This window comes from Python bivittatus, unplaced genomic scaffold (genome assembly GCF_059951505.1).
Source record: "Python bivittatus isolate LINGU-HERP-01145 unplaced genomic scaffold, Pbiv_v1 ctg000310_np1212, whole genome shotgun sequence".
In the NCBI taxonomy this organism is placed as follows: Eukaryota; Metazoa; Chordata; class Lepidosauria; order Squamata; family Pythonidae; genus Python; species Python bivittatus.
Window position 1 is genome coordinate 1,008,004 of NW_028277054.1, and position 67,470 is coordinate 1,075,473.

The 67,470-nt window shown below is 55.2% G+C and overlaps 4 protein-coding genes and 1 long non-coding RNA gene across 5 annotated transcripts; 2 read left to right on the top strand and 3 right to left on the bottom strand.

Moving 5' to 3' along the window:
* Positions 1-17,284: 17,284 nt before the first annotated feature.
* On the top strand, positions 17,285-22,192 carry ZFP36 (ZFP36 zinc finger CCCH-type). Its single transcript, XM_088139703.1, has 2 exons — positions 17,285-17,397; positions 20,062-22,192. Exons 1-2 carry the CDS (start codon positions 17,362-17,364, stop codon positions 21,082-21,084), a joined length of 1,059 nt encoding a protein of 352 aa, XP_087995829.1. The 5' UTR covers positions 17,285-17,361; the 3' UTR covers positions 21,085-22,192.
* A 3,610-nt stretch (positions 22,193-25,802) lies between these two features.
* Positions 25,803-29,126, bottom strand: LOC112541409 (uncharacterized). Its single transcript, XR_003085397.2, has 3 exons — positions 28,833-29,126; positions 27,239-27,403; positions 25,803-25,941 (listed from the first exon to the last, which is right to left on the bottom strand). It is a non-coding gene; the product is annotated as an uncharacterized LOC112541409 (long non-coding RNA).
* LOC112541408 (uncharacterized) lies at positions 25,941-34,352 on the top strand. The gene is made up of 3 exons (XM_025170780.2): positions 25,941-26,540; positions 29,466-29,619; positions 31,095-34,352. Exons 1-3 carry the CDS (start codon positions 26,443-26,445, stop codon positions 31,746-31,748), a joined length of 906 nt encoding a protein of 301 aa, XP_025026548.2. The 5' UTR covers positions 25,941-26,442; the 3' UTR covers positions 31,749-34,352.
* A 4,204-nt stretch (positions 34,353-38,556) lies between these two features.
* LOC148216092 (transmembrane protein 229B-like) lies at positions 38,557-41,824 on the bottom strand. The gene has a single exon (XM_088139713.1). The coding sequence runs from the start codon at positions 41,465-41,467 to the stop codon at positions 40,982-40,984; it is 486 nt and encodes a 161-aa protein (XP_087995839.1). The 5' UTR covers positions 41,468-41,824; the 3' UTR covers positions 38,557-40,981.
* Positions 41,825-48,104: 6,280 nt separating this feature from the next.
* LOC103055388 (transmembrane protein 229B-like) lies at positions 48,105-48,659 on the bottom strand. Its single transcript, XM_025170778.2, has one exon. The coding sequence runs from the start codon at positions 48,651-48,653 to the stop codon at positions 48,159-48,161; it is 495 nt and encodes a 164-aa protein (XP_025026546.1). The 5' UTR covers positions 48,654-48,659; the 3' UTR covers positions 48,105-48,158.
* Between the last annotated feature and the right edge of the window lie 18,811 nt (positions 48,660-67,470).

The following is a 67,470-nucleotide window of genomic DNA, read 5'->3' on the forward strand; positions in this document are numbered from 1 at the left end:
AAGTACAATAAATAAAGGGCTCTCGAATATCACGGAGGTTACGGTTTTCCAATGCAGTATATCGTTCATTACTTATGAATTATAAAATACGTCACTTTGAAAAACTAGGAATTCCTATGACGCTTTTAAGATAAGGATACATATTAGAAACCATGGCTAACCCAGTGGAAATCACTGGCTGACATTATAAGACATAATAAACTGAATCCACTCTGAGAATCTGTTCAAATTGGATTATCCCGTTAAGTTAGAAGAGACGCTATATCTAGAAAAACCCAAATCTTGGATGAGGTACAGATCCATGTATTATGTTAATGCCTAGGGATGGTTTCCAGTTAGAACTGAACCCCACATCAGATTTACTTTTGAGAGGACGGAGACCCCCTTTGGATTAGGGGGCAGGTGAACTCCTACCGGCACTGCAAGGAGGCCCGTGGAGGGCCAGAAGCAAAAGGTTTTCAGTTTCAAAAGTTGGGAAGTTTCAGGGATGGGAGCCACCCACCCTTCCAGAATCCCCACAACCGATTTACACCGACTTTGGTGTGCCGTGTCAGTGAGTTCACGTCCTGGAGACGCATTCTGTGGCTGGGAGTGTCCCAGGGCAAATTCCCTTGATTGGGAAAACCTGTCTGGATCCTTTGGCTGCTCGGCTTATGCGCAATTGTGTATACGCTAAGTGTGTTTCTGTGTTCTAAGGTCAACTCTTTGCTGGCTAAGCGACTTTTCACGTAATCTCTATTGACTCTCTCTCTGGTGTTACTCATCATTCCTGAAAAACCAGTCGGAGCTGGGCCGGTCCCTTCCTTGACGGCTGTGCCCAGGCACCAAACATCCGGTAACTTAGCAATCCGGAGCAGCTGATCCCGTCCGATCGATTGTCCGAGCCGTCCCTCTCTGCAAGGCTCGAAGGACCCGGCTTCTGGGGGCCCTTCGGTTTCTCTCCTGGCTTCCCTTTTGCTCCTTTGGCAGCGTTAGCAGTTTGGGATGCAAACATCTGTCTCCATCAGCCCCATCAGCACCGCAAGGGGAAGGTTTTCTCAGGAGCTCTTACGGGCTGAAACGAAGCCCTCTGAGTGTGTGAATCAAACTGCACATCCATGCACACAAGTACACACACTGACTCATTCCTGGGATTCCTAAGATTTCAGCCTTCTGCTACTAAAAGAATAAACGCGAACCCGGCAGGCCTCAACTTTCCAGTCCTCAGTGTGGCTCAGTCCCTTTTTCTTCTTGGTTTGGAAGATCAAGTCGTAATACTTGGGTATTAGGCCCGAACACCCGGCACTTGTCCATGTCTGTCCACCTGGAGGCAGCATCTGGCCTTGTGTATGAATGCTGGATGAACCTGAGGGTTACCTGGCCTTGGGGAAGGCGGGAGGAATCGCGGCCTGGCAGATGCCCTGATTGGGGTTGCCAAAAGCAGGAAAACCGTTAGTTCCACTCCATTCCCACGAAGGGGCAACGCTTGGGTTAAAGGGAGAGATGGCCGCTCTTGGAGAAGGCTCTGCAGGAGTCCCTGATCTGGCCGACTTTTCCACCACTCCTTCAGAGGGGCGGCAGGCAGCCTCGGCAGGATCATAACCTGTTCTCTGGCATTTCCAGAGGGTGGGTAATTTGGTGATGGAAACCCTCTGGATGCCAAAAAGGAGCAACAGGATCTGTTCCCACCCACGGGATGAGGCCACTGAGCCACACAGAGAGGCCACAGGCCACCTCCTCCTCTGGCAGCAGCTGGGGTTTGTCACTTCCAAAAAGCTCTGGAGGGTTTACAAAAATAAAACTTAATAAAATGAAACACTTTAGCAACCCATTTCAAGGTTTGTCCAATGGTTTAGGTCCCACGTCCCCCTGCAAAAAGCAGAAGGAATGCCAGGGTAGCGGGTTCCCATGATTGGAACTGCCAAAGGTGGCCTATCGAGGAGTTGAATGCTTGGGGGAGACGATGAGGCCCGCAGCATCCTGAAGGAAACCTGGGTCAGACCCAGTAAATTTGGAGCAGCTGAATTCATCTCTGAGGCCAATGTCCCTCAGCATCGCCATTTCACCATCTTCGGGGTGAGGTGGCACCTGCACTCGCCCGCCCGCCAGCCCCCGCTTGGCCTTCCCATGACTTCTGGATCGCCTTCAGATCTGTCCTCCCCAAACTGATGGCAATACCCCAGCTTGGGAGCTGCGAGCATCTGCCTCACCGATACGGGGTCCCTCTGCCAAGGAAGGGCCTGACTGCCTATTGGCCCAGGTCAGGACCCCTCCCCGCAACTGAAGGGATGCCCGGCATCCATGCCCAGACACCCCTGGAGTGTGATCCTGGACCCCCACCCCCGCCAGCATATCTTCTGGATCCTGAAGTCAAGCAGGAGGAATCCAGAGATCAGACCCAAGGCAAGAGGTGTCCCTCCGTCCCAGGAGAAGCGAGGGCAGCCCAGAGCCAACAGCGATGCCATGCGCAGGCCCCTCCCTGGGTCAGCGGCCTTGCCAGCTCTCCAGGCACCTATTTCCACGTACAGACCGGAAAGAATCACCCAGGCCTGAAGCCAGAGATTCCCAGCTGGCGAGTTCGCAGAATTCTTCGCAGGCTCGTGGGAGAGGAGGCTTGTGCCGCTCAAAAGCTTGCGCTGTTCCGAGCTCGGGGCTGGAACCGGCCGGCCGACTTTCAGGGCTCCCTTTAAGGGCACCCTCGCAAAGCCCTGCGCGGGAGAACAAGCCGTCTCCCCGCCTCGGGATGTTTTCCCTCCCCGGCCCTGCAGCCGCCCTGGCAGGTAAACATCTCACCTGAGCCTCTCCGCACAATGACCTCACTGTTTGTGCAGCAAAATCCCCTGGCGGGCCTGTGCCATTAACCCTTTGCCACGCGGCTCCCACGCCGGCTGCAGCTTTCTGCTGGAGGCCTCCTGAGTCACGTCCCTCCAACAGCAAACCAGAGAAATATGCTGGGAATGGATGAGTCACCTCCAGACTCCAGCCCGCCCAGCCCGGCCTGGCCTGGGAAACAGCCCGCTGTCCTGCAACGCTTGTCAGGCCTTCGGAGAGTGACCTGGGCTGGACAGACCACCTGTGGCTTTGTTGGAGGGTCCTCCCCCCACGCCCATGCCCACCCCTCCATCTCCCAAGAGGAGATATGAGTGAGGTCGAGGCAGGGACTGACTTCAGTGGCGGTCTGCCCCTGCTCAGAAGCACAGTCCTCTGTGATACGCTGCCTGCTCTTCCTCGGCTCACCTTGGCACTCTGAGCCGCGGTGAACAGGGCAACTGGAGGCCTCGATTCCTGCGGACACCCTTCTGGCCTAGCCCCTTGCCCCCAGACCCTCGGGATTTCGAAAGAGGTTGTTGGCTCAGCCGGGCGGCCTGGAGCCTGGCACGTCTCCTCTGAGAGAGGCTTGCAGGGCTGGGCGGCTGTGGTGGGAAAGCTGAATTTTGCAACCCATTTCTACAAAAGTTGCCTGTTGAACGCTAGCTGGCCTCTCGCTCAGCAATTCCGCGGCTGGCGTGCTGGCTCAGGTTTCTTAGGAAAGATGATGAAGGAGGAAAGCTGGGGTTAGCGAACAGTCAGGAGGAGTCTGGCAAAGCCCCTTTTCTGACTGGCCCGTCTTATTGATGTGCTTCCCCTTGCGCTGTTCTAATGCTCCAGCCCCCAGACCCACTGCGGATGGGGAATGAGGGCCAGACCCTCTGTCAAAACTGCACACGTGCCAGCGGGCCAGGGGGATCCCTGCCACCCTGCAGCAGCAGCACGACGCCAAGCCAGTTTGTTCCTGGAAAAGGCTGGGCACCCCAGGGTTACATAACGCGCTCAACAAGGAACAGCCCGTTGCTTTTCACATGACAGGTGACATCATGTTCACATGCTAACCGCCGCCCCAAAAGACAAACACACACTCTCTCTCACACTCACACACACACACACATAAACACACCCTTGCCCTGTTGTCAGAGGAACCTGGTGCCAAGCAACCATGGCTTCTGCCAAGTCATCGCCCAGGGACCCAGCCAGGCTGCCAGGCAAGGCCGTGCACTGCCCCAGGAGCAAAGGGGCCCTTGCTTCTGCCCCCAGGCAAAGGAGCCGCCTGCTCTTCGGGGCGGGCTCGGATCCCCCCAGGCCTCCTCTTCTACTCAAGCCTCCCGCCCCCGGGGCATAGAACGGTGGCACTCTGCACACGCTCAGAGGGGCTTTTGCCACCCAAGTCACGCCACACGTTCCACATCATGAGAAAGGCTTCAGGGTTATACCTAGTTCTGGGTGGAAGCTAAGAGTCTGAGGAAAGCAGAAAAGATCCGCCTCTTGGGTTCAGCCCAAGGCGAGTCCGTCGGACCAGCACCTGGCTTCCAACGGGGTCATCCCGCCGGACGCTCGCAGGTTGGACATGCCCTTTCGGTCGCTAGCGAGGGCAGCGTGGCTGCTGGAGGTGGGGCTCCCTTCCTCTGGCACGGCTAATATTTGCCAGGAATCTCCCTCTAGAGAAAACATGTAAAACCCTGCCCTCTAATCGAGGGGCAGTTCTGCCAACGCGCAGCCATCGCGTTCAAAGTCCATCCTGCATTGTGCAGAGAGTGGTTTCCCTTGGCCGCCCGCCAGCCCGATGGACAAGCGGCCCTCCGTTCCAGCATTACGAAAGGGGACCCCTCCTTCTTACTTTCAGAAATTTTGGCCAGCCCGGGAAGAGGAGCACCACGGATCGGCCTCCCGTTGTGGAATAGCCTCCCCAATGGCGGGGTCCCACGTTCTGGAATTCAGGAAAGCCGCTGCGCCCCAAGATCTTGGGGGCGGCTTGGCGGAGATGGGGGGACGCTGCCCTTCACGGCCTTTCCGAAACCCCTTTTGTGGTCTTAGGCCCCACGGTGGGAGGGAGTGGAGGCTCCAGCACCCGCCCTGGAAAGGTGCAAAAGGCACCCTTCTCTTAAGCCAGCGGCAAGGGGGCTGAGCGGGTCAGGGAATGGGGTCTTGGCAATGGCCTGGACCCCCAGAGCCCCATTTAGCTTTCCAATACATAATCGACTAGCCTTCCTTGTGGCCATGGTGGAGGGCTCAGCCGTTTAAATGCTTGCTTACTTATCGCTTAGGATACAGTACCCAGGTGTGCACCTCTGCGGTTTCAGGACGGAGGCAACAACGGATCCGGGCTGGGGCCGGACAGATTCGCCTGCCTCAGCCCTTCTGCATCACCTGGCAAGACCCGGTCCCTCCAACACCCCAGAGGAATGGGCGAGACAAGCAGCACAGAAACCAGCTGCTCGTCCCAGCCTGTTTTCCAGCCGCTTCCAAGTATCAAGGGTAGACTGCCTCTCCACGTGGAGGTTCTGGGCCTTCTTTGCTCGTTGGCAAATACGGAGGAGACCGTGCCAGTTCCCTGAACAAGTTGGCAACCACACGAGGGACTGGGGAGGCCGGTGCTTCCTTTCTCTATCCCAGCCAGCTTCTCAGTCAGAGGCTGGGTGGGTAGGCCCGCAGGCAGAGAGGTGTTGGGAGAAAGCCCGTCTAGGAGAACAGGCGGGTTCACGTGACCCGCTGGATTCTTTCCAGTCCTGGGTGAAGCGCCCATTGGGCAACGGGGCTGTCGACTGAGGCCATCGGTGGATTTCCCCAAAGGGAGGTCCCTCCCAGTCTGGACTGGTCCTACTTCAAAATGTCTGGGCCAAGGATGGGTGGCCGGCCGATCTGGAAGTGCCAGAGAGAAGGCGTGACTCTGGCTGCCAGCCACTGGGGCATCTTCCCGGGCGGAGGAGAGGCGCCTCTCCCTGGTCCTGGGCACATTCTGGAGCGCCCGGCTGTCAGCCCTCCACGTTTTTGCAATCAGCTGCTGGCCTGGCCCTGCCCTGCCCTGACGCCTCTCTGGGCGAGCTCCGATTGGGATTGCGAGATAAGGCATGTTGATCGATTGCAAGAAGCGGTGGCGCGATGGGTTCCCCTGAGCAGAAGGAACTGGTAGCGCTGCTGCTCGTGGAGGCTTCTGCGAACGGGCGTGAACAGGCAGGTCCGCCAACGTGCCTGCCAGGAAAGCCGCTGCATTGTTTGACTTGGTTAGTCGGTTTACTGTACAATAAAGGGGTTGGGGGTTTTCTGCTGATGGGAGAAGGATCGTGCTCCAAAAATCAATAGCTCCAGCTAGGAGAAAACTATAAAATTAACTCTGGCTAAGGCAGCATTTCTCAACCTTAGCAACTTTAAGATGGGTGGACTTCAACTCCCAGAATTCCCCAGCCAGCCATGCTGGCTGGGGAATTCTGGGAGTTGAAGTCCACCCATCTTAAAGTTGCTAAGGTTGAGAAATGCTGTGCTATGCTCCAGCCCTGCATTTCAGAACATTCCCTTTGGTCACCTTCACAATGACCACTGGCTCACAACTTCGACTGCCCCAAAGATTCCCGGGCAGTGCCTGCAGCCGTGCCACCAGATTTACAGCATGTGTGCCCCGTTTTTCAGCCGGACGAGTGCCTGGAGCAGCTCCCGAGAAGGAAAAGGAGTGCATTTTCCATAAGGATTCTGCGATTGGAGGGAACCTCCAGCCATCATGGCTCGTCCTGGAGAAAAGCCATATTACCCTGTGCCTACGAAACAGGCAGGGAGCTTTGATCACACCGTCATGGCCACCATCCTGACTTTTGGATACAGGGGACAATTAGGGTGGACCAGGTTTATTTGAAGCAATCCTTTTCTGCCCCTTTCGCTGACGATCTGCTTTGGCTGTTGAAAGGGGGACCGTCTCTGTCTCCGGCTTCCCAGTGCTCCCTGGGGAAAATGTCCCCTGAAAAATCAGCTTGCCCCCTCTCTTTTTCGGCTCCCCCCCCCCCGCTTCGCCTGTTCCCAAAGTTGGTAGCCCAGATCTGATTTTCGCCGCCAGATGGCTCAGAACTTAGCATTCTCTTCTCGATTTTTCCCGAAAATAAAACCTCAGCAGCTCTTCCAGATGGCTTGTGCAGAAGGTGGTTTCTGGACCAAGCCAGGGAGTCTCGCAAGAGCTGAGCTGAGGCTTCCGCTGCATTTGGGGTCAGGCGGGCTGGACTTCAGCCCCAGAATTTCCGTCCAGGAGCAGCTGAGCTAGGAGGTTGTGCAATTGCCCTGGGCTGCTCGCGAAGATGAGAACCAGAGTCAGAAATATGCACCTTGGCCCCATCTGGAAGCTGTGATCAGGAAGGCACCGCTTTCTTTGCGGCTGCGCTCCTAAAATATTTGGAAAAGGCTGAGCTTTCTTAATATCCCTGGGCGGTTTGGGGAGCAGTTTGAGCACTTTCCTCCAGCGCCTCTGGAATAAGAGTAATCTAAGCGTATGTTACTCAAGCCTCACATCAGGGTGGTTGCTTTTACGGTGGGTGGTGGGGAGGGGGCAGCTGAGCAGGACCCGAGCCTTTGTGTCAACGGGGGTGGGGGATTTCATTGTTTCTCCCCTTTGGTTGGCAATGCAGGAAGTCTCCTGCCACTTGGAGGGAGTGGTTTCCACCCGAGTCCTCAGAAAACTCCAGATTAAGGCTCTTCTGCCCTTAGAGTTGGGATGGGCAACCGGAGGTCCTGGCCTCCAGCTTTCCTGAGCTTAAGTCAACATGGCCCATGGGGAGAAGTGAGAGGGACTGCAGGCCAGCCATAGCTGCCCCCTTCCCTGCTCCCGCCCTCTCCATAGTTCTGCTCTGATACAAACCCTTCTGCACTAGTTACGTTAAAAGGGGGGAAAAGCTTTGCAAGCCTCACATCTCATTTGTGTCATGAGCTTTGCAAGACTTCATCTGCAAGCAAGTCTATTTAAGGTTAAGAGTGAAGCCACTCTGCATGATTTTGGAAGACGAGCAAAGGCTTAAACTTTGTACTTAACGCACCGAAATAGAAGCGGAGGTGGAACGGAGGCCTGTGGGGGGGGGGGGTTTAGGGGTCAGGAAAATACAGTATCCCCTCCCCACCCATTTAATTCAGTACAAATAAGGTTGAGGTTTGCGGTCTGCTTTTGAAAGCGGCATCTGCTGCCTTTTCATCTCCTGCTTCGCTCTGCTTCATTCGCTGGCCTGGTAGCTCGCCAGGTCTGTCGTGATGGTGAGGTAGGCAGTGAGGAAATGTGTTCGTGAAGCGTTTGGGAAAGTCCCATTCAGAGACAGACCTTTCATCAGGCTGAGATTCTGGGGCAGCCAATCTGGAGGGAAGGCGGAACGTGTCTGCTCTGCTCACCGTTGGGTTACCAGCCAATGACACCATCTTGGCACTGATCCCGGGTCCTGATCCTGATCTCTTGTTCTGAGCCTGGTCCCCTTGATGCCACCGGGGTTCATTTCCCCCAAGAGTGCTTGGAGCAACAAGCCAAGCAGGCCCCTGGAGCGCAGGAGGTCATGGCTCCAAAGGAGTGGAAGATCTGGAGCAAAGCCCACTGCCAGGAGAGGTCCTCTGCTCTGCCCACCCGGACCGGGACTCCTGACAGTGATGGGATCCCACGCTGAGCGGGAGACCTTCACGCCGTGTACGCTTTGGAGATCGGGGGCTTCCAGGAAGCACAGGTTCCTGTGAGTCCTAATAGATCGTATTGGCCTTTGAAGGTTGTGCCATGCCTCTCCTGAAGCCCCTCAAAGAAAAACAGTTACTAAATGTGCCCATCTGAGTACTTAGGCTTAGACTTTTTAAAGTGGCAGTTAGGCTTGCCTGTGTTTCATAGCAGAAAGTTCTCCGTCAGACCAACTGTTCACAAAACAAGCCGTCTGAAATCCTTGGTGGAGCGCAGAATCGGGCCTTTGGGAGGTCTTCTAGACCAGGCTCCAGCTGAAGACCCTCTGTCCTAACGGGATCGGTCTGCTCTCTTTTCTAAGTTGCTTCCCCCCGCCCCCCCTTTCTCTGGCTTGGTTGATCTGCCACATATTTCTCAAAACACCCACAACGTAGCTTGGTGCCATTCTGAAGAAAGAACACATGAACTTGAGTAACCCCGAGCTCCCCTCATATCATGGGTGGCATCTTCATTTCCTTCTTCCAAAACAACCAGAGCCAAGCCGCGTTTTTTTAGACAATGTCCTCTTTTATGCTAACCACGTGCACGAGTGTGGGCAGGAAAGCTGGTTCTCATCATTCCAGTCCCCTCCTTTTTGCTGGGTAAGGATTTTCCACTGCCCTCCTTCCTTCGTCCTCTTCCCTCTCCGCTTCCCGTGAGTTCCCTCTCTTTTGCCAAATGTGTGAAGAGTTCTGATTCATCCCAGAGCTATGAAGGGAAGGCTCAAAACCGTTGCTTCCTCTGTGTATATATTTTGATTTCCCTTCCTAGGAACGCAGCAGGGGAAATAAATGACCATCGGTGACCGTCAATCCAGTTTCCAGCATCATCAACCATTCAGCGTAATTCCACAAGGCACTCTGTGCTGCTCCTTTCTTGGGTCGACCCCTGGATACAGCTGTTTGTCCTAACCTGCCTTCCTCAGTGTGGTGCCCTCCAGATGTGACTCCTATAATTTCCAGCTGGCATGGACCAAGAGGTGTGGAGAGGAAGGCAGGCGAGGGAGAGGCTGAATCCTGGGTCAGACATGGGGAAGGGAATGAAAAATACAATCCTGCAAGCTCAAAAAAGAGAGAAAGTCTGACGCTAAATTCAATACTGCCCAGGGATCAACACTGACAAGTTGCTAAACCAGCCCCACTAAGCCTCTGGCCGCCTTGTTTCCAGTTTCCTGGAGAGCCCACCCAGGAGATCAAGCAGGAGGCCCGGATCGGTTTCTCTGGCTTAGCAGGGCAAGGCTGGCCAGTCGGCGAGAGCGGCCTCTGCAGCAAGACCGCCTGAAGGGCATCCCTGGCTTTTCCTTCCACCAGTCTTTGGGGGGGATAGTGCAAGGGGGGACGGGCTGGATAGCCCCTGGGAGGGTCTCACGCTTCAGGCAGATGGGAAAAGCTTCAAGGCCTGGAAAGGGAGGACTGGCAAGAGCAGCCAATTAACTGCCCAACGCTTTGATTCCTTTAACACAAGCAACGTTTACACTGCTCAGGGATTTCCAGATTTTGCATTTGCAGTCGCTTTCTGGAAACACAGACTGTGTGAAAAAAAGAAGACAGTTCTCAAGTTGCAAAGCTTGGGGGCCGGAGGGGAGACGCCTCTGCCCCCCCGGTCCTCCACCTCCGCCCTGGCAGCATCATTTCCCATATCGCACCGAAATGAGCCCAGGTTGGCTTTACCTGGTAGCCAAGGGGCTGCTGCCATTCCAACCCTCTGGTGAATGTCGGAGGATTTCTAGATGCACCGCTAAAAAAGGAATCACACTGTGTACAAATTTGTTTTCTAGCCTGAGGTCATGTCGGCACATCTCCTTCCTTCTGCTACAGAAAAGGAGCTTCTGCTGATTTCGAAAAAAAAATTCCCGTTTTTTTCCCTGGGAATTCCCTGGAACACACCAAGAGTGCATCTGGGCGTCTGCCAAGCACCTGCCCTTGCCAGCGAAGGCCTGCACCAGCCATTGAGGAGGAGCCCAGCACAGTCGCTGCTGGGTGGGAGAGCAAAGCCCTGGGCTCTGTCCTTCGGGGCCCCTCACAAGCAGCGCCTGGGTTCAAGCATCCTGCCGGTGGGCATCGTGCCAGCCCAGCTTGGGCAGCCCCTGAAAGGCTCAGCAGCAGTCCAAATCCAGAGGAAGGTCCTTGTCAGGAAGACCCAACGGAGAAGGGAAGGGGGAGGAGGAAGGAAAATTTGGGCCTTTCTCCATCATGGCTGCCGGCTGGCCACGGGGGTTGTGGGCTGCTCCCAGGGGCCCCGAGGACCACCCCCCTCCCCCAGGGCTCTGCCTCACAAGGTAACTGGAGAATTGCATCAGGATCCTTTCCAGCTGCTGGTTGCACGTGACACAAAATCCCCGCCCCCCCCAAAGCAACAGCCATCTTCTATTCTGCCCTTGGAAGCCGTGTCCCAGGAGCAGAGGCTGGGAGGCATCTCCCCCGCACATCTTTTCCAGCCAAGCTTCCCTACTTCCACAGAGCTTGTCGTAATGCTTTAAGGCAACCACGGATGCAGAACGAACGCCACTCCTGCATTTCCCACTTGCTACAGAAATACGATGCGTGTTCCTGCTCTGAGTCAACTGAACTTTGCCTGCTTCCTAAAAATAGCATGAATCATTGGCCAACCAGCTTAGGATTTTTTAAACAAGGCGTTACTGTCATGGCTACATGGCTTCTCTTTCCCATGTTCCAGTTGCACCTTGTTCCCGGGCCGTTGTTGCGCCGGGCCCCTCCTAAGAGGTTGAGGGCCGTCACGGAAAATGGCTTCCCTTGAGCCAGGGTTAGGCTGGAGTTTCCCGACACCTTCTTTCCAAAACTTAACCAAGTCTGAACAAAGCTTAGCTTAGCTTTTTCCAAGATCAGCCAAAGTTGGTTGGAGGATGCAAGCTGCTGTGATCCACCCACTTGACCAGAAGGCAAACTGGGGACTTGCCAACCCATCAAGGTAGGCCAGGTCAGGAAACCAGCACCACATGAACTCCAGGAACTCTACTGTTGCAGGGTGTAATCGGGGTGAAAGCCTGCTGGGGTATTCCTCAGGCCCCTCTTATATCCAAGAGAATCAAGGCAGCTTGACTTGAGTTCCTTTCTCACCTTTCCTCTTTCCCAGGACTAAGTTAACGTTTACTTACGTGTTCTTGCATTCCTTCTTCCAGGTTATCTCTGCATTTCTCTAGAGGAGTTAGCCTTGTGTTCCCCCCACCCAGCTTCCCCAGAAGGCCACTATCCCAACTTATTCTGCTCCTTTTCTTTCACTGGCCTGCTCTTACCATCCTCTTGATCTTCTCTGCTTGCCACTGGAGCCCAGAGACATTCTTGCAAATAAAGACTGGTCAATAGGCTGGCATTTTCTTTTGTGGCCTGCTAACCTCACTCTCTTTATGAGCAGTTACAACAGTGTTTTTCAAACTTGGCCACTTTAAGATGGGTGGACTTCAACTCCCAGAATTCCCTAGCCAGCATGTCTGGCTGGGGAATTCTGGGAGTTGAAGTCAACTCATCTTAAAGTTGCTGAGGTTGAGAAACACTGCCTCTGACTGTGTAACTGAAGTCCCACTCCTTGTATATGCCACATATAAAAAGGGATGGGATTTCAGTCCCATGATGGCAGCTGCCATCTTGACTTTTTTGACCCCCACGCCACAGACCCCCTGAATCTAATACATCTGGACTCTGCTAGGCTGGGAAAGGGGGCCATACAGGGTTAGGGTTTGCTGATGTTGATGTGTTTGCTTTTCAGATTCTCATTACACCCCCAACCACCCCGCACAAATACGTACGGAAAATGAATTTCAGGGATTTGCTGAATTCCAAGCCATGCAATCAGCTCACCCCGAAACCCCCTTCTGGGCCATCCCTGAGTTTGAGCGCTGCCATCGCCCTGCAGATCTTTTAGACAAAGGAAACCCTAACAGTGTGGTTATGGTTTTTCAACAATATCTCAGCTGTTATGATTCAGGAGGGAGTTTTCCAGGATGGGGAAGAATCTAATTCAGCAGAACTACCAGGATGAATCACCCCCCAGGTCCAAGGTCTGACTCATGAATGCAGCGGAAGCAGAGGTGCCCGCCTGCCCATGGGCCAACCCAGGAAGATCCACCTTCTGGCGAGATATCTGATCCGGAGAAAGGGCCTGCTCCATCCTCCGCTCTCCTCCCTTAGGGCCCCATAGCTCAAGCTGCCAAACGGGGGCCTCTGCCTCCCAAGCAGAAGGAGCTTATGGAGCAGCACTGGGACCCCAACAACATGCTGGGGAGTACGAGAAAGGTTTCCTGGAGACATCTCGCCGGCTTCCCTGGGACCCAACCTTGCTGAGCTGTTGACGGTCCTCCTTTGGTACGATTTCCATTTTCTTTCAAGGGGGTCATCTGTAGATCCATCCTGCGCACCAGACTAGAAGTTCTCTGCTCTGCCAGGCTGTTCCCAAGCTCTGGTGCTACCTTCTGTCCTCTCTCCCTCCTCTGGGGCCATCACTCCTCTCCCCCCCATCCTCTTTTCCTTCCCTTCTGGCCTGGAAGCTCCTCGCGAAGCGTCTTGCGTGTTGCATCCTGCCCAGTTGCGCTGAGGCCCAGCCTGTGAGGTTCCTAACATTCTTTCCCTGTGGGGACAGAGTCATTCTGCAAATGCGTTTAAGACTGCTCTGCCAGGAATCTGGGATGATGCAAGAAGAGGTTCCTCTTGGAGCACACACTGCCATTTCAAGTATCCTAGAAGGAAAATTAAAGAAGCCAGCTTAGTGCAACCCACATCGTATTCTTCTTCTTTGAAAATATAGGATTTTTTTTCTTGACAAGGGCAGCACACCAGAGAGGTAGCTGGCTTTGGGGAAGACGCTAAGACTGTAAGCCAGCATTCCCCTCTTCTCTTCTCCTTCAGTTAGGCCGGGACGGCAACTCCCAGCTCACTGGGAAATCTCAGCCTTGTGAAGGTGTCGGTTTTGTATCCTCGGGCTCAAGAACAGACAAAGAAGGACCGTATGTTGGAGAAGTAAAGGGGAGAGTAATCCTAGAGGAGGCGATGTCAAACGTATCGTGGCAGGCAAGGGCCTTTCAGGGACAACCAAGATCAGAAGAAAACAGCGGTCTTTCCAGCGTAATGTATGATGGGAAGGCTGAACGCTGAAGAGGAACAAGAGAAAAAGATACACGTTCTTGAATTATAGCTCTGGAGTCAGTTACTAAGAGTACCTTGGAATTCAAGAAGAATTAATCAGTGGGTCGTGGACCAAATGAGGCTGCAGGGTGACCCTCCGCAAGCAAAGCTCACATCCTTTGGCCGGGGGAGGCCAGCAGTTGGTGGACCAGCCAAGCCACGAAGGGGCAAAGTTGAGGGCGGGCAACGGAGAAGGGTGAGGGGGTCAGAGCCACGGCAGGAACCGCCCTGGCAGAGCTGCAAGGTAGCCCCGTGGACCAGCCAGCAGGGTCCGGCTCGGCCCAGCCCTCCTGGGAGCCAAGCCCGGCTCAGGGCACTTAACCAGTTCCAGTGGATCTGGAAGATACCAAGTTGGGAAGGCTGCAGTGAACCCTACTAGATCATGCCCAGCACCCTCTTCCCCTCCAGAACCAGCCATTTGGTGCCTCCAGGCCCCACGAGGGTTGCTTTTGCACCGGAAGTCTCCATTCCCCCTTCTTCCACGATAGCTTTTTTCCAAACCATTTTCCAGGAGCTACCAAAGCCAGTGGCTATTCCCATATCCTACTTTTTGCAATTCCAGGAATGGTTTATTGAATACAAAAGGCTGTGGTCCCTAGTGCAGGAAGAATGAAAAACGCGCTCTTTAAAAGCAGTACAACCAAAGGTTCTGGAGTTTATTTGGCTGAAACAGAAGTCACGTCCCTTTGACCAGTATTTGCTGAGAATTTGTGTTCAAAGAATTTGGTGTATCGCCTCCAGTTCTTACGATTCCTGCATTCACAATCAGGCAGTGTTATCTTTTTAAAGCTGATCTAAAGCAGGTTTTGCTGTTACACAAATATCTGACTCAATATTTCTTGGTCTGAGATGGAGTGATACTCTCCCAGTTATTTGTGCCCACAATTGTGTGTGTGTGTGTGTGTGTGCGAGAAAGAGAGAAAGCATAACATATCTCCAATTGTTGAGTCATATTTTCTGGTTCCTTGAGCCAACATACATATTGTTGTGAGAAAACATCATAAACGTGCCGAGAAATTATAGAGAAACTGTAGTCATCGATTCCATAACAAACCACAAGCGAGCCCCTTATTTTTCATAAGCAGATAGGAAACCTATCGATAGCCTGCTCGTTTCTATACATCCCTCTCATTTGGTTCCATTTGAGTCTCCCTTTACAGGCAACGTTATGCAAACTCGAGCAGGGAAAGGTTTGTGATGAGATCTTGATTTTTTGGTTCCACATTTACCGGAACCCAGCGCGGGTGATGAATCATCTCAGTCACCTGAGAAAAGAAATCAAAACAGGCCTCCAGTCATTTCAAAACTGAAAGTCCTCCCAGCTCCTTTCTGCAAAGTCTGGCTGAGCTCCTGGGCACTGAGACCGGCGGGGGGGGGAGGGGGAGGGGGAGGGGGGCTGACTCCAAAGCCCCTCTCTAGACACGGAGCTGCGCAAAGGGCCCCCCAGCTCTGCCCCCCCTCGGCATTTGCAGCAGCCTCCTTCGGAGGGGCTGGCCCCACGCCTTGCAAAGCGCCTCTGTCCCTCAGGCCCCGGGACTGCCTCAGAGCCCCTTCTGGCCCCCTGCCCTAGGCAAGCCTCATTTTTCCCCTCTCGAGAAGCTCAGCAGCTCAGGAATTGGCACCCAGAAAGGCCGCTGCCTGATCCGCTGCTCCGGGCCACCGCCAAACGGGTCCTCACCAGAGGCGGCATTCTCTGAACGCCTCGGGGGGCTACGGCAGCCCCAGCTTCCTCCCCAGACAGCGCGTCCTCCTGGAAACCCTCACCGGCCAGCCCATCCAGCAGCAGCGCAGCGTCTCCACCCGCACGGCCAACAGAGGTTCCCAGGTGGCCTCCCCCACCTAGTTCTCCTCAGATGTGGCTATGGATTCCGGAAGCTGGAGTCCGGCGTATCTGGAGGGGGCCCCGTTGGGGAAGTCTAGGGATCCTGGATAGCTTTGAATCCCTGGGTGGTGCCAGCATTACAAGCTGCTTTGTTGAAGGCTGAACCAAAAGGCGCTGGGAACATCTGTCCCAGGGCCAGCTGCAGGAACCCCAGAAGAGCTTGAGACTGGATCAGGACCTCTGCCCAGCTGGTCTGACTCTGCGCGTCTCCCAGCGGCCCTCAGGATGCATTTGGGGCATTCCCAGGCCTGTCCCCACTTCCCAGGAACCTCTATTGAAAGCCCTGGGAGCAACCTTGAAGGTCATCTAACCCACCCCCTGCCCAGGGCAGGAACCCTCAGCCCCGCTCAGGCAAGGGGCTGCCCCACCTTGGCTCAAAACCCTCCAGGGATGGAGCCCCCGTGACTCCAGGAAATTCCTCCTGATTTCGAGTTTGGATCTCCCTCTGGAAAGCCTCCACTTGTTCCTTCAGCACCCTGGGATATGCTCCATTCAGTTCTGGTGACCTGAATTCACTCAAAGCAGCGAGGTGTTCTCTCGCCAGTTTCTTCCCTATTTTGACCTGCATTTCTCTTCTGCCCCCCAATTCCCCCCCCCCCAGCAGATTCTGCCAGGCTGGACCATTTTTTCTTTTTCCTTGACTTTCCTCCTATTCTGTACGTAACCAAAGACATCTTTGTTGCTGTTTTTGGCATTCACTGAGCCGCACAGATTTGGGCCATTTCCCAGCATTTGGGCTTTTGTTGTGGGCCCCTCTTTCCATTTTTAAACAGGTCCTTTTCATTTCACGGTTGATCAGCGTGGGGTGGCCACACCAATCTCACCAGCCAGCTCCCTCTTCGGCACTGTTTGTACTTGGGCCTTAATCATCTCATTCTTCAGCACTTCCCAACCCACCTGAACTGTTTTTCCCCTTGGGACTCCCACCCTCTGTCCCTCTCCTGAGATTCCTGAGGGCCACTTCCGGGCGACTTCTTCCCGGCTAGTAAGTCCGAAGTCCACCCGGGCCGTCCGACTTGCCCAGCTGTCATCTCTGGCTCCTGCTCCCGCTGGGGGGGGGGCGGGGGGGAGGGGGCGGCCCGTCTGACAGGCCCACAAGGGTGTTCTTCGGGTTTCTTTTCCCCGCATGTTCAGCCAGGCGCTTTCGGCAGGGTGGCTCACTCCTGATGTCACACATTTCCATACAGGTAATTGGAAGGGATGAGTTTGAACCCCGAGGGGTGATCGACTGAAACTGGACGGGGGCGGGAGCGCTGGGCGCTGCGCGGGGCAGGGGGCCGCGCCAGAGGGAGGCTGCGGCTGGCCTCCCCTCTCGGGGGGAAGCTCGGCCCACCCGCCCGCCGGCGGCTTCTCCTCGGGGGCACCTGGGGCAGCCCACCCGGGCTCTCCCTCCCGTCGCTCGGCCCAAAGCCACGGGGCCAGCCGCGGCTTAGCTTTCCGACTGGACGGAGGTTCCCCAACTCTCCCCGACGAACCCTCCACCCTCCACCCTCCCCAGCCAGGGGCGACAGGCGGAGGCTGGCTGCCCCCACCCGCCAGCGCCCCGTGCCGCTGCCTGCCTGGGTCGAGCCGAGCGAGCGAGCGAGCGGCCGGCCGGCCGAGAAAGCCCCGGCCAGGCGCGTCCCGGAAAGCGAGCGCCGCGACCGGCCAGGGGAGGCGGCGCGAGCCCGGGTGGGCTGGGCGCGGAGGACGGGGGCGCGCGCTCCCGCCCCTCGCCAGCGCTGGGAAGGGGCGGGGGAAAGGGGCGGGGGAGCGGGAGGGGCGGAGGCGGCGGGGCCGGGGCCGGGGCCGGGGCGGAGCTAGGGCGCCGGCTTATCAGGCGTCGCGCGCCCGGCGCGGCTCAGACGGCGAGTCCTGCTTTCGGCCGAGCGGAGTTCGACCCAGGCGCCGCCATGAGCTCCATTCTGGACGTCCGCAACCTCTACCAGGTGAGAGCCGCGCTCCCCGCGGACTTCTTCGCCGCGCGGCCGGCGGGCGAGGGCGCCTGGCGGCTTTGCCTGCCTCTGGCTCCGAAGGCGTCGGGGGCGCTCCGCGGGCGCGGCGTTTGGGCAGCTGGTGCCGGCTTGGCTCCTGCCCCGCCGCCCTTTGCGCGGATCCCCGGCGGGGAGCTCTGCCGGACCGGGGGCTGCTCCCCGGCGGGGGGGGAGGGCGAGCGAAGGCGCCGGGGAGCCCCTCCCGAGCGCCCTCGTAGCCTTCGGAGGCCGCCGCCGCGCGTCTCGCAGGATCCCCGGCGCCCCTCAGGGCCCCCGGCGGCCCCCGGCCCCGGGGCGCCTTAAGATCCAGTTTGAAATCCGCCCTTCGGGGAGCTCTCAGAAGCGGGGGGGGGGCAGGAGAAGAACGGACGACTCTTTCCTCCTCCCGGAAGGTGGCAGCGGGGCCAGGCCGGCCTTGCCGAAGCCGGCGCTGTCAGCCCCGCTGGCCGGGAACTGGGGCTCTGTAGTCCCCCGGTGTTCGGAGGGTCCCGGGACGCGGCCGCGCGGCAGTCCGAGCTGGGAAGGAGCCGGAGGCGGCCGGGGGGCGGCCGCCCGAACCGTGTCTTCCGGGCGCTGTCGGAAAAGGGAAATGCCCGCTTTGGGGAAGAGCGGGGGGCGAGGGCGGCTGCGCCTGCGCCGCCCCGAGGGCTCTTCGAGAAGCCGGAGGAAAAGCCGCTTCCTCTTTTCCCCGGCTGGGTGGGAAGGGGAGGCGGATCGCAAAAACAGGAAGCGGAGGGCCGGCCGCGGCGGAGCCTTTTCTAGGTCAAGAATTACGTCGCTCCCGCTCCCGTCCCCGCCCCGGGCTCCGGGCTCCGGGCTCGGCGGGGGGGCTTCGCGGCCGCTCCCGAGCGCGAAGGCCGCTTTTCCAGCCCCCGCTGGGCCGAGGAGGGGAGCTCCAGACGGCGTTCCTCCTCCAGTCGCCTGTGCGGTCGTGGGGGCAGTGGCAGTCCTTCCCGGACTGGCCTCTTTCGGGTCCCGGGGCAGCGGGAAGACTTGCGGAAACTCCTTCCAGGATCCAGGGGCGCGGCCGATCGATCGGATACTCCGGCGCCAGCGGCTTTAGGAGGGAGCCTTCGCTGAGGCTCTTCCCGAAGGGTCTCGCATCAAAACTGCTGGCGCGGGAGTATCTTCATCGCTAACGTGACGGGCCGCCATGTCGACGGAAGAAGCTGCCTGGACGAGCAGCGCAGCTATCAGGCCGAAGGAAAAGACGGCCGCTTGCCGGGACTCGACCTCCGGGTGCTGGCGCTGGACTGTCTTCGGCTCTTCATCCCCGCTGGAGAAAAACTGGGCTCCGGCGGCGGTCGACCCAGCCGGGGCAGGGGCTCGGGGCCCAGTGAAGCAGTCGGAGGCAGGCGCGCCTGCCTGCTTCCCCTTGTTGGGGCTGCCGCACTTTCCGTGGGCTTTGCCTTCGCCCCGGAGAGCGTCGTCCCAGCAGCTGGATCTGGGTCCACGCCGGGCGTCTTTGGCCTGAAACGGTTCTTCCCCCCACATTGTACCCCACAAACGTGGAGTCGAGCAAAAGCCTCCAAGCAGCGTTTCTAGGCACAAACGGTGCACTTCTCAGATTTACCTAACTTTAACCCAGGGATTTCTCTGAGTGCCCTCCAGCCCTGGTGGGGGTTTTTCCCCCTCCCCGGGCACTTTTGCGTAAGGTGGAAAAGTATGTAGCAAGTAAGTTTGGTTGTTCAAACAGGGTTTTTTAACAACAATGAGAGTGTGTTATTTGAGAAGTGGTGCACTGTGTGTCCATTGGTTGAAATGCGTATTTACCAGAGGTGGAAAGAGATTTCTTTTTATGCTGCATAAAATGGAGGGGGGCAGAAAAATATGACTTGGCTGTCCGATTGTCCCCTGTGTGAATCTTGCAAGAGCAGGAATCATCCGCCGTCTTTCCACAGGACTTGTGGAAGGATCTTTCAGCCATCTGTTTTCATATCCCTCACAAGGACTCGTGCCTGTCAGAGGTGGAAGTATTTACACCCCCAGTGACCCCCCCCCCATGTTCTCTGGTTTACAGTCACTATCCAGCAGCTGTTGCCCTCCACAGCTCTGATCCAGCCACAGCCTCTTTAAAAATAGCTCCAGCCCAGCCCACCTGCACTATATTAAGGCTGCTGACGTCACCCTCCCCCCCCTTGTCACTGACATGGGCTTCTTTCTGACCTTCCCTGTCAGCTGCTTGCTTCTAGCCAAGGGTTTCCAGTGTTTCAGACTCACTGGAGAAGCGTGTCTGGCTCTCCCAAGGCCAGGGTGTGGGGAGCAGAAAATGCCTCCTGATAACTCCAAAGGGAGGGACTGCTGGCTTAGGGAGGGTGGCTGATGGCTCCCTGCTCTGGCCAGCTTCAGGGTCTCGAGGCTTGGGGATGGGATCGCCAAATGCCCTGCCTGCAGAGGGTGCTTTTCTCTGGTGTCCGTTTGGGTCCTGTGCAGCGTGGCTGCAAAGACCAGGTTGCAGAGCAGGGGCCTGCATTCTTTGCTGAACCCCCAGGTCCCACCTACCGAACGATCCTGTCCTTGTGAATGGGGTGGGGTTTTGACCTCCGCAGCAACTGAGGCTGGCAGAATTGTGGGTGTTTGCACGGTCACTAACCTCTCCGGCTTCTCCCTCCCTTGCAGAACCTGCTCAACCTCTCACTAAGTGAAGAGCTGGAAGGGCAGGACTCCACCCTGTCCTGCTGCCACTCCGCCTGCTCCTCGGACACGGCGCTCCACAGCAGCGGAGACTCCTCTGCGGTGTGGCCCGTGCGCAGCCACTGGAGCCCCAGCGGGGAGCAGCTGCGACCTCCCTTGCGCCCGGACCGTTCAGTGAGCCTCATCGAGGGCAAGGCCCACCTGCCGCCCCCGCCGCCGGGCTTCCCCCCGCTCAAGCAGCCCGTGCCGGCCCCATCATCTCGCTACAAGACGGAGCTGTGCCGCACCTTCAGCGAAAGCGGCAAATGCAAGTACGGGGTCAAGTGCCAGTTCGCCCACGGCTCTGCTGAGCTGCGCACGGTCAGCCGCCACCCCAAGTACAAGACGGAGCTGTGCCACAAGTTCTACATCCACGGCGAGTGTCCTTACGGCTCGCGGTGCCACTTCATCCACTACCCGGAGGAGGCCCAGTTTCACAGCACCGCCACCACCCCCGGTGCTTCGCCACAGCTCTTGCGCCAGAGCGTCAGCTTCTCTGGGGTGCCCACCGCCCGCCGCACTTCCCCGCTGCCCAGCCTCCCGGATCCCGCCTCCTTTGCTCGAGCCCCCTCGGTGTCGCCGCCTCCTGCCTCCGCCGAGCTCTTCTCGCCAGCCTTTGAGCACCTGAACGTGGACCCCCTCTCCCTCATGTCCTCCCTGGGGGACTCGCTTCCGGCGGCCCCCGGCAGTGGCTGCTGCTCGTGCCGCTGCGGGAAATCGGCCGGCTTGGCCAGCTCGCTCCAGGGCCACCGAGACTTCTTCTCCCCGGCCCCTGGGACCCCGGCCACCCCGGCCTCGGCCCTGCTGAGAACCTCCTCCTCCAACTCCCTCTCGGACCCCGAGTGCTACAGCAGCTCCAGCAGCCTGAGCGGATCCGACTCTCCTGTCTTCGATCTGCATCCCCCCGGCGGGCCGGCGGGGAACCCCCACAGGCTGCCCATCTTCAACCGGCTTTCTGTCTCGGAATGAGGGAGGTGGGCCGGCCCGATGGGACACTTCAAGCTTGCTGTTGATTGCAAGGGAGGGTTGTGCGTCTGTATGATACTCCTTTTGTGGGGAGGACCCAAAACCCACCGGACTGACGCTTTTCAGAGCAGTTGCTTCTCCTGATCTTCAAGTCACCCTGGGAGAGCTTTTCCCTCCTCCCGCCAGCCGGCCTCCCTGCCTTCAAGGGGCCTGGGAAATGCCTTTCCAGAAAGCAAATGGGGCTCGGCTTACTGTGGTTTACCTTTCACAGACTAGTGCCTTAAGCAGGGGTTTGCAATGGGTCAGCATGTAGCCAAACCGAGCAGTTTTGCTGAGTGGGGGGCCAAGTCCCTGCTCCCCCTCTCCCTCCCCAGGGGTGACTCTCCATCCTTATCATGGCAGGGGCACGGGGATAGGTGGGTCTTCAACTATCATGGAAATCCCTCTGTTCCTCTCAGGGAGCCAGGAGGCCAAGGTGGGGCGGGGGCGGGGGGGGTCAGTGTCCTTTTCTCTCTGGCTTTGCACAATACACCTGCCTGAGCTGAGATTGGCAGTGGGTGGCTCAGCCTCGCCCCCTCCCTCGGTTTCCCTCAGGACGGTTCCCTTTGCCCCTCCCCTTGAGAAATTCAGCTGTAGGGAGGTTATGCCCCCCCCTCCCCCCTCCCTTTTTTCAGTCTAGAATCATCCCCACCTGGAGAAGTCTTGAGCTGTGCAAGGGGAAAGGATCTTTCCCCCTCAACACCTGAGCATTATGCCAAGGGTTGACTGTCCCAGGAAGAAAAAGGGACCGTTTACTTGTATGTAGCACATTTTTTTTTCTTTTTTCCTCCTGTGGTAAGGAGGAAAAGATCACATACCATGGAAACCAGGTCGAACCAGGGAAATGAGCCAAGAGTTACATTACATCTTGGTGGTGGTTAATGTACCTTGGTGGTTTTTTTTTTTTTTAATGCTTTTAAAATACCATGTTTTATACTGTGAATATCCTCTGTTTAGTCCTCCAGCAACAATAGGTTGAGAATTAAGGGGAGGTGCTGAGTTTTCCCCCCCATTTCATGGCCTCCTGAGGTTTTGAAACATTGGCAGGACAATCACTTTTTTCCCCCGGGGAGTGCTCTGACACCGAGAAGTGTGAATCCCTGTTGGTGCAAGGGGGGGCTGTTTCCTCTCCACCTCCTCCCGTATTCCTATGCCAGCTGCGCAGGTGTGAAGCTCTCCCGTGCTGGAGAATTTGGACCCAGTTGACCTGTGCCTCCAACCCACGTTCTTGCTCCAGTGGGGGGCAAGATTCCTGGTAAGCTCAATCTTGGATTGCCCACACGAGAAAACCGTTTAAGATCACGGCTACCCCGTTCCATGGGAACTTGGGATCTGCACCTAGCTAGGTGTCCGGTCATGAAGTCTCATATTCCAAATTTAGAAATTCCAGAATTTGAACTCTCTTCCTAGGTCATCCAAGGAAATATTTAGCCCACTCTCCAGTTCCATACAACTAAGACTCTGGAAATCCTGCTCCTTCGTCCCCCTGTTCCTCGTAAGGGGGGGGTTGGAACTGGCCCTAAGATCGCCAAATGTTCTCTCTCTGCCGGTGTCAGAAATGAAAATGGCAGGGCTGTTTCTCCCTGGGGAAGAAGCCCAGGAGCCAAAGTGCCGAAATGGCGCCCGCTGCTTTCGCTTTGGTCAGATTGGACATTTTGCACTGATGGGGAGCATTGGGGAGGGAGAGGATGCCTTTCGTTTCTAAACCAACGTTGATGCTAGTCACACCTGCGTGGCATTTCCATGGTGGGTGTTGTTTTTTAAATCCTCAATGTTTACCTTGTAATAAGGCAATAACCAAAACCAAACTATTTATAGAGTCTATTTATTCAAAAAAAATTTTATATTGTATTTATCTTTTTTGTAATATTCCAGAATAATATATATAATATCTATATATTTTTGTGTGTGAACTATGAAGCAAATGAGATTGTGCTAAGATTTAAAATGGTTCAAAACATTAGCTTTTTTTCTTTGCTAGAAAAAGAGACTTTGCTATTTCTTTTCTGAATCTCCAAAAGATAATGGTGCAACCAATACTCAGTTAATAATAAATATGAGGATCGGAAGGTCCCGTTTACCCTTGTATTGGCGCCCGTTTATAATGAGGTCTTTAGAGATAATTTCCTTCCTGGGAAAGAAACTTCTGACAAGTACACTTCGCATCCAGGTGGGATTTCACTCCTGGGCACATCAGATGCCGCAAGGAAAAAATGGGGCAAGGGAATAAAGCAAGGGCCAAACCCTAAAGTAGATGGAGAAAATAACTCCATGGGGAGGGGAGGGGAGGGTTGGGGGACCCCAGTCGTAGTTGAACCAGGAATTACAAGGAGCACCAGATCACTCTAACTCAGTTCGGTTGCCCAGGCTCTTGGCAGCTCACATAGAAAAGAGACATGTCAGAACATCTACAGTAAAAATAAAACAGCTGCTGAGTTGCAACCTGTGGTAAATAACCGGCTGGGCGTTGGCATTGATGCCTCTGTCAGGCTGAAGGCGAGCAGGGCGTGGCGAGAGCACATTCCGGCAGCCGGTCAGCTGACAAGGGCGCCTTGAGAGGAACACCCACATTATGGTGCCCAGACTGGAAGAACTTGCTGGGGGGGGACTTTCGTGGGCTCTGCGGCTCCCACCGCACGCTGCTGAGTGGACCTCCAAAGTGGCACCTCCCGGGCCGAGCGCCTTGCAGCTTGCCAAGCGAAGGTAAAGCTGGGGCACACCCTGGAAACTCAAGAGTCGGATTCCAGTATGTGCCAATAACTTATCAAAGTTCACCTTCCCCCAAAGGTAAGCCAGATTGCTCCAGTCTGGCATCTCCACCAGGCACCTAGTCACAGCTCCCCAAATCTGGAGGGCGCCAGGTAGGGGAAAGCTGGAATAAACCAAGACAGTTACACCAGATTCAAAGTATATCATACATTGCACTAGGCTGAGATTTGCAGCAAACCATGTTAGCTTGGTTCACAGCAAGCCAATTACATTGGGGTTCAATGGGATGCTAGCTGGAGGCACAGCTGGAGTTTCAAGATGGGATTTCACAATTAATACAAATCAGGCAGCGATTGCAATGTCACATTGATCAATGCATCCTCCTCCACCCTACCCTTAACTAATTTCCCAGAAAGACATAGTGGAGGAGGGCTGATGGGAAATGAGAATGGAAGCTCACCCTACTTGGGGTTTTCCTCAATTTCAAAGAGCTGAAGAAGATCAAGGCAGCATCAATGATGGAAGTCTTCTGGCTGGACCAGGAAGGGAAGGCAAGAGATGGCACTGGGTGGGTTGGGTGCTTCACCTGGAGCCTGTAGGCATCCCAGGTCCCACCCAGCTCAGGTGGGACTCCAAAATCCAGCCCTGCAGCTCTGTTTCTTTGGTGAGATCGGAAGCAGCCTTGCACTGGGGGAGTCCTGGCCCACTTAGTCCAGAATCTTCCTTCCTTACTGGCACCGGCTCCCCAACTTCCAGGTATGGTTTTCTCAGAGGCTAACAGAGGAGAGATCCAGCTGGCATCTTGTCCAAACCTTCTGTCCCAAAATGTCCATTTGCCCGGTGTATCCAAATCTTTGAAAGCCCTTTTTTTTTTAATTCTTCCAATAAAATATAAAAGAAAGAGAGAGCAAGAGAGAGAGAGAGAGAGCTCCCTGCCCTCATGGAAATCCATCTGAGTCTCTGTGCTGGGTGTAGCTCTTTGGAGGTCTGGCTCTCTCACTGAAGAAGGAACCAAACCCCAGAAGTCTTTCTTGGCTTCTTCCTTATTTGGGTGCCAAAGGAAAGTTGTTTGTTGTTTGTTGTTTGTTGTTTGTTGTTTGTTGTTTGTTGTTTGTTGTTCCTTCTCCTTCTCCTTCTCCTTCTCCTTCTCCTTCTCCTTCTCCTTCTCCTTCTCCTTCTCCTTCTCCTTCTCCTCCTCTTCCTCACACTGAAGTTTAGGTCAAGAGCCTTAAGTTAGAGAGCGTCTGCCTTGCAGGTTCTGGAGTTTGTTCTGGTGTCTCTTTTTTCCATAATTAAGCTTTAGACCCTCAGAAGACTCCTTTCTGCCCCAATCCCTGGAAAGTTCTTCCAGTCAAAGGAGGAAATCCTGGGTGTGGGGGCTAAGTGTGTGGCTGAGTTCACACATCACACTGAGCCACAATGGGGTTTGTTTGTAATTGGCTTAGTGCAATGTGCCAGCTAGCTATTGTGGTTTGTAAGCTGTTATTTGTGGTTTAATGTATTGTGTTAATCCATCAAATTGTGGTATTCTGGTGATTTGGTGATTGAAGACAATAATGGCTTAGCATGATGTGGGAAATTGGATCTGCATCTGGGCTTGATCCTGTTCTGCAACCTTGGAGAAAAATTAACCCTTGGTTGGATCATCTGTCGAGAGCCATTTCTTCAGACAGTTACCCTGTTTATCTGGAACATTTACATCCTGGGTTTCCTCTGGAATTGTACAGGGTGGACTCACACTGCTGCGTGGCAACACTTCAACCCTATGAGATAGGCTGGGATGCTGACGGAGTTCATCCCTCCATCCTCAGTCCTTGCAGGACTGCCTCCTCCAACCTGTATCGGCCAACCGGTTGAGCACTGGGAAGAAACTCCCGGCAGTCCCACACTTAGTTGCGGGAGGGGAAGGGAGATGAAGCTAGAAGGGTTGTGGAATGGTCTCCTCCCAGAAATCAGGCGACCTCTTCCCAATGTTGATGGCTTTCAGAGAGTTGTTGATAACTGAGCCTTCCCAAAGAGTGTTCCACTGATGCTCCCCATCACGCCATCTTCTATTTTTTATTTCTCTTGTCACGGCGTATGTGGTTGTTCATACCGCTGAGAATCATGAGACTATAGTGGGATATAAATTCAAAGTCAATCAATTTCAATACTCCATGGCTAGTTTTAAATCAGGTAAACTATTATTAGCTGCTTCATATAAAACATTAAGGCATAAAGTGTGGATTACAGGCCAAACTAGCTGGGTTTGTACAAGATGCTAAGCGAAAAGCCGACACCTTAGAAACGATAGCTTGGCGTAATGTCCGAAATGGCCAGACACCTGCTCAGCAGCCGCGAATTCAAAGCTGGAGCCCCCATTTCTTAGTTCTGGGCAGGCACCAGAGTTTAAGACAGGCCCAGCATTCTGGAGCTCTTTTGGTTAGCAGCGCAGGAAATAGAGATCGGAGGAAACGTGGTGGTGCAGCACGGAGGCGATCTTCCCTTCACGCCTGCAGTGGGGTGGGGCAGAGACTGCGTGGGAGAGGAAGAACAGCTCCCTGGGACGGCTGTGGCGGGCGGGTGACACTCACAAACGCTTTCTCTACCTCCGACGAACAGGTCCGGCGAGGCATGCTTGGTTCCCAGCCCCCAAGCGGAACCCTGTTTTGCACGCAGCGGACGTCTTGCAACCGCAAAGCAAGCCAGTTGCATCACGGGTCGGAAAATATGTGAGCTGCCCAAACGGAAAGGGTGGGGAGCAGCCGCAGAGCCGTTGGGGGCCCAGCTTGCTGCAGGGACCTCAAAACCTTGCAAAGGGCAGCCAGTGGCAGGAAGAGGACTTGTGGGGGGGTTGTCGTCAGGGCAAGAACTTGCCAACAGAGCCCAGAGGAGAAGGAGGGGGAACAGAGGGGGCTGGGCAGCATGGGGGGGAGCCAACAGTGCATCGCAGGCAGACCCAACTGAGCTTCTGTCTCATGTGGGCTGGATGCAACCCTCAGCTTAGCCCAGCTCAGCTCTCTTTTTTTGGGGGGGGGGATATGGCAGGTCCACAAACCTCCCCAGCTTAAAGGACTCTCTTCCCTGGCCCCTGCAGCTAAGCTTCCCCCAGCAGCTTTGGGGACTGAGGGAAGCCCAGGGAGGGTGCCCCCGGGCTGCTCCACCTTCCAAGTTATGGGCTACCTGGCGGGAGCTGCAGAAAGGTCTGGTGGGCAAGTGAGTGGCCAGTGAGGGACCCCAGGAGGTTGGCAACCCAAGGGGTGTCCTGTTTTCCTTCCCCAGGTGGTCAGAGGAGAATTCCCTTCCTTGCCAAGGGCCCAAACAAAACACCCGTGGTGGAATAAGAGCTGGAAGGAAGATCTGGAGGTGGAAGGTCCTTCTCTCCTCCCCTCCACCCCCCAGAAAGGGGCACGGGGCTTGCCTTCCGCACCCATTTGCTCATTGGAGCAGGGAATCATCAGGTGCTTCTGGCCCCCGCTGGGGGAGGGAGGCCAAGCTGCATAATGCGGGGGGCGCTTTATCTCCAGGTCACTCATCTGCAAATGCTCCTTCCTCCTCTGGCGGGCAGCAGCGGGGATGGAAGCCTTATCTCGCCCTGAAAGAGAATCTGGATCAGGAGCCAACGTCCTCTTTAGCTTCCAAACATCTTCTCTTGCTCTGGCCTCCCCCTTGGACCAGCTGACACCCCCCCCCGCCCCCGGCCCCTTCTGCCTTGCATGCTCCATCAGCCAAGCTTCTGGCCAACCTCCTGCCCCACCCCCCACCCCTCTTGCAGGTCTCCAGAGCTCCCAGGAGGGAAAGAAGCACCGGGGGACGGGGAGGGGCCACTCTTCATCTTGGATTCCAGCTGGGTGTCCCCCAAAGCTGACCCCCCCCCCCCGCTCAGAGGCTGACCATGCAGCCTGGCAAGATGGGGCAGTCATCCGGGCACAGCCCACAGAGCTCCTGCTGCCCTGCAAGGGTGAGCCAACTGGGCCTGGCCATCCGCCTCTGGAGGTCCGGCCAGCCTGGACAAAGGGCTGTCCTTAAAAGGAGAAGCATCGAGTCGCCTGAGTGGGCGGGCCAGGAGGGGGGCTGAGGGTCACCCAACTGCCAAGGGCAAGAGGCCCTTGCCAGAGAAGGAGAAGGAGAAGGCCAGCTCCCTTGCCACATCAGGGGTCTGGCAAGAGGGCTGGGGGGGCTGAGAAACAGCTTCAAGCCAGGGAGAGCTCCAGATGGGCTGCTGAGGCTTGCAAAAATAGCAAGATGTTTGCAGAAGACCCCACCCGTTTGTTCCTGGGAATTTCCCACTGGTTGCTTTTCCTGTTGGGAAACCCTACGGATAACTGGTGGCAGATCTATTCTGTGTGTGTGTGTGTGGGGGGGGTTTACAGATCAAGGGCCGTGGTAAATGCCCCGGGAGAGAGGGCTGGGGCTCAATCCTGCCAGAGGCCAGTGGGACAGCCCCACTGGCTTTGGATGCCAATGATCCTGCCCCTCCTGCACAACAGTCTGGGGAGCAGTGCCCCCAGCCTGCCCCCAGCCTCCCGGGCCTGGCTCTGCAGAAGGCGGCTTCTGTTATTCGCACACAACACTCTGGAACACGGGAGGAGGCTGCCCCGGACCAGCCCGGGCGGCTTGCTCCCGGTCACCGTTGGTGGCCCCAAAGCAGAGTGAGGCTTCTCAGAGCCTGCCAACGCCCCCCCCTCCCTTTCACAGCAGCCACAGTCTCATCTGGGGGTAGAGCATGCAACAAAATTGCTTGCTTGGGGCTAACTGTGTTGCCCAAACTCAGCAAATGTGGATAGTAAACTTAGGTTTATGAGTTAAGATGTGTGAAGCCAGCCAGCTGTGGCTGAGTCGGTTGACATGGGGCAAAAAAAGTGGGTTTAGCTTGTTGTGTGAAGACAGACACAACTCCAACCCATGGAAGGCTCCTTGGGAGGGACCTGGGTGCTGCTCCAGAGAAAACAAGAACTGTGAGATAAGCCGGACTCAGCCCCCTGCCTGTCCTTGGGGGTGCGCCCGGCCCCCTGAAAACCCACCTTTCTCCTAGTTGCTTATGCCCAGTTGCCTTCGATCCCCGATCCAGGCAGGCGGAGGGCGAGAGGGCTCTACGTTCCGGCAGAGAAACGGAGCCGGCGATCTGGCCTTGGGGTGGCCTGGAATTCCACCCTGCGCTCAGCAGGGGCTTAGCACAACGTCCCGCCAGCCTTGCGGGCTGTGCCAAGGCTGCTGGCCGCGGGCCCTGGAGCAGGGGAGCGCAGGGAGGGGGACGGAGTCAGCCAAGTGTGTCGTGCGTCAGCGCTGCTGCCTCCCAGCCGTTCGTGGAATGTAGAAGTGGGTCAAGAGCGGGGGGGGGGAGCGGAGCTCTCCAAGGCAAACAGCTGGAGTGCTGATGCAGCTGCTGCCTTGACAAGAGATGCCCCGGGACTGGCGTCCAGCCTGGCAGCAGACGGACCCTTGCAGACCGGCACTCGGGAGGAGGAGCAGGCGGGTGCCAGTTGGCTAGCTGCCCCCGGGCTGCTCAGAAGCTGCGCAGAGATGCCCACAGCACCCCCCTTGTCGTGTGTCCTGTGGTCAGAAGCACCCTTGTTGCCATACATGGAAGTTTTTTAAAACGCACTTTTAAAAAATATGCTGTTTCTCTTTTTTTCATTGTGGGCCCTGCTTTTCAGCTTCTGCTTCCGGTTGGGTGTCTTCTGGGCGCCGTTATCATCTCACCAGCCTGAAAGGCAGGCTCGCCAACGCCATGTGGCCTTCCCAACTGGGCTCCTGGGAGGCTGCTTCCAAAGCCACAATGCTGTGCATGAAGAGGATGCCCGTGAGCAGGTCAGAGTCCCTCTCCTGCCCCAGGTGGCCATTCAGGCTGGTCACCCCAAAAGGACCACGCTGCGGGACTCCAGGGCTCCCCCCCGCCTGAAAGGGAGGCTGGTGTGCGCAGACGAGACCTTGAGGGTGCGATCTTCCAGCTTTAACCCGCAGGACCCCCCACCCCCCAAAAGCTCTCTCCCATTACTTGCTCCTTGATCCTTTTAATTCAGATGGAACCTACAGCTTTTTGCTTGCACAATATGTTCCGCCATGAATTCCCCCCCACCCCCAACGAGGATGGGACATTGGTGTTAAGCATGGCTTCTCCCACTGTTTCTTAAAGGGCGGTCCTAGGACCCCTGGACGTCCCCCAAGACCCTCTCAGGGATCTGCAAAATGCAAATCACTTGCCGGCCTATGCAGAAAAATATTAAAATCCCATCAAACAATTGTGGGAAGCAGTAGTGGTAGTGAATGTGTCAACTTTAATTTTTAATATGGTAAATATCGATAACTATAGCCCATAGAAGCAAAAGCTCTTTTGGGGTCCTCCATATTTTTTAAAAGTGGGAAGGGGTCCTAAGAGAAAAATGTTTAAGGAACACTGACTTATCCCATTAACCTCGTCTTTGGGTTCGCATGATGTACTGAACCACTAACTCAGTGTTTTTCAACCTTAGCAGCTTTAAGATGGGTGGACTTCAACTCCCAGAATTCCCCAGCCAGCCATGCTGGCTGGGGAATTCTGGGATTTGAAGTCCATCCATCTTAAAGGAGCCAAGGTTGAGATACACTACACTAACTACAGTAACCACAAGTGCTAGGTTCACACAACAGGCTAAGTTAATTTGTCAACTCAGCCCACCTCCCTTTTGAGCGGGTTGAGATGTGGGCCTCCAGAGGTTGAGACGACAGTTTCCAGCATCCCCAGCACGCATGGCCAGAAGTGAGCCATGCTGGGAGTTGTAGCAGTGGCAGAAAAGGGGAAATGCCTTACGGAAAAGGAAGAAATGATGTAATTGCGGCATTTCTCCCTTGCTTTTTAGCCCAAAGGACTTCTCAGAAGATCTGGGGCTAAAAAGCATAAAAGGATGTAAGAAAAAGAGACGGGGAGGGAGGAGGAAAAAAATCCTGTTCAGCTCTGGCTTTCAAATGACAGTCCTTGGTGTGCCCTCTTGGGAAGGGAGGGGGCCAGAAGGGGCAAAAGGAAGCTGGATTCCCAGCAGATCCTCCCCCACACCCCTCCTCCTCCTCCACTCCTCTCCCCTTGCTGATGAAATTGAAACCGAATACATCCGAAGGGAAAACAGCTTTCCCAGGGAAAGGATACGGCCTTTAATTCTAACAGAGTTATTAAAAGAGTGTTGTTACAACCAAGCCATGCCTTAGAGGGGTGGACAAGCCAGCTGGTGCCCCTGACCATGTGCAAAGTACCTTTGGGGTCCCCTGGAGGAAAACCGTTTCCGCTCGGATTTTATTTTAATTTTTTGCAGGGGATGGTGTTTCCTTTGAGACTCCCCACCCCCCTCTGCTGCCACACTGGGCTCCGGAGAATTTCCCCGCCATCGCTGCTTCCTTCGCCTGGAAGGGGGGCCACCGTGGCGGCCCAGGAGAGGAGCTGCTCCACAGCCATGGAACTAGCACAAGTCCTCCCTTTGCCTGGAGGGGCGCAGCGTTCCCAGCCGAGGAAAGCGGATCCGGATGGAAGCCTTTGCACTTGTCGCCTTGGATCCTGGCCCCGCTCCAGCTGTGGGCTCCAGCTGCTGCACGACGTCAGCGTCCCAGGCCTGGCAAGGGTGTGCAGTGACGTCAGCTGCTGTCTCCGGCATGGGGACCTGGCAAGAGAACGGGCAGGAAAGGGGGGACTTTTCTTCTCCTCCCCTCACCAACAAAGGGAGGGGGAACGGGGACATGCCTGTCTTCCAGCAAGAGCAGGGAGGAGGGCTAAACTCGAGCTGACGGAGGGGGGGGGGGGTTACTGCAATATACCTGCACTTTCAGAGTTGCCCCACAGCCCCGGCTTGAAAGGTGACCCTTTATCCACAGATCAGTTTCCAGCAGGCCCAGCCTTCTCTGCTCAGGGGCGAAGAAACACCAGCATTTCCCATTCTCTAAATGACGTCGCCTTTGCCCAACCACACACTTAACACGGATTAACCCCTTTTCTGGCTTTGGATAAGACTCGGACTCTTAAATAACCCTGATGCGTTCGCACCATACACCAAGCTGCAAGGAGAGCAAACAGACCCAGATGAAAGCTAACCAGGCCAGACGTTGCGTGGGCGCAGCTGCTGTTTTAGAACTGACTTGGTTAAGGCTGTTGATGGTGTCCAGCCGGTGTCGGTCAGGGGGACAGGCGTGCAAATCCGCCCTTCCTGCTGACGGAGAGCTAAGAATTGTCAGCCTGAACTTGGGAGATGAAATTCTGGTTTGTAGGCGCTAAAAATCGGATGGGCACGCGAATGTAAAGTTGATCTTTGGCAAGATTGTGAAGCAGGGTTTCTCAACCCTGGTGACTTGAAGACGCGTGGACTTCAACTCCCAGCCAGCCATGAGAGAAACCCTGGTGTGAAGACTCCAGTTTTGCGAAGGGCACTTGAGCAATCTTTGAAACTCAGCTGTGAGATTTCTCGAAAACTTCCTGAGGGTTGCACTTGTGCAATGCTTGTGATAAATTTAGCCTGGTGTTTCCTGGATTGTTTTGGTTATGGGGCGAGTCTTTGCAGCTGGATTTCTGCTTTGGGAAGACTCGGGGCCCCAGCGGAAAGAGAAGGGTGGCTTCAGGCTGCTTCTGCGTTGGGCAGGAGGAAGCATGGCGGGGGGCTCCCTCTCAAATGAAGGTTTATTTACTACGGGACAATCCAAAGAACAGCGGCCGCTGGATGGCTCCTTGCCCCGAGCTTTTCATTTGGTGTGCAAATGGGGTGACCTCCGCGTTGTGAAGCTGCTCTTATGAAAGCCCAAGAAACTGGGCTGGGTTTGTTGGTGGGGGAGCTGGCAACCCTGGCTGTGACCTATCTCCTGCACTCTGTCTGGGTTGCACCCCTGGCCAGGAGGCCAACTCTGTGGCTGGCACTCCGTTTGGGCGAGACCCTGGCCAGATCAGTCGCCCGGCCTGGGGGACCCCCTCTGCCCTGCAGGAAGGGGGAGCCATGCTGGCCCACGGTAGCCCAAGATCAGGAGGCATCGGGCAGCCCCTTTCCCAAATAACCATGGTGGAGTATGTCTCCCCACTTCTGCAGGGACCCTGGCCCAGAGCCGATGGCCAGAATTCCTTTCCTGCGTAAAATCAGGAGGAGCCTGGGAGCATTTCTTCCCTCTAGCAAATGTTATCTCACAAAAGCCAATGCCTTCTCATACACGCCCCACTCCATCTCTTTCTGTCAGAATAAAAAGGAGACTTAGAAACTCCTCCCAAGTGTTAGGGTTTTATTTTTCCTTTGAGAGCATCAACAAGAACTTCCTGGCGCAGCACCAGCGCCAGGTAGAGCTTCCTGCAAAGGCTGCCTCTCGCCCTGTGGTTTTCCTGTCCTGCGCCTGCAAGCAGTTTCTGCCCTTTGGCCCGGAGACCGACAAACTAAAACTGGCTAATCTTTGCTTTTGGCTTCCACAACGTCCTGACAAAGATCAATGGAAACCTTTTCTGTGCAGATTGTCACAACTCATCGTCACACCACCGACACTCCTGATGAGCCTAGCAGGAAGTGGAACAAACTGTTCTGACCTGGGAGGATTAAGAAAGAAAGAAAGAACAGAACAGAACAGAAAAAAGTGCGCGCCCAAGGGCTGACAAACGCCTCGGCAAGGAGGCCCTCCCTTCCTCCACAGAGCACATCGATGCTGCCCCCACCCGGCGCCAAGGCTGGCCTGACCTTCCCTACCAGCGTTCAACCTGGGCCTGCTCACGCTCTGCACAAGCCCTGGCAGATTAAATAAGTCACAACTGGCTGGGGTCACATACTGCGCGGAGACTTAAAGGGCGATTGATGAACCTTTGTTTTTTCACAATGCCCTGAGCCAAAGTGGGATTGATTTGATTCCAGCGGCCTGGTGAATCCAGCTATTACCTATTAAAAGTTTGCAAATGCAGACCTTGACTGGCTCAATGAGCTTGTGGATACAGAGTTGATCTCTGTGGCTCATAAGAATCAACTTGCTCTGGGAAAAAATACAGGTCGTCCTTATTTAGCGACTGCTTCATTTAGCGACTGTTCGCCATTACAATGTAATGAAACAGTAACTTGGCGACCCTCTTTGCATTTGCTACCTTTGCAGGTCTGTAAAGCAAAGGAAAACTGAAGGAAGATTGTAAGCGCAGTGGCGGCTTCACTTAGAGACCGCTTCGCTTAATGACCGAGTTGCTGGTCCCAATTGTGATTGCTCAATGAGGATGACCTGTAGTCTGAATTGTCTGTGCCTGCTGTCTGAATAAATGACAGCACTCCTGGATGACCTGTTCTGGGCCACCAGCTAAGCAGAGTTGGACGTGGCTTAATACTTGGAAGGGAGACAATCAGGAAGTCCGAGAGTGGAAAACTGAAACATCCTGAAAGAAGGCAAGGCCAAGCCTTTCCATACTTTGGCGGGGGAAACATGCAGAGATGTCCCTGATGTCACCAGAAGTCAAGCTTGACTGGAAAAACACTTTCCTGCGGCTTGTGGGTGGTTTTTATGGCGGTTGCTCACAGAGTGCAGCAAAACATGTTGGTCAAGGGTATCACCGAGACGCCCCAACGGCTGCAGGATCAGGGCCTGGCTCCCTGTCTCAGCAAATGCCAGCCCTTAGGGCAGCGTTTCTCAGCCTTGGCCCCTTGAAGATGTGTGGGCTTCCACTCCCAGAATTCCCCAGCCAGCATGCGAGCATTCTCTTTCTGATGAGCAAGCCATGCTGGCTGGGGAATTCTGGGAGTGGAAGCCCACACATCTTCAAGGGACCAAGGCTGAGAAACACTGCTTTAGAGCAGCCCAGCCACTTCTTCCCCCAACCAGCTCTGAAGCCCAGCTGACGGAGCCCAAGCAAGTCATTCGCTCTCGGCAGGCGTTTGCTCACCTCCCAGGGGGCTGAATTCGTGGCCAGGGTGGCGGCTCACGTGCTGCTGAGGGGATGAGGGCAGGGAGGTGTGAAGACGTGGCGCCGCACATGGTGGCGCCATGCATAGGCTGCCGAGATGATGCAGCACTAGGTGGCGTCGCTGACTTCCAAAAGGAAAGCCATCTCGCTTATTACCCAAAATGTTAAGAGGTCTCTGAATCCCCCCATACCATATAAGATCTAAGATTGTGGCCATATTACCTTTCAAAGCCCTTCTTTTTTTTTCTTTTTAAAATATTTCAGCACTTTCTAATGTTTTAAGGGGAAACTCCACCCAGCCCCTCATCTAAGCAGCTCGCTGGTTCCCTGCTCTGGCCGTTGGGTGGGGAAAGGCCGCTGCGTACGAGCTCTTTCCTTGAAGGGTCTGGCCTGGGGTTTGCCCAGTTTGTGAAGGTGAAAGCGAAGGAGACCCTGATGGCGACCGGAGCATCCCTTTCGCCCGGGCAGCCCGATCCTCCTGCTGGGGCGGTGAGGGCTGGGCGAGGGTGGCCTCTGGAGACCACCTTCCTGGTCTCGTCCCAGGCAGCCTCCTGCGGGAGATCAACGTTTCCAGGGTGGGGGTGGAGGTAGCCTTTTGCAAGCCCAGAAACAAATGAAACCAACCATCGTTTTGCTTGGGAGAAGAATTCAAAAGCTTCCCTGGTGGTGGGGGGTTGCTTTTCTTCGTGTTTCTGCCCAGGTCTCCCCACCTCTTCTTTCCCCCGTCACGCTGGCTCTATTCAGGGACAAGGACGGTCTCCCTGCATCTGCAGCGCTGCTCCGGGGCAGTTTTCGGGGGGCGGCAGAGCCTCTCCTCCGTGTCCAGCAGCGGCCCAGACGGGGGACACCTGAGGCCCGGTGGGAGAAGGAGGCGGCTGCGGGTGAGCACCTGGGAGCCTGGCAGCCCCGCTGGCGGCTCTCTAAACCCCACCGCTGAGGGCAGTTTGCGGCCAGTGCCCCCAGAGACCCCAGGGCCCTGCCTCCTTCCTCCTGCACGGTGCACAGGAACCTCTTCCTCTCTCCTCCCTGCGTCCTCCTCCTTCTAGGCTTTGAATCACCTTGTTTTCTGACCTCCCCCTGCTGGTGCCCTCCAGATACCCTGGACTACAACTCCCATGCCTGGCCAGTAATTATAGTGTTCCAAAACACACACTGCACTGAGCTTCTTTAAACCAGCTTTGCTTGAACAAGCCAGTTTGCTGGATTCACACAACACCTTGAGCCGTAATCCATGTTTCACAAACCATAAAGACTCAGTTCACATGCCATGCGAAGCCACCACCGAACAGAATCCCTTCTTCTGTCCACCCAGCAGACACACAGCTGGATTCGACCAAGATCCTTGACAGGTCAGCAAAAGCTTGGCAGCTGCCTTCACAAAGCCAGTGAAATTTCCTAATTTTTAACCTCAATTAGCTATTTTTGTTTTGCAAACGCAGCTCTGTTTGACCAACATCTAGTCTGTGAATCTAAACTTAGCAACCAAATGAAGTTGCTGTGGGAACACAGCCACAGCCTTCTCCCAAACAAGAGATGTCTTTATGCAACAGGGAAAACACTCCAGTTGTTCCAGTGGAATTCTGCGTGAGTCAGAAATGTGACGCCTTTGGAAAGTCCCTGGAATCCATGGATTATGAACAGGGAAAGGGGGCCAACAGGCAACGGATGAAACGAGAACCAAGGGAAGGCAAGCGGTCGAGTTCCCCAGCTGGTCGGAAGGCAGAGGAGGCAGTGGCTGAGAGAGGCAGAGTGTGCTGCTTTGAATGGCCTCCCTCATCCCCATCGATCGAGATTGGGGGGCAGCGCCGCTCAGGCTTTGGCCCCATATCTGCCCCTTGGGACTGCAACAGAAAACTTTCCCATCTGGTGACCTCTTAGTGGTGAGCGACGGCCCTCAATTCCCTGGGCGACGGGGGCGGGGGGGGCGGGGGGGCGAGTCCGTTGGAAAGTTGACAGCCACTGCCTCTAAAGAAGGGAGGGGCTGGGACTGGGGGCTGGGAAGGCACGTCGGGCTGTGCCCCCCCGCCTGGGCTGGCGTTCAGCCTTCCTTGAGAAGCACGCCCATCCCACGGGGCCCAAGGCCACGAGGGGCAAATTGAAGATCCTGGGGGGGAGGCTGGGTGGGCGCCAGGGGCCCCATGAGGTGCCCAGGCTGCTTCTGGAGAGGCACCAGGCAACAAAACTTTGGGGAGGCGGCACTGAGAGGGGGGGTGTTCTGCCCCTGGCCCTGGCAGAGCCAGACCCTGGCAGAAACCCGGAGTGCAACCTGCGTGCAATTCCATCACAACAAATGTCGTCCTGAGGGCAAGGGGGCCGCCCAGAAGAGGCAGAAAGTTAAAATATGCTCGGATACAGAATCGGCTTGCTTGGCTTGGCTATAATACGTCTGAGATGTTGATGCTGAGCCTGTCACTTGGAATAAGAAGAGGCCCTTCTGGACCTGCAGGGTAGAGATGCGCAAGTGCCCGGCCGGCTCCCCCCAACTGGCAGCCGAACTGGCAACCACTCGGCCAGGCTAGCAGAACGGGTTTCATCCCTAGCCATTGTGCACAGCTCCACAACTGTAAAGGCTCTTGCCTGCGCTTTTTTCCTCCTCCCTCCCAGCCCCTTTTTCTTCACGTGCCTTCACTTTTAGACTGCCAGCCTGAGGGCAGGGACAGTCTGATGGGGGATTTTAGGACATTTGTTGTGATGGAATTGTGCACAGCAAAGTTGCACTCTGGGTCTCTGGGAGAGCCTGGCTCTGCCCTGGCCAAGGGCAGGTTGACTTACTCTTGGGTTCCATTTGTGCCGACTAAAAGACCCCAAATGGTAAAGAAGCAAATTGTTTTCTTTTCTCTCGCTCTCTCGCCTCTAGCAAAGGAGATGGAGTCCAGCCAGGGCTGCGTGAGGTTCATGCGCTCACACAGCCCCGGAGATGCATCTCCTTTGACCCCGGTTCCGATATACAGGGAGCACTGACCTTTTCAAGCATCTGAGAAGGGTGCTGAGAGAACAGCCCTCCCCTCCAGGGGCCGTTCAGGCTGTGTTCACTGCATGTCCCACCATCCTCTGCCAGGAAGTTGGGACTTGTATTCCAACATATCTGGAGTGCACCGGGTGGCAGAAAGCCAAGTGGCAACTTAATCTGTGGGAGTATAACCACTAGGGAATGTGGCTAATGACGAGGGAACAGGATTATCCTGCAGAGCGTTGTGGAGAGTCCCAAGGAGGAGGTGGCTTTCATCCGCTGGCAGTGACTTCTGGGTGGTGCAGTTCCCACCTCCCTGGGGAGCACACTGAAATAATACAAAACCTTTCTCTCTGCATCTGGCACTCAGGTAAGTTTAGCAATTCGAGGAACTGTTTTTTAATTACACGGATCTTGGTCTAATCTGTAACCAGTTGTGTCTGAACTGGGTATGATGTGTTCTTGACTTCAGTATTATGTGCATTAAGTGCGAGCAAAAAGCTGTGCTCCCATCTGCACAGAGCCCCCTCTGCGCGCATTGGATTTTCTCCAAGGAAGTGCGAGGCGAACAGGGCTGGTGGCTGCATTTCAGCGGGAAGATCATTCCTCCAGTTCAGAATGTAACATTCCCCTGAACACCCCACTGATTTCCTGATCGGAAACTGATAATTAACTGCTGGAGGATGGCCGAAGCTGAGTGAAGTTAGAAAGCTTGGGCTGGGTTTCTACCTTGATTATGCCAGTGTTTGATATGCAAGCCACAATTATTCACATATTGTGCTAAACTCTCATGCTGCACATGCCTGCAGCCCCATTCTTCCCTAACTGGCTCCCTCCAGATTCTTGGATTACAATTCCAATAATTCCCAGCTAGCACCACCCCATAGTGGCGCAGGGGAATTAGAGCTGAGGACCCCAAACTAGGTTCTACAAGTTCGTGCAGCGCTTGTGCCTAAGTCCTGGGGAGGAAACTGGACAGCGGTGCAGATGATGATAAGCCGCAGATGCAACACCGAACAGAGCTGGCCCTCACGCTCAGTGATCATAACGTTTTTCAAACAGCTCTGCAAAATCTCAGCTGGAAATTTTAATACAGTGTAAGCTATTTATTATTATTATTATTTTAAAATAAACACAAACTTTATTTTCTTTGGATATTTGGAAACCAATATTTCTTTTAATAGAAATAGAGAGGTTTATTTTAAAATTAAACAAACCATCTGCCTTAACTTGCTCCATGGGAGGAAATGTTCTGTATTAATTTATCTGCTGTTTTATGTTTCGGTCTCGTGAATTGATTTCAGAGCTAATTAATATGACTTCTTTGTTAGATCTGTATGTCTTTAAATGTTACACAAGAATATAGAGACGTTTTCCTTTTTGGCTTTCTCTTTTATTTTTTTAATATATATTTTTAAACAGACTACATCTGATAGTGATGGAATAAAAATGTGAATAGTCTCCTTGATTATAGATGGAAGAATGTTCACATCTGCTCCTTGATGCTGGTCTTTCCACATGATACCTTTGCAAAAATACTAGAGAAAGGGCTGCTATTTTGACTGTTTGACAGATGTGTTCCTGATGTTGGAATACAGAACTCACATCTGCAGTTGTGGCCAGTTTGAGCACCCTCAGGCTGGTTCATTACACACCACGGAACCCTAAGCCCTGCCTAGTAAACCATATTTGCACCATTTTCGTAACCCATTATGCCCACATAAGCTGAATTATGCCTTCATGCGATAGGCTGCTTGGCACAACTTTCTAAGACAATGGCTGCGTTCCCCAAAACATGGACTAGTGTGGAGGGGATCGTAGAAAACACTTTGTCCAACCCCCTGCCTGGTGAAGGAGCCTTTGGCCCATGGAGACCCTAGTGAGTTTCTAAGACAAGCAGTCTGGGTCGGTTCTGCTGGATATTCAGAACATTCCGTCTTGATACATGGAGTCAAGATGACAGAGGAGTTTCTGGGTCTGAAATATTAATGACCATTTTAAATCACTGAGGATAACGTATGACTGGGACTGAGGTTTCAGCATCTGGGCTGGAACAGCATGTCCTCAGGGTCAGACTGAATAACCTTTTGGTCATCCTGCCTCTTTCTGCTCCACACAAATGGAGCCCAGGAGTAAGTCAACCTTCCCCAGGAGATCTGTAAAGCTTTGTGTTTGGGCTGTGAAGTTTTGCACTGGGGAAGGAAGGGGCACTGTGACTTGGGAACTTTTTTGCTGAGATTTCAGCTCCCTACTGGCTTTTGTCCCCCCTGTCATTTTTTCAAGAAATCCCCATTCTTCCTGAAAAAAGAAGGGGGAACGCCCATCAGAATGCATGGCTGAGACCTCCACGGGCATCTGGGGCAGATGTGAAGAGTTTTCAAGGTGGACCCAAATGCAGAAAATCTCTTTCCCGACACCCGTGTTCACACAACACCTTTAACTTGGGGGTGGAATTCACCCCCTTTCTGAGTTTGTGCAGCAGGGTCAGCCCCTGAAAACAGCCCACAAGCCAGTTTTGAACCACCAGCCGCTGAGGGTTTGCCATGGACCGTGTTGGGCAGAGCCAGCCTGACGGTTCAGAGGAGCCGGGAGGCGCGGGAGGGTCTGGGTGCACCTGGGTGGGGAAGCCCCTGCTGCTGAGGCGGCGGCTGCAACAGCGCCGCTGTCGTTCGCTAAGCGGCAGAACCCGGCCCCGGCAGAGAGAGGCTTCCCCACCCGCGACGCCAACTGAATTACGGCACCCGGCCTGGACGGATCGGGAATCGCCCTCCTCCTCCTCCTCCTCCGGGGCAGACAGCCGCGGCCTCCCGTACAGGATCCTGGTAGCCGTCTGAGTCGCCCCCACCCGGGCCTGACGCCGCAGCGAGGCACGAACCGGGCAGCCTCCGGCCCCCGCGCGCCGCCAGCGCCTCCCCGCGAAGCCGCAGGTCGCAAAGCCGGGCGGCGGAAGCCCTCCCCGCCGCCCCGCACGAGCGGCCTCTCCGCCAGCGGCCCGGGGGCTCGTCGCCCACCGTAATAACGCTGGCCGGACTGATGGGGCACCCGACTCCCAGCGCCAGCGCGGCGGGCCTCCTTCCCCCGGGCCCGCGGCCGCGTCCTCCCACGCTTCGGGCCCTCCGGCTGCCCGAGGAAGGCCCTCGAGCGCCTCCCCGGTCAGCCCCCGCGCCTCTGGCCTGGGGCTGAATTCCTGGTCGCCTCCCGCACTCCTCCGCTCCCGCAAAACGGACTCTCGGGCGTCCCGAAAGAGACCGCGAGCCCCGCCGCGATTCGCGCCCCGCCGGCGTCCTCCGGCCAGTCCCGCAACGACCCTGCGCGGCAGGTCGGAGCCCGCCCCGCCGCCGCCGCCGCCGCCGCCGCGGTCAGTCGTGGGTCAGCTCGAAGCGGGGCGCGGGGCGGCGCGGCGGCTTCCAGGCGCGGCCCAGGCGCAGGCGCAGGGCGTTGGCGATGACCAGCCGCTCCAGCAGCAGCGAGCCCACGAACCAGAGGAGGCCGTGCTCCAGGGCCACGAGGCCCAGCACGTTGTAGCGCAGCTGGCTGTGGTCCCAGGGGCAGGCGCCGACGCAGCGCAGCAGGCAGCCGGCGGCGAGCTGCCAGAGGTAGATGCAGGCGGTGTAGAGCGTGCAGCGCGTCAGCAGGCAGCAGTCCCCGCGCAGCTGCAGGTAGATGCCCTCCAGGGCCAGGCCGCCCGTCCCGTAGGCCAGCAGGGAGCAGGCGCCCAGCGCCGCCCGGAAGACCCACTCCTGCTCCAGGATGAGCACGACGAAGAGCACCTCGCAGAGGCAGCCGTGGATGGCGTAGATGTACGCCCGGCACAGCGGGCTCAGCGGCTCTCCCGAGCCCTCCATGGGCGGCGAGCTGCAGGCGGGAAGAGAAGGCGCAGGTGGGACGCGGCCCCGAGCGGCAGCGCCGCGGCGCTCGGCCTCGGCCGCCTTCCCGGGGCGGCTGCTCTGCGGCGGCGCGCGAGGGAGCCCGCCCTCTTCCCCCGGCCAGCAGCTGGAGGGGGTCGGGAGCGTTGGCCAGCCCACCTGGAGGGCGCCAGCTGGGGAAAGCTGGCCCGAGAAGTCAGGACAAGCTAGGCTGGTTGGCTCCTGCTTTTCCTTTCTCTCCCATATGTGGAAAATCAGAGAGGTGGATGGGACAATAGTCAGGGTACAAATACTGCGCGGTCCTAAACCAGGATTTACAATCAAGAGTAGCCCAAACAAAACAAACCACAGTTTGTCTTAGCGCATTTGCGAATGCAGCTAGTGAGTCACCAGGTCTTTACTGATCCTCAGCGCCATCGCTGCAAGGCGGTCAAGGAGGGTCCCGGCAGCCAGGTGACATTAAGGGCGGGGGGGGGGAATTCAACTGGCCATCTCTAAGGAGGGGAAGGGGGGCCTTCTCAGTCTGGGCAGCCATGGGGGGGCAGACTGACCTCCCTCTTTGCTTTCTGCTCCCTCTCCACTGGTGCTCCCACTGCGCCCCCATAAACACTGTGCGCAGGCTGGGGTCTCTGTTCCTTGTCTGCAAATTACCCCCACCAGCAAGTCCTGGGGCAAGTTTCAGATGCATCCAGGGCTTGGAAGGGGGCTCCAACTTCTTAAAAATTCAGCCGAGATGTTTGCCAGCCTTCATGAGGACTAGGCACTTGCTCTTGCTTTCTTCTGAAGAAAACAATTTGCTGGCTGGTTCGTAACCAGAGTGTTAAGCGGTTGCATAATCAAGCTGCATCTTAGCCTGCCATCCTGTCCCTGCCGTGAAAGTTCAGTTTATTTTTTTCAGAGGAGGGGAGAGAAGGCCAGACCAATCTTTTTTTCATACCCCCCCTTCCTTCTCTTGACTCCTTGCGTGCTTTCAAATTCATGCATGCATCTTGAGGGCTAGAAGCTTGGGTCTTTTTTTAAAAAAATACTGCGGTGAAATTCTGGGGACGTGAGGTGAAAAACCAAGATGGCCTAAGAAGGTCATCAGGTCCCTTAAATTGATGACCTTAAAATGGGTTGGTTTTACCAGGTTAGAATTGTGGTGCAACTCAAACAGGTTTCTCTACCTTCTCCTTCAGCAGTAAAGCCACGGAATGCCAGAAGGGCGGGCTTGATCTGGCCGCAAGTTTGCCTCTCGCAATTGTGTTCCTGGGATCCCCAGCTTGTTGAAATGACCACCTTGCCCAGGTTTAAAACTGCCTAAAAACACGCATATGGGTTTGCTCTATTTTTGTAAGTGCTTCAGTATTTTTAGTCAGATGGTTTGATGCTTTTATTGTAACCACCTGAGCAATAACTGGCAGTATAAAACATGAAGCCTCCAAAGATAAGAAGGCTGCCTTTGCCAACCGGGTGCCCTCCACGTGCGCAGCATGACAACTGCTGGGATGGCTGTAGGAAGTGGAGTGCCCGGGGATCCGCAGCTGAGCCTTCCAGCGGGCACCCCCGTGGTTCACCTGCCTTCCAGCCTCTCTCTCTCTCCTTCTGTGCCTGGCACCCAAGACGCTTTCCAAAGGGGAAGCCAGAAAACCGAGTCTGGATGCCAGCCTGTTACTCCCACATCAGCAGCAGCAGCAGCAGCAGCAGTGTGGGTGACTTACCCTCCAAACGGTGCCTGTTGGGTGCCCAGACTGCCCTCTGTGCGGAGCTGCGGATGGCCGGCACTTCGGAAGGATTGGGCCAGCGAGCCGGGAAGTCCAGTGGCCTCTTCTCCATCTGGAGAGGAATGATGCCTGGTGGCTGGAACAGCAAAAGGGAACTCCTAATTCCACTCCCTGCTTAGTGCGTGAGTCACTTCCTCCTGCTAAGGCCTCAGTTTCTCCATTGTTGTGGCACGTTAATTATGAGCGCCTCTCGTTTGAAGTCAAGCTGAGGAGGAGGAGGAGGAGGGCGCCTTCTTGCGTGCTCCTGGATCGGCCCTTCAGCATCTCCTGAAATACTTGGCAGCAGGACTCAGAGGAGAGGAACACGGATTTGGTATGCTCTGCTCTGCCAGGTGCCGCAGAAGAAGGCAGCTTAATCCCTCAGTCGTGAGAAAAACTCACTCTGCACTTGCTCAGAGGCACTTTCCTTTTCCTTGAGTTCAGACTAAAATGCCCTTGGTCATTTGTGGGAACCTGGCCATCCCTGTCAGCCGGAGTAAGATTTATTTCCATTCAAGCACTAAGGTGGGTTCAGGCTGGCCAGTGGGTTCATGTTCCTCATCAAGCCCAAATAGATGTTAATCATTGTTAAATATTTAATTGTTCATTGTTGGGGTCCGTGTGAACTAGTCTGTGGCTTTTTGCAATGGGTCAGCCAGCCATAGGAGCTCCTTTTACAAACCGTGGTTAAAATAGACCATAGTTTGAGCCATCTGGGAGTCCAGTCCATATGTGAAGGGCTGGCTTGGTGCCAGGCCTGCTGCTGGTGGCCAGAATTGGCCCCACTTGACTCCTTTTGACTGAAGTGGGATTTTGACCGTCTCTGCAGCAGCCCACCCGTCTGTCTGGGGCTCCAACTGACCTCTCGTTCCTTCCATCCACACCCTCCAAAATGGGTCCGAAGTGGGGTTGAAACCACCCAACAGTACCATAGAACTGAAAACGGGTGTGCCCCAAGCCAGTCACGTACCAGCCCAGAAAATTGGGTTAATGGAGTAAATCATGATTAAGTTGCAAAATGGTAATCAGATCTTTGGGTAGAGAATGGGGAAGAACCCGCTTGGTCATGAGATTTCTGAAAAGATTGTGGAATCACAGGTGCTTCACGACTAAAGTTAAGGCAAGGTAAAAGGGCTGCCTGCAAGGCCCGTGCCATTTCGGGTGACCCAAGAGAGGCACGTTTGCCAAATCCCAGGAAGGCACTGTGCCCCTTCACGCTGCTTCGCTCAGACCCGCCTCGAGTCCTGTGTCTGGCTCTGGATGCTGACAACAAAAAAATTCAGAGAAACCGAGCCGGGCCAGAGAAGGGTGCCGAGAACCATCCCAGGGTGCGAAACTCAGCCCCAGGAAGGCCGCCTGAGGGAAGGAGGCACCCGGAGGGGGGCACAGAGAAGGAACCCAGGCCATTTTCCCCCTTCCAGCGTGCGGGACATGGAATAAGGGGCTTAAGTTGGGGGAAGGCAGATTCCGGCGGAACGGTAGGACAATGCGCCTCACGGTGAGAGTGGTTTGACGGTGGACCCGCTGACCCAGAGGGCTGCCCTTTGCTGGACCCCTTCGCCAGATAGCCGTGGGTCAGGGACTCTCCCCTCTGGATTCTGGCACTGAACGGGGGGCTGGGTGGCCTCAAGGGCCCCTTCCCACTCAGGAATCCCTGATTTTAGATTAGCATGGGGTAAGTGTGTTGCTGAATGCTTCCTGAGGGGCTATTTAGTTAAAACATTTATTTAATAAGCAAGGAGACCGGACCGAGGTGTCTAAAAGGAACTGTTGTGGGAGAAAGTATTTGGAGACACTCGCCCCCCTTTAATGTCCCCCAAACGTGGATCCACGCAAGGGTCCCTGTTGGCTGGGCATTGTCGCTCACATCTAGAGGGACCTGCGTTCGGGGGGGTAGGGGGGCTGAGCAATCTTGTTTCCCAGCTGCCTTTGGGGCTTGGTGACCGCAAGTCTTCCAGCCCCCCTCATAGAAGGGGCTACGCCTCCCCTTTTTCTCCTTGGTTATTCAAAAGCCCTTTTGCTACTACTAAAGGGGATAAAATCCCCCTCTGGGGGGAATGAGACTCCCCCAGCCTCTCTCCCTTCCGTAGTATCTGTGACTGATTTCAGGAGGCATCTGCTTTGAGGCTCTGAGGTTGGATGTGCGCATTCATTTCGCAGTTAACGAGGGAGGGAGAGATGCTGACGTTCTGCTGAGCGGCCATCTGGACCCTCACTTTGCCCACGCAGACAGCTCTAGCCAATATTGGTGCGGGGCGTTGCCAAGTGTTTCTACGAGAGACTAAGCATGATCTTGGGTATGGGTGCACCCCACCCAGCACACCTGGGAGCCCTCAGGTGCCAACCAGTAGAAGAAGAGGCTGGGGATTCATCTTCCACAATCCATCTGCTACGCGTGTTGCAAAGTAGAAAAGGGCTACTCAGAAAAATTCTGGTTTTGCTGGCATCTAGTCAAAAAACGGGCTGTCTCCAGGCCAGTTCAGATGCCCCCAGACACGAAATTCTCTATGTCAGACAAAAGTGTCCAAAGTACAGCAGTCTTCCCAGCTGGAGCCCTCCAGTTCACTTTGGAGATCCAGATCCCTTTGGAGGAGCCCTCCAGGTCCCTTTGGAATACATATCCCATCCCTCCCCGCCTACGTTGGCGTTTTGCCCTTCTCACCCCGCTCCTGCCTTCCCAGCCAGGGGCCTCTTCCCAGGGATCGGCTTCCAGCTGTGGCTCTCGTGCCCTCTGATGGCCAGCGCATGCAGTGCGCAGGAGGGCCCAGGAACAGACAGGCTTGGAGCACGGGCAAAGTGGAACCGCTGCGCTCCACTCTGCTTCGCGCACAGTCCCTCCTTGCCCTTTGCAAGGCAAGACTAACCAAGAAAGTTTCTGCTGGGCAATCCTGAAAGGATCAGACTGATTCCTCTGGGAGGAATTGAGCTGGCCGTGAACGGAGGGAACTGGCTGCTAGCCGGACTGTCCACAGAAGAGAAGGAAAATGCGCAAGAATTAACCTGGGGATTCTTCCTCTGGCAAAGCAGGCACACCTTAGCCAGCCCTCCTGTGGAGCGATCGCCCGGGCGTTGGCTGCAAATCACACCGCACATCTGGGTCACGTTCTGTTTCATCAAGCCAGCTGAAGTCATTACGATGATTATGATCTGGTCGCATGGCTTGTATCTGCTGGAATGCCAGGTTAGCAGAATGGCTTCCAACCCAGCCCAATCAAACTAGATCTTTATTACAGCCATAAGGGCAGCAGTCTCCCCTCCCACCCATCCCGAAAAGCTAAAAATGAAACCCAAAAAAGCTGAAAGGGAACTAGGACCAATCTTCAGGCGCAAGGAGAGGGATCGTGTGTAGAGAAGCACCGAATTGCGCAATCTAGAGAGAGATGATCTGATGAAATGGGAAGGGTCAAAGAGGTCTTGCTCTCAATCGGGGAGGATAAACGAAAGGCACCCGGGATCCCCCGCGGAGACAGCACACGGCTCAAAGGCTCCGCTCGGCCATCCCCACGTGTTCGTGAAAGGGGGCCTTTCTGTCGCGCCACCACGGGACAGCAGATGGCAACACAAGCCCTGCCTTCTGTCCAGCCCGGCCCAGCCCTGGAGGAAATTGGGGACCTTGAAGCTGTTGGTCTCGCACAGATTTTCAGCCCTGTTCGCTTGGTGTAGGCGTTGCCAATTTTTTTCCAGCGGCGTAGTCATTTCTGCAATCTTCATCCTGCCTGGGAGGGATGCGTGCAGTCTGTAATCCTACTTCCCTGTGCTTGTTTTCCTCATATCCCGTGTTTACCTGGCGAGAGGGTGGTGCCTGGAAGAAGAAGAGGCCCTGATCCGGCCATTGCACTAAGGGACATGTGGTTTCTCAGCTTATGTTTGGCCTGGCTTGTTGCATGAACTCTAGTTGGAAAACCAAGGTCTATACCTAGGCATCTGGTGCAAACCCCAACACATTTGTGGCTCAGTCAGTGAACTGTGGTTAAACCATCATGGCTTAAAGTTACATGTGAAGCTACTCTGAAGTTGGGTTCCTCTGAAACTAGGTTCCCACATCCTGCTGTGCCATCCTGTAATTCATTTGGGTTTATCTTAGGTGGTCACTCAAACCAGCTGTTCTGATTTGCAAACTAAGTTTTTTTGGGGGGTGGACAAGATTCTGAAAGGAACCGAGAGCTGCTTTTGGCCAAAAATTGCAGGCAGGCATTGCACTCCCAAAAGTAGTGGGTGGGATCAGGTCAGAAACAAAATTTGAATTGATTTCCATTTAATTAAGTCAATACACATTATACAGTTACTCCCAAATCATGGAATTCATAGCTTTTTTTTTTCTGTCCCCCTGAAGATTATAATTCAGTCCCAAACCTTTGAATGTTTTAAGGGCCAATCCTGCACTGGAGTTTCAGGCTGAGCACCTCTGTGCAAACCCAACCAATTATTCCCTAGAGTCTGGCTTGGCTCTAAGAGAGAACCAAGTCAAAACCAGGGTTTGTGCCTAGGAGTCTGGTGCAGAGAGTTTCCTTCCACAAATGCCCTTCAAGGGCTCCTTTCCCACTGGGTCGAATCGGAAGCCAGCACTAGCTTCTACAGGAATGGGAAGCTACCAAAGATGGTTTATCCGGGCGCTCAGGACTTTGGCTCAGACAGGAAGACACCAGCTGTCTTAACTCAGCCCCTCCCAGCTGGATCTTTCCTTGGTTCCAGTAGTGCACCTCTTCCACCCCAGAAGCCCCAGGCAGGAAAAGCGGGGGGGGGGGCGGGTCCTGACAAGCCTAAAGTCATTTGCTTTCAGCTAGGTTTGGATTCAGCCCCACACTCAAGTCCAGCACCAATCAGTTAAAGCAAAACAGTTCCTATTGCCCGGTGGGGCAGGAATGAATTGGAGGAGCCACGCCCCACGCAGGAACGGGGTGGTGGTCTCCCTCCCTTCCCCCCCAAAGTCAGTCATCTTTCAGTCCAAAACTGGTGACCGGATGATTGCCGGGCTTCCAGGCCACGTCCAGTCTGAGTCGCAGCACGTTCCGGATGACCACCTGCTCCAGCAGCAGCGAGCCCACGAACCAGAAGACGCAGTACTCCAGGGTGACCAGGCCCATGAAGTTGTAGTGGAAGTGGCTGTAGTCCCAGGGGCAGGCGCCGAAGTGGCGCAGCAGGTAGCCCGTGGCAAACTCCCAGAGGTAGATGCAGGCGGTGTAGAGGGCGCCGCGGGTCGGGAGGCGGCAGATCGCCTTCAGGCGCAGGTAGAGCTGCTCCAGGACCAAGCCACACGTCCCGTAGATGAAGAGGGCCCATACGCTGCTGACTCCCCGGAACCTCCAGTCCTGGTCCAGGATGAAGTCCCACGTGGCCGTGAACATCACCTCCGAGAAGTAGCCGTGGATGGCATAGATGTACCAGCGGAACAGCGCGCTCAGGGGCTCCCCGGGGCTCCCCATGGCTTGCAACCTGCACGGGGAAGAAGAGGGACAGTGGTGGGGGCCATTTCTGCTGCTTCCCACCGTATCTCAGATAATTCATCGGTTGACCCCGTTCACGGTCCCCGGTGTGCTGCGCGACAGACCAGGTTTCCGCTCAGTCCTTCCTTTTCACCTTCACAACAACCCAGCCAAGTTGGTTCAGCTAGAAGTGCTTGCCGGGCACGAGGGAGACTGAGCTCCCTCCTTGGTGGGCTGGGATTCATTCTTGGGGGGTGCTTCTAAATCACCCCAAATCTTTGCAGAGAGGGAGCAGGGCCTTGTTCTCGGCTGTGCTTTTCTGGAAGAATCCCATGGGAGGGTCCCCACCCGTCTGCTTTCCTCCCGCCTCCTTCCCATCACACCTGGAGCAGTGTTTCTCAACCTTGGCAACTTTAAGACTGGTGGACTTCAACTCCCAGAATTCCCCAGCCAGCCTTGCTGGCTGGGGAATTCTGGGAGTTGAAGTCCACCGGTCTTAAAGTTGCCAGGATTGAGAAACATTGATCTGGAGGTTCAGCCTCAGATGGTTTTCTTCCACAAATTGTTCTAACCCTTCCCAAAGCCTTCTGAAATGGAGCCTGCCACACATCCTGTGGCAGAGAGTTCCGCCTGCCAGTCAGGGTTCCTGCCTGTCCCGGGCACAGCTTCCTCCCCGCGAGCAGCAGAGGAGAAGAACTACCTCTAACCCCACAACGCACCTGTCTTCTAGACGCGTCGCATCCGAACGGTACGAAAGCAATTCCTTACCTCCAAAATACCGCTACAGGTTTTGTTCGTGCCAACGGACCCACGAATGGCCCAGGAGTCTGCAAAGATTTGGGAGGCCCCCTGTGCTGTGGCTGCACCGCTTCCTACCTCTGGAAGGAAAGGTTTCCCCGTGAGCAGAGCCGCGTGAAGTTTTGTTTTGGGGCGGAGAGGCTCCAGGGGCCTCTGAGTTCCGCAAAGCAGGTCCTACACCCTGTTTGGTGGGTGAATCATTCCTCCTTGACAGCCCTCAACTTCTTCATCCTTACGCAGCATAATGACCCAAAGCCTACCTGGTGAGGCTGGGGTGATTAAGCCGGCTCCAGGAAGCGCCGTTTCCGTCTTACCTCTTCTCTCAGCCTTTAAATATTTGGCAAAGAGTGCCCTACTTAAAGCCCAGGTCAGCGGGTAAAGTGCCAGGGAAGACTGAGCCCCCGGTGCCTTTTTGCGCCCCATGGCAGGGGAGAGCTGGCCCCTGGTCTCCGTCCTGCGCATTTTGCCTCCGAATTTCTGCCCCAGCCCTTCAGCCCTCCCTGGGGCAGCTCGCTTGGCACCTGTTAGGCTTTTTGACCTTACTAACCCAGGCTGGTAAACAGGGAGCCTGCCTCCAAGGGAGCCCTAACCCCAGCCGCTCTTCAGTCTGCCCTCTTAATTGGGCTACCGAGAGCTAGATTTCCGAATTGCGAGGTGTGCACAAGGGAAAGGTGGCACATCAGGGCAGAACAGACAACGGGCAGGTGTAACCCTTTGTCAAACCCTTTGTCAAAGCGGACTGAGAAACCCATCATGGAGGAGGAGGGGATGCCCAACGCCAACCTATGTGGTTGCTAAGAGTTGGCACCTAACATCATCCGTCAATGCGATCTTGAAAGCCTGACAGCGTTTCCCTTTCTTCCCTCGTAGAGCAAAGAGTGTCCAGGTAGAGTCAGGTCGAACGGCTTCCTAGCGTTTCCTTCCTTTCTCCGGATGGATTCACGTTTTGCTAACTGCTGCTGCTGGTCACGTCCTTCTCCAGGGTCATCCCTGGGGTTCTCTGCAGCCGGAATCCCACACGCAGGACAGGAATGAGAACGGATAACGGATAGTTATCAGGCGGACATGATTGGGAAGACCTCGAGTCAGGGTCCTCAGGGTGCTGTGGCCATGATGCTGGCTTCTTGACCATAGAACATGGCTTGTCACTGCTTTTTCCCAGGATACTTTTAAACTTCCTGGTCCAGGCACCGCTATGCTTAGCTTCCAAGCCCACGCAGAGTAGCCAATTGCCCCCCGCCTCCAGCCCACCTTTCCACCTCGTACGGACACCACAAATCAGGGACAAGCAGCCTGAAATCATCTTCCTATAATGCTTAAGTTTAGAAAAACAAGATGAGAGAGGAAGAATATCTGTGACATGAATGTAAGAGGGATAGATTAATGTTATGTTGCTAAACTTCAGAATTACATCATATGACCAATGCATACGCCGCCCTTCCAAACAGTCTTGGAACCGACTGACTGTACCGATCGTTCAGATTGCATCATTCAGTCAACACACTCAATGGTAAAATGGGTTGTGGGGTTAATAAACAGGAATGTTACATTTAATTGTGAAAGGATTGAGTAACATAAGTGTGTCCTCTCTTGCCTGTGCAGTTTTTTTGGGGGGGGAGGGGTGTCTCTAAGGAAGATGCTGAATTCATTGATTTGTTAATTTCATTATTTTAAATATGAGTTTATATCCTGCAGTTTTGGCTCTGGTGGCATTCCCTTTCGACCTACCATTTTTTTTTCTGGTCATCCCAACTCCTGAAATGGGCCCAAGAGCCACATCCTTATAGTGGTAAGTGTTTGGTGTCGTGGTTAAGGCATCAGGCTAGAAACCGGGAGACCCTGAGTTCTAATCCTGCCTTGGGCACAAAGCCAGCTGGGTGACCTCAGGCCAGTCCCTCCCTCTCAGCCCTGGGAAGGAGGCGGCCAGGGCCAACCGCAGACGAACTCTGCAGCGATTCATCCATGTAGTCACCGGGAGTCAAGGCTAACTGAAATAAGAGAACTAGTTTGGTGTAGTGGTGAAGGTGTTTGACTAGAAGCCAGGGGGCTGTGAGTTCTAGTCCTGCCTTGGGCACAAAGTCCCCTGGATGACCTTGGGCCAGCCACTCACTCTCAGCCCTAGGAAGGAGGCAAGGGCAAAGCACTTCCGAAAAACCTTGCCAGGAAAACTGCAGGGACTCTGAGAATCGGGCATGACTGAATTTTTTTGGCAGGGGGCTCGAGTATATGAAGATTGCCGTAGCCGTGGATTCTTGTGTGCTGGGCAGGGGTTGATCTCCAAGGTCATTTCCAGCCTCTGCCTTCTATAATCCGAAACGGTGGTGAACTCCATTCTGAGCTCACCCGGCCCGCCTGCAGCCGGAAGGGTAAGAGGGACTAACGTTTTCAACCAGGACAGAGTCAGCTATTTTCTAAGAACTGGTGACTCATATGGTGGGTGAGAGATGTTTAATTAGAGCAACAAACCATGTCTTTTCTTCTTTGTCAGTTACATTGATAGACAGTGATCCCAAGATCTTTATACTATTGTTTGCTTAGCTTTACACCATAAGGCACGTCAGTTTGGACATCTTAGTCATGAAAATGGGATTAGTGGGATAAGATTACACTGTAATAATCATGCTGAGTAGGAAACACCCAGAATTATAGGGTAACATCTAAAATAGGCTGAAATAGTTTTAAAAACCTCAGAGATGCATCTCCCCACCTGTTGCCTCCCCTCCCAAAACCTTGAAGTGCAGCCCCCCACCCCCATCACCCACCCTTGGTCCCGTAGGTGGGGGCGCTATGGGGTGGGCTAAGCGGGGGGCTGATCAATGGGCCCAGCACAAAGTGGGATGGGTTGCGGGAAGGAGGCAGGGGCGTCCATAGAGGGGGGAGCCCAAAGCGTCAAGGGCCTCGAGGTTCTGTACGCCAACCCCTAATTCCTGCCGTCGAAGCCCACCCAAGAAACTGCACGTGAGTCTGGCTTCCTAGACCACGCTCTGCAGTTCATGGGTTTGGCCATAATTTTGCGGCATTTGCACGGCACGTATGTTGCGCCAAACCACCGCATTGGGGTTCCCATGGCTCACGCTGCATACGAACACCAGGACTCTCTGCTCGCTGTTCTTTGGACGCATCCTGCCTTGGTGCCCAGAACTGCAGAGAAGGCCCTATTTTGCCTTTGTGTGGGGGGTGGGAACCACTCCCAAAAGTCGGGGGGGAGGGCCCATCAGTGACATGGGATTTAGTTTACATTCCAACACAGTTAACACTGCATCGCATCGCATCGAACTACCACTTTGGCAGTACCTTTGGGGAGGATCTGGGGCTGGGGAGGGGTCTACATGAGACTGAGGGGGCTCAAACTGTACCCCTCTCCGGTTTATATAGACCAGCAGCAGCAGCTCTCGGGTTTGGGGGTGAAACCTTTCCCGCCAGGAAACCCTTGGAAGTCGCTGCTGTGGATCTGCACACCATCCCCCCACAGGGGCCCCCAAACAGCAGAGCTGGAATTCTCCTCTCCTGGGCAGCCGTGGCTCCCTCCCACCTTGCCCTCTGGAATGGCTCCTTCAGATGCCCCAGCCAAGGTACCAGCTGGGTCTAGGGGAACTGGCACCCACTGAAAGGACCATCGGCATGCAGGGTGGATTAACTGGCCATTCTCCCTCCTCCTCACATCCAGCTGGCATAGCCCCCCCCCCGAGCCCCTCCAGCCCTTCCTCAGCTCGTGCCAACTTGCCTGGGCCCAGCTCCTCCACTCCCGTCCGTTTACCTGGAGCCTTTGAGAGCCAAAGGCCAAGGAGAGGCTGGCACTGCCTTGGGAAGCGCCTCTGAGCGAGGCTGGCGCTGGCCTGCCACACTTGAACCTGGAGGGTGTGGGGCGTTCCCTTGGTGGCAGGAGCGGTTTGGCAGCCCCAAAAGGTGAGGAGGGAGAGCGACGGGAGGGAGAAAAAGCCGGGAGGGAGGGAAGGGCTGGGCAGAAGAGCGAGACCTATCCTGTGCCCAGTTTGGGCCTGGGCTGGCTTTTCGGAAAGCCCCCTTCCAGTTTCAGCAGGCTGACTTGAGGACTAGAAGCTTGGCTCCACAAAGAAGAAGAAACAAGGCAAGCTAGCCCTCGACTCCTAGCCTCCTGCTGGGGATTGCTAACCCAGGTCACAGGGAAAGTCACTGAGGAGGGAGGAAAAAGTCCTCTGCTTATGCTCAGAGTCACCTCTCGTCTGCATTGCCCAGATTCCACAGACGTGTTTTCCTGGCTTTGGGGACACGGCCAGTACAGCCTGCCTCCAATAGCTCGGTGCTCCTCGGCTGCTCTGAAGGTAAGGCACTTTTCACAAAAATGATACCCGGATTAGATTAAACTGCCATCCTAAACTCAGGGTGTAGCTCCATTAAAATCAATAGGAGAACTTCGCAGAAAGGGTGGCTCTGATGAGAGTCCTTAGTTGGCAGCGATCAGGGCAAATGCTGCAGAGGCAGAGATGGGAAGCTTCGCAAGTGCGAATGACTGAAATCAGCAAAAGCATCAGTGTGTTTCCTTTCCTCTTCCCTTCTCGCCCTCCTTTCCTTTGGTGCTCTGTTCTTGGGATTCTTAAATCTGGGCAGAGGCACCGACTCCCCAGCTACTGGGCGCAGGGAGACAGCCCCCCCCAGCGTAAGCCCTTCCTGGCGTTTTAGGACCGAATAAGCCTCCTCCAAGTGGAGTGCGACTCCTGAGGACTCCATACCGTTTTCTTGGCAGCGATACGAAATGGGTTTGCCAGGGCTGAGATGAAGCTTCCTCGAATCCCAGCTGGGGTGGTCAGTGGGAACGATCCAAACACATCTGGAGGGCACCGGCTTGTAGAAAGCGAACATTCGCACTTTTTCTGTCCGTAATCAAATACGTGCGACGTACGTGCCGCCGCTGCCGCTGTTTAAAGCACCTCACTTAGGACGATGTCTCCACACTTCCCTGCGCAAGTAGCTACCATTTATCTCAGCATGCGCGCATCTGGCAAAGCCAGCAGATCCTTTTGGCCCTGATCTGTGGATGACTGGAAGGGTGGCACAAAGGTACCACGTGGGGTGCCCTGCAGCTCAGCAATGATGGGAGGGTGCTGAATAGCGAAAAGAACGCCATTTGCAGTCCAAGAGAGCAGACTTGCTCCCTTACCTGTTGCAGATGCAGGATGAACACCTGCCCATGAGCAGCGCTGACTTCTATCCTGCAGCATCTTTTATAAGGAAGGGTTGTGTCAGTAGTATGCATGCGCGCATGTGTGCGCGCGTGCACTTAAATAACCTCAGATATACCCTTTTCAGTGAGTTGCACCCACCTATAGATCCCTTACCTGGCTGTTCTGTGTCTTTGAGAACAATGGGAGCGCACCCTTGTGTATTGAACTCTCATGGGTTCAATTGGAGAGCCTCTTTTCCTTGGCAGAGGTGCTCTGCCATGTGTATCTTCTGCACCTTGGTGATGAGTCACTCCCTCTCTTCTTTGCAAGCTTATTGTGAAGAACAGACATGCAAATTCTCTTCTGCTTTCAGCCGCAGGCCTCATGGCTTCTGCTGCTGACTGGAACGCAGTTCTAAATCCTATTCCTCTCTTGTACAAACACCCTTCAGTACGAAATGCCAACAGTTTCGCTCTGCTTATCTTACAGATCGATCTTCTGCCCAGCTGCGTGTAGAGAAAGGCCCGTCCTTGCACCCAGGGTGCGCTGGCTTGCAAAGCGTCAAGCTGCTCCAGAAACATCAGAAGCAAAACAAACAAGGAAGGAAGCCAGCTAGAAGAACACCGTTCCTTTAGAACGTGTTTCTTGTTTTCACTCAACAAAGACCTTGGCATTGGCACAAGCCTTAATCTCTGCTAAAACTAGAATAAACGCATATTCTTTTCTCATGAACCCCGCCCCACAACCTTGGTTTCTGCATCCGGCTTCGAATTTTACATTGCTCATCCTTCTGGTATTGAAACGATGGCATATTCCTAATTAAGTCTTTATTTAAGACATCTGCGCTCTCAGCTTTAAATTGAGATATTTAAGGCAGCTGGCAACAATTTAAAAATGGTGGAATTCTCACAATGCCAACAACGAATATAAAAGGGCTAGCAAAGAGAGAAAAGGAGCATGCTAACATCATTACTGGTAAGCAATCTCAGTGCTCTGGAAGTTAGAAAGCTGATATGGTTTCCTTCTGCGGGTGCGTAGGGAGAGATTGTAAGACCTTTGGGGCAGGGACCTGAGCCACTGAACATTGTAACTTGCTGCACCTGCAAACTGGCTTAATTTATTTACTCAGGCCTCTGCCAGTCCTCGTCTGGTGCTCAGGCCCAACTTTTTTGTGGGAGGGAGCACCAGGTGTCTGAGAGGCGACTGGCAGTTTCCCTCTTCTCAAGAGTGTTCCTAGCTCAGCTCCACGATGGCCCTTGTCTGCAGGGAAGGGGCTGAAGAAGCACTTGATGCAGCTGCCAAGCGGGAAAATGTTCTCCCTCAGACGCTGAGAAGTGTCACTTAGGAGCAGGCGAGCGAGGCAAAATCCACCCAGATTGTGAAACGGAGGCCCTCCGCTGGGCATGGCCCAGAAAGTCAAGGTGGTGTGTGCCACGGGGCAATCAAAGCTCTATCTGCAATGCACATAAAAACCAGGTGGAGCTTCAAATCGCACCGTTGCAGATGTCATCTTGACTTTGTTTGATGATGTGCTATGGAGACTCCTGCAAGAAAACCTAGCACACGTTCTAAGGGTCCTCTCCCTTAGAGCCTACATAATGCAAATGTTCTTCCTAAGCATCCTTTAATCACCTCCATATGCCACATGCCTCCATCGTGTTTTGGAACCCAGGCCTGATGTGCCAGGCTTCCAAGTACAAGTAGCATTCCTCGCAACTCTTACTATGAATTTTTCTTGCTGACTCGCTTGTGCTCCATTAACGTAGTCCTGGTCTCAAACAACATTAATTTAAACAGGCTGGCTTTAAAGGGCAGCATGTCACCCGATATATTGGCTTCCTGTGACTTGGATTCCACTGAGCCCGATGTCAGCTTTGAAGTGGCCTATGTCCTTTGTAGCCCCTTCCCCAATTATTAAAAAGCATGAATAGGCGTAACTGGCTGCATCCATGGGGCGGGGGTGGGGTGACTGAGGGGATATCATGCACCTCATGGCATCACAGGGCAAATGATGCAAATTACAGTCTGTGTGATGAGAGGCAGTTTGGTGTAGTGGTTAAGACGCTGGGCTAGAAATCGAGACACCATGAGCTCTAGTCCTCCTTTAGGGATAAAACCAGCTGGGTGACTTTGGGCTGGTCCTCCTCCCTCAGCCTCGCAGGGCTGTTGCTGCGGGGAAAACAGGAGCATTACGTGCCTTGCTTTGAGTTGTGCAAAATAAAGACAGGATGTACATCTAATTAAATAATATTTTGCACCCTGATGTCATGGCACATGACACCCTTGCAGCTTGTACACAACGCCGCGTGAGCAAACAAGGCCCTTGGCGCTGGCACAACCCCTCAACTCCTGGAGTTCCTTTCCCATCTGGCTGCAGAGCAACACTGGGGGCGGGGGGGGGCTGAGGAGATGGGGGGCGACCAGCTCGGGCAGGTCCGCTGAAAAAGGGGGTGGGAGCAGCAGGACATTCCGGGGGGGGGCGCCAGGTTGCTGACTCCGTCCTGGCCCGACCAGCCTTTCGCTGCCTCGGCCATGCGGAGCCTGGCCGGGGCTCTTCCTCTGCTCCCACCAGAAGCAGCCCAGGACCCGCAGCCTGGCCCGGGCAGCTGCGGACGCCGCCGGCCGGGGTCGGCAGTTGCGGGACGCGCCGCGCTGGCTCAGCGGCTGGCCGCCGGCACCAGGCCAGCGCTCCCGGGGAGCCCAGCCGGGCGCGCTGCTCGACCGGGAGCTCAGCCGCTCCGCCGCCGGGGAGAGGATGCTGCGCTTCGGCGGGCCGGCCCCAGCGAGCGGAAGGGCGCAGCTTCACTCGCCCCGAGGGGGATGCAAAGCGGGGAAGGAACTCCGCGCGCTCGGCCCGTCTCCCCGCACGAGAGCAGCTATAGCTGTTCGGAAGCGAGAAGGAGGCGCGGAAGGGGCGCCTGGAAGACGGCAAAAGACGCGCCGCGGCCGGCAGGGAGAAGGCTGGCCCCGCGCGCCCGAGAGCACCGAGGCGTGCTCCCCGCCCGCTCCAAAGAGTAGGAGAAGCAGGAGAAGTGGGGCGCTAAGAGCGCGCAGGAGACCCCCGGGGCTTGTAGTTCTGCCAGGGGGCGGGGCCTCCGCCAGCTCCTCCCCCGAAGCGCAGGTTTGGGGAGAGGCGACCGTGCTCGCCACCGGGGGGCGCGGCAGACTTTGCAGGCGGCCGGGTGCTCTCCGGGTGAGTCATCCCCAGGCTGCCCACCTGGTAAGGCTCCCGTTCTCGGGGGGAGACCCGTTTCTTCTTCAAACGAAGGTTAGGTGGATTTGGGGGGAAACTAACCCGGTCTTCCCAACGAGGTGGGTCCTGCTCGCTTAAATGTTCTTGTAGATATTTGTAGGGTATTCATCGAGAGAGATCTTTTTAAGGAGAACTCTCAGCCATTACGCAGATTATCAGAATTCTCCCTTGCCTTTTTAAAAGTCCAACTTGATTTTAAAAGTTTTTTTTTTTTTAGTTTTTGTTCCTAAAAATATTTTTGTTGTTGTTTTTACAGATCTGTAAGAGAGGCACAGATGGAAGGAGAAATGGTCTCAGTTTGGTCTCCAGGATGCAGAAAAGAAATGTACGTATCATTTAGGATAACAGATGGCAGTCTTGACTGTTACGGGGGATTGACAGCAACATGCTGCGTTTGTTGGGGAAGTTCAGCCCGCTGGCTTTGTCTTTCCTTCCTTCCTTCCTTCCCTCCGTCCCGTACCCATTATACAGGTTGGGGGAACTCAGCTATCGACTCCGTTCTCAAAGTCCCTGAAAATCAACCCCTCCCCTCCCCTCCCTCCCCTCCCTTTTCTCAAAAGAAAGCGCCTCTTGTGCTCTTCTCTCCGACTGCGATGGTGGGAGGGGGCCTCCTAAGCGATTTGCCCCCATGAGCGGCTTCCCGCTGCGGCTCTCCCTCCCGGATCCCGCCGGTACTTCCCCTTGGCGCTGGAGGTGTGCCAGGCCGGCCACCTACGCAGCAGAACTCAGTTGCCGTGCGGGTGCTGTATTGCTGTTCTTGTTATTGTCCATTGCCATGGTGATGTTGGTGTAGCAATAAAAGTTAGGCTATTTCCCCAGGATCTTGGCTCACAAGGTTCGCAAGGCTGGGCCTGCCTGCATTCCCGCCGCCTGCTTCCCTGCGGGATTTCCCACGCCTTCCCCGGAGCTGCTTGGCCGCCCCACCCCTTGGCCTCTGGTCCCCCGGTTCTTCGCGGGCAGCTGCCTGGGGTTGGACTAAATGGCCTCCCGGCATCGCTCGGAGAGCGTGCAAAGTCCGGAGACAGCCGGAGTCATCCCGGAATCGTCTTGGCTCCTTTCTCAGGGATCTTGCTTCTTCCAGCCCCCGTCGTGGGTCAGCGTGTCTGCGCCAAGTCCCGGACCAAAATAATCCCTTTATTTATACGCTTCTTGGAGGCCTTCTCATTTCTTGGCTTGTAAACTTTTTTTTTTTTCCATACCAAAATTGGAAATGGCGAACCGACCTTAAGTGAGGCATCTGCTCTGCCCTCTCCCAGGCTTGACCCCTGTCAGGAAGAGGCTTTGGAAGAAACAGGTAGCGCTGTCCAGAAGGAGACTGTTGAACTGCTCACAAAACTCAGGAATAGCAAGTTCTATTTCTAAGGCGCATGCCTCTGTGTTAATTCACCCCTTTCAAAGGGAAATTGTGCTTTAGCTCTATGACTAAAGTTCCTCCATCTAGGTTTTTTTTTAAATTATATTTATTTATTCAATTTTTATAGCCGCCCATCTCTGGGCAGCTCACAAAATTAAAAACCACAGCAAAATGTAATAAACAAAATACAAATAATCCATAAAACCATATTAAAAGAAGGTTAAAGCCTTAAAAATCATAATCAGCGGCATTTAAAATCCATACACCATGAGTAACCCAACCATCTAACAGGCTCCATATACTATCGATGAAAGGAATGATGAAAAAAAATAAAAGTTTATTTTATTTATGGTTTGTATTTAATTTTTTAAAGTACTCTTCAGCCCTCAAAGCCTTGAGCATCTTATAAAGATGATTGAGAGAACAATGTCCAAAGGTATGACACAAGAAGAAAAGAGGTGAGGAGGGGAGAGGAAAGAAGGAAAAATCAGATTTTCTGCAAAACAAGCTCCCTGCAAGTGTTCCACCTCTGGTCTTTCTCTGCTCTTTGGCCTGCAGATTAGATGTACTCTTGCAGACAGCTCATTCTGTTGGGGGGAAACAGCAAATGAGTGGCCGTGGCCCTGATCTGGAGCATGGCTTGTTCCTTGGGTGGGCTGCAGCGTCTTCTGCAAGCACAGCCATTGGGTCTGGTCCTGGGGTTCAGGTTTAGTGGGTTGTGTGAACCCTCCCCAGGGCCAGCTGTTCCTCACTGTGATGCCCTCCGAACACAAGGGGCCTCTGTTCCCGTTCGGGAGGGCACCCCGCTGGGGAAGACTCCAAGAGATCATCTGTCCCTGTGGGCAGGGGGGTGGGCTAGAGGAGTCTTGCTGGGTGGGTCCAGCCCTCGTCTGGGCCGGAGATTTTTATCCGCCTCCCAGAATGTCCCCTTGGGAAACGCAGCCCCCGTTACATCTTACACGCCGTCAGAGGGAGCAATCGCATAACAGCCGTCTGTTGCGTCTGGGCAGAAAGTAGGGAGACCTCCGTGGAGAAGTGAAGAGCATTTGGAAGTAGTGCCCTTTGCCACCTAACAGGAGGGATAAGAAGAGCTAATGGGCAGACTTCCATCTCCATTCCATCTCCTTTCCGTTCTCGTGGACTAGAAACTTGATTCCGGCCCCCTTTTCAGTTAATACTTAAGGGCAGCGATCCAGCGTTTACCCTACAGTTCCGTAGGTGGCTCAGGTGGGGCGTAGCTGCCCTTAATTTCTCTGCAGTAACCGCTGCAGTTCCAAAGTCCAGGTGTGTGGCTGGGGGGACGTGAGGTGAGGTCTCCAGCAGCTGCATGGTGGGGTGGGTCACGTGGGTTGGCTGAGGCGGGATGAAAATGTCCCTTTGCAAAACTTTTGTCCTGCTGTGGTGTTAAATTCTGCAAAGGAGGCTGGGGAAGGCACGGCTCTTGAGCCCAGACGCTCTGCCTGCGGGTTTCAAGGATTCTGGGTGCAAAAGGTGCTCCGTGCCTCCAAAGTCAGGCCAAGAGCCGGTCTGTGGAACTCAGGCCTGACTCTCAGTCACGCTTCTCCCTGCGGGCAAAACGAGAGAGCGAGAGCGGGCTTTCTCAGCCTTTGTTGTGATTAGCAGCGTCCAAGCTAGAAAACGCTGCTGCGCTGCGCTGCGCTGCGCTGGGGAGTTCATCCTCCAGAGCAGGGAAAGCTCTCTGCGCCCCCCCGACACCCTCTTGGCTATGTATGGGGTGGCACGGCCCAGGACCTTTGCCACAGCCACCCCGTTTGAGTCTTGCCCTAGATTTGTGCAACCCCCCCACCCCCAGGGAAAGCACCGAGGCCAATGGCAGCAGCAAGGAGGGGAGGGCTCTGTGGCCGCCGCGGCCGCCACGATTTGGTTCCCATGACACAGGGGCCGCGAGTGAGTAATCTGACTGGCAGTCGCCTCTCGGAGCTGTGCCTTTAAAAGGCAAAAGTTGCCTTTCAAGGCCCCCAGGAAAAAAGAGAACGGGCATGCAGAAGTAGGAGAACCCCAGGCGCTGCAAGCGTGGCTCCCTGCAAGGAGTGTGGGAGCCTGGAGGGATTTTTCTCCTAACTTTGGGCAAAGGGAGAAAACGGAACAAGGCTGCGAGGGGGAGGAAAAAGTCTGGCTCCAAGTTTTCCAAACTTGTGTTCAGGAAACGGCTGAGAAATCTTGACCTCTTTGTGACACGGTGGAGGCGCGTGGAGGGGAAAAAAAAAAAGGATGCTTAGGAAGAGACTCCCCCTCCCCTTTTTGGAAGGCTCGTGTGAGCCCGGTGACGGGTTTTTTTCAAAAAAGGTTGCCCATGGCTGAAAGAGAAGGGAACCCATTGTTCGTCATCTTCGCCCCCAACCCCTTTCAGGGATCCTCACCAAGGAGCTTGTAAGACCCAAACAGGCAGCTTTTAAGCGAAGGGGAGGGTTTCTTCGGCACGGTGGGATTGGCGGGGCTTAGGCTGCAGCGCGTGGAACTGATGGGAAGGGGAGACAGACCTTTCGGGTGGAGTTTTTTATTTTTGTTTTTAAAGAAAAAGGAAGGAAGAAAAGGAGAGGCGAGAAGGACGCTTCCTCTTTGCGGGAACGGACCGTGGAAAAACGTTGACGGTCTTTGGAAAGGGAACGCCGGATTGGCTTTGTCCCTGCAAGTCTCAGGTGATAACTTAGAGCAGTGTTTCTCAACCTCGACCACTTGAAGATGGGTGGACTTCAACTCTCAGAATTCCCCAGCCAGCATGGCTGGCTGGGGAATTCTGGGAGTTGAAGTCCACCCATCTTCAAGTGGCCGAGGCCGAGAAACACTGAATTCGAGTAAGACCAGGCACGGACTCATTTTCCTGAAGTTCTTACCATCCAGAAAGGTTGGATTTCAGTTCCCATAATTCCCAACCAACACACCTGAAGGGGCCCTGTTACCAGGATTCAGGGGAAGGGGCTCCATTTAAACGACCCGTTGAAACTATCCGGGATTTTCCTCCTCCTCCAAACCTCCCTGGAGAGCATCTGGTTTTTCGCTCAAAGCCGCATGCTGAACCCAAGAATTTACTAGAGCGGATTTCTTTCTACATTTTGCACAGCCCCCTGGCTGCCCCCTCCCCAGTCCCTCGTTTTCTGTGGGCTCAGAGGCGCACTCCATCTTCCCCCACCTGCAAAGCTCCCACCCCCATCTCAGTGTGGAAGCTGGCCTTTGGCACCAGGGTTCTCCTCCCGCCACCAAAGTGAACGCGCTTGGCCATGCGCACAGGAGCATGCTTGGGGTCGCTGGTGCAGGGTAGCCATTGTAGCCAAAAGAGAACCCCGTGCCCCCCTCCTCCTTCCTTCTCCTCTCCTGCTGCTGCTACTTCCCCACCCCAGCCCACCCCCTTTAGCTCCCGAGAATTTAGCCAACAGCGTTTTCTTTCCAGAGCTCTAGGCCCAGCGCATTCCTGGGGCGTGACTTCACAGGGACCCACGAGAGGAGTGTACAAGACAGGCTGCCTCCGGCTTTTGAGGCTGCCAACCGGCAGGCATGGCCTTGCTTGCGTCATTCCTCCCGAACACCAGAGCTCGGCTGAGCTTCCCTTGGAAAGGGTCTTGCTCCCAGTCTGTCCCGTCAGAGCCCCCAAGAGCCCCCGCTGGAGTTGGTGGCTTCTCAAATTAAATTTTGACTTGCCCAGAAGAGAGAGAACCCGAACTAGATTTAGACGGGGGATCGGAAGGTTCTGCAGGTTTCGCCAGGAATGTCTCCTCTTTCCACGTAGCTGGTAGAAAACCGTGGGGCGCGTTGCAAGTAATTTCAAGCCACGTTTATGCTGTCTTTGGTAGCATTCGTAGGACCAGACTGTAAGCGACAAGAATTACTTCCGCATTAGTGCTTCTTAACCTCGTGCGAGCATGCAAGGACACCACACCACAAAACCCGAGTTGTGCTGCAGCTTCAAGAGAAGCACGGCTTGTTTTTTCAAAAAAAGTCTTATTTTGGTACTTAACACTTTTTTTGGTCCTTAAAAACCAACCACCTTTTCCAAAGGCTAAATGGCAGCGACCGACCCAGATTCTGTTTCTTTCGAAGTCTTACCTCTTGCAAGCAACTCAGTGTAGCTTTCTCAGTTGCGGTCTTTCTGCCTGCCCTGTTTGATACAGAGTTTGACCATCGCTTGCCAGCTCACCCCGAGAGGCTGTGGCTCTGCTCCCCTGACACCGTAGGCAAGGAACCCAGGCTTGTTCCAGCCAATTCAGAAATGGCTCCCCAATGGTTTATAAATAGCTTCCCGGTGTTGATTTTGCCACGAGCTCGGCCTTCGTTCTCTTCCCTGGGGTTTGTCACTTTCCAAGAGGAAAATTTTATCCTGGCCATTTGCTGCTGTCCTCTTCATTAAAAAAAAAGGGGGGGCAATCTGTGGCCAGTGCTGTGCTCCTTAGCTCCAGTCCCCCGCTGACCGCTCGGAGGAGAGCCCCAGCAATCAGGCCCCCATCCCCTTCCCAAAAGAGCTCTGAATCCCAAGGGTCCAGCTGTCCCAGGCTCCCCTCCCTCCTCATCATAGATCACGTAGGGTGACCAGATATCTGAACAGGCAAAGGACGACACGGACAATTGGAAAGGAGGACTTTCTTGGTATCTGCCAGAAAAACGAGAATGTCCTCCTCTTGCCAGATGTCTGGTAACCCTACGCATGGCAGAGATGCAAGATGGCTGGGAAAGCAAGGGGGTCTCCCTCTTTCCTTTGTTCCCAACACCTGCTGTGTACAGGTAGCTAACCTCTGGACATGGAAGCTCCCTGTGCAGCCTTCCAGGTGTTTGCAACTGCTGGTCCAGAATTGCGAGCTGCCCATTCAGCCTTCCCCACATACAGTATCAGGAAGGTGCCTGTGGGGGGGGGGCGGGGGCGGGCTGCTTCCTCCTGCATGAATTTGCTCCAGCGGTTTTGGTCAGCACATCTTGTGGCAGGGAGTTCCCTGTGCTTAAGGTGAGTGGCTTGCCTCCTGCATATTTGTCACTGCTCACTTTCCCGGAGAGACCCCAAACAATGACAGAGGAAGGGGGTAGGGGAAATCCTGCTGCCCATAACTTCTCTCCCCCCAGCATTCCCCCGAGACTTCAGTTCCCCCCTTGGGTTGTGGGTTGCAATCTCACAATCCAACTTTCCTCCCCGTTGCCCTCATGTTGCTTCAGACCTTCCTCTGCTCTAACCACAACAGCCTTCTTGCCGTGGCCAGCGCCATGCACACCCCATCCGCCCTCTTCCTCTGGGCCAGGAAAGGTGAATCAGGCCTTTGTGCTGGGTGGGGAGAGGCTGTGCCAGCCAGGAAGCCCCGGGAGTTGCTTGGCGACGGAGGCCTGGCGCTCTCTGGCTGGCAAATTGCAGCCTTTCCCAGCTCGCCACAAAGAGCCTGTTCTCTGGGTGGGTCGGCATCTGGGGGAGAAGGGGGGTGGGTGCTGCCTGCTCACCCCACCATCGGGCAGCAGTGGGGCACCGTCCTGGCCTCTCTCCCTGAGTAGCGCCTCCTGGGAGGGTGGCGCACGATTGCGGGTGAGATGTTAGGGCAGGCGGGGGTGACTCCGGCTAGGGGCTGGCCTGGGTTCTCCAAACCTTTCCCAAATGCCGGTGTGTGTGGGGGGTCCTCTGCTGATGTCCGGCTGCCTGGATCCTGACCTGCGGAGGGCTGGAGAGGGTGGGGTGCTTGTGCTCTGTCTGGATCCCACCCTAATGGTGGACATGCTGCGCCTCCGCTAAGAGCCCCCCCCCGTGGCTTTGCTTGCACCCCCAGCATTTCCAGGGAGGACTCAGAGGAGTTGCCTGGGCCTGGAGGCACAAGAGGCAGTTTTCCACCACTCCTTGGCCTCCGTTGCCCCCCATGCTCCCTGCGTCTTCCCTTTGGGGAGCTGCTCCCTCACTCAGCGTCCCTCCGTCCCGTTGGGTCATGGTGGCTGCAAAAGGTGGTGGGGAAGTTGGCGCAACTTGTACGCTGGAGGGCTGTACCCTTCAGCACTCAATTGTCGCAAGGGCCCCTCCAGAAATAATGCTAGGCAAGGAAGGGACAGGGCTCTGCAGATGCTCAGAGGCACTTCTTTCTATGTCTATTAATCCACATCACAGGGTCCAGTTTTGGCAGCCAGTCTTGGGCAGGCAGGGTTGTTCTGCACCAGCAGAGGCCCCAGGGAGCATCAGGGAGCTTCGGCTCCTCTGCCCTGCCCTCCTCCCTCCCACCCCCACCCCCGCCCCACTGCCTCGGCCTCTTTGCCTGCAGGGCAGGGAAGTGAGCAGACCAGGATCTTCAGCTCAGCTTGCCAGCCTCCTTCTTTCTGAATGGGTGGGGAGAGCCCAGAGGGAGGGATGATTGAAGGGGATGGGGCAGGGATGTTTTCAAGAGGGGGGAATCTCATTGCATCTTCCCAGAGGAGCTCACCCCAAACGTGCAGCTGCCATTGCCCAGAACGTTTGGGGTATCTGTTTGTTTCAGAGCAAATTCCAGGAGAGCAGAAAACAGTCCTGTGGCCGGCCGGCCGGCCGGCCGGCCGGCCTGCCTGCCTGCCTTCCTTCCTTCCTTCCTTCCTTCCTTCCTTCCTTCCTTCCTTCCTTCCTTCCTTCCTTCCTTCCTTCCTTCCTTCCACTTCCCTCCCTCTCCCAAGAGTTATCCTGGAGGGTCGGGATCCAACTGCAATTGCAGCTGATTGACAGAAAGGGCCTCGTCAGAGAGGCTAAGGACCTATCCCGCCTGACTCTTTCGCTTCCCTCCTTGCTCTGTTGGATTCCAGATCTGGAAGGAGAAGTGCAGAATCACAGCCTTCCCTCTGTGGCTCCAGGCACTGTAGTTTCTGTGGCTTTGGTTACAAGCAGCTCAGTTTTCAGTGTGTGTGTGTGTGCTTGCACAAGCAAGTGAAAGAGATGGGCTGTGCATTCTCTCTTCATCTGGATCGTATTTGTTTTCCTTTCCTCTGTGCGGGCTTGGAACTCCTGTTGCTGGCTGGCGCAGGACTTGAGCTGGTAAAATATTACGTTGAATGGCCGGGGGCTCAGCCTTCAAGCAGGTGTCTGGTGGACCCCCAACACACTCAGGGGGCTCCAGGCCAAATGCAGAGAGCTCCTTTGGGATTGCCCACGAGTGCTGCTCCTTGGCCATGGCTCTTTTCTCGGGGTAAATTATCTGGCACTGGATTTTGTACCTGCTTTGCAGCCTCTGGTTGCCCCGATCCTTTTATTTATCCATTTATGTTTGCACGAGAGGCTTGCAAAGACTGACTGCCCTGCACTGCAGCCATCTTCTCTCCTGGGCCTGAAGAGACACCAGCCTTCCTAGCTGGAGGGAGTTGGGGGCTCAGGGAAGTGTCCCTGTTAATCATTAAAGCAATCTGAAAGACCCCCCTTTGGGCCCACATGGCTGCCCTTCCCCCAGCTCAGCTAAGAATACCCCCTCCCCTCCCCTCCCCTCCCCTCCAGGCCCTGCCCATCTCTTTAAATTCTTGCTCTGCTCAACAATTAAAGACTGAGGGCAACACCCCAACCTTGGAATTCCCAAGAGCACCTGGCGGACCTTGCCTGGGCTGGAAGCTAAGCAGGGTTGGATCTGGTTACTATGGGGAGGGGAGGCCATCAGGATATTCCCCAGGCTGGAGGCTAGACTGGGAAATTGAAAAAGCAGCACCCTGGGGGAAGGCAACTGCACCGAGGGCCCGTGGCATTCCCAGTTCTATTCAGCTTCCGGAAAGGTGGTATTTTGGCAAGCCAGGGCCCCTCTTTCTTTCCATTGTCTTTGGCCCCCGATGCCCATGGCCGGAATGCAGCGGCTTCTCAGCAGCCCAGGGAGAGGGCAGGAAGGGGCCCTCTGCACACGCTCCAGTTCTTCCCAAGTTCCCAGGCTGACTGTGGCACCAGACACCCTCGCTGCTACCTTCACGCCAGGCAGCTCACCTGGGGACTGAATTAACCCAATTTCTGGGTTGGCCCAAAGCCGTGGCTTCAAAGCTGCCAAACGGGCTGAATTCGCCCAACAGGCCAAGCTTCTCCTGCGGGTGAGCGAGGCGCGCGCGGGGCGGCCCGGGCTGTGCCAGCGCGACCGTCGTGAACGTAAGCGGCCGTGCGGAGGGGGGGCTTTGGCCCTAATTCCAGGGAGCTCGCGGTGGCCCGGGAGAGGCCGCCTGGCGCGTTGGCGACGGCTGGCTGGAAGGGAGCAGAGGCGCTCCCGGGCCGGCCTGGCTCACGGGGCCGTCGGGGAGCCCGACGAAGGGGCGCTCCGGCCCGGGCCGTCTCCCCTTCCCAGCTGAAGGACGGGGCAGGGCTGCGGGCCG

Excerpts from the sequence above, each read along its gene's own strand:
- LOC148216092 (XM_088139713.1), bottom strand. The coding sequence starts at position 41,467 with ATGGAGGGCTCGGGAGAGCCGCTGAGCCCGCTGTGCCGGGCGTACATC.
- ZFP36 (XM_088139703.1), top strand. The coding sequence starts at position 17,362 with ATGAGCTCCATTCTGGACGTCCGCAACCTCTACCAG. Across the intron at positions 17,398-20,061 it reads ACGTCCGCAACCTCTACCAG|AACCTGCTCAACCTCTCACT; the intron begins GTGAGAGCCGCG and ends CCTCCCTTGCAG.
- LOC103055388 (XM_025170778.2), bottom strand. The coding sequence starts at position 48,653 with ATGGGGAGCCCCGGGGAGCCCCTGAGCGCGCTGTTCCGCTGGTACATC.
- LOC112541408 (XM_025170780.2), top strand. The coding sequence starts at position 26,443 with ATGCTTGGTTCCCAGCCCCCAAGCGGAACCCTGTTTTGCACGCAGCGG. Across the intron at positions 26,541-29,465 it reads CATCACGGGTCGGAAAATAT|CTTCTGCTTCCGGTTGGGTG; the intron begins GTGAGCTGCCCA and ends CCTGCTTTTCAG. Across the intron at positions 29,620-31,094 it reads AAGAGGATGCCCGTGAGCAG|GGGATGGTGTTTCCTTTGAG; the intron begins GTCAGAGTCCCT and ends AATTTTTTGCAG.